The 72,089-nt window shown below is 33.6% G+C and overlaps 1 protein-coding gene across 2 annotated transcripts; it reads left to right on the plus strand.

The window, feature by feature from the left end:
* The first annotated feature begins 8,774 nt into the window (after positions 1-8,774).
* Positions 8,775-58,262, plus strand: LOC128239353 (PR domain zinc finger protein 1-like). 2 transcript variants are annotated; one of them, XM_052955972.1, is made up of 5 exons: positions 8,775-9,468; positions 38,006-38,175; positions 48,173-48,295; positions 51,035-51,287; positions 53,158-58,262. In XM_052955972.1, the coding sequence occupies exons 1-5, from the start codon at positions 9,387-9,389 to the stop codon at positions 55,260-55,262; spliced, it is 2,733 nt and encodes a 910-aa protein (XP_052811932.1). In that variant the 5' UTR covers positions 8,775-9,386; the 3' UTR covers positions 55,263-58,262. The 2 variants fall into 2 exon arrangements, with proteins under 2 accessions (XP_052811932.1, XP_052811933.1); XM_052955973.1 differs by lacking the exon at positions 8,775-9,468 and adding an exon at positions 35,446-35,749.
* Positions 58,263-72,089: the final 13,827 nt, after the last annotated feature.

The following is a 72,089-nucleotide window of genomic DNA, read 5'->3' on the forward strand; positions in this document are numbered from 1 at the left end:
TGTAATGGTCATGTTGTGTAATGGTCATGTTGTGTAATGGTCATGTTGTGTATGTTGTGTAATGGTCATGTTGTGTAATGGTCATGTTGTGTAATGGTCTTGGCCTTGTTTCCAGGGGTGCATGACCATGACCGTGCAGCTTTAACCTTGGCCATTAAAACTCAAAAACTATTCCAGACATTTCTATGAATCTTAATACATGTGTAAGCAGTGTCAAGACACATATGTCTAGAAAAGCCCTTAATTTTAGTTAAGACTTGTGGAGTTATGCCCCTTGACCAAATGCAAAAACAAAACTCACAACAGTATGGGCATCTGATAAGATTCATATAATAAGTTTATTTTAAGAACAAATTGGTGCCATTAAAATTCTCAGGAAAATCCATTGAAATGACTATGTACTCTACCAATAATTTGCCAACTTTTTTAAATAATATGTTCCTGATTGGAAACAATAAATATATTATTTCTTTTTGTTATATGCTTTCCAGTGATAAAATGATTTATCAGTGAAATAAAAGTGATATTTCACTGTTTTAAACTGTAATTAAAAGAATTTGATATTTTTCACTGTTTTGAAATATTAGCCCATTCTTACTTTCAAATCAATATCAGCTCACACTGGACTGGAAAAACAATTTGAACGATATCATTTTTGAAATGACGTAACGTTCATATGCAATTTGGCATATTTTCTGAAAAACAATTTAAGTGTCTTTTTAGGCATATGATTAAATGAAAGAAAGTTTGTTTCTGTTTGTAACCTCACTCGTGAAATATACCTTGAATGGTTACTCTGTGAAATATATTACGATCATATACTAAACAATAATCCTGTTTCTATTTTCTACAAAATATAACTTGTAAAATTGCACTGTTTAATATGGGGTAAAATATCTTCCATTTCGTTGAGAGGTAAAACTCGATAATCCCTCCTATGTGAGAAATATTGAGCAACCAGGTGCAATTTCATTATTGCTGATAAATTGCTAATTTTCGGAAAAAAATATTTGTTGGTCTCATTTGAAAAAAAAATGAAATCGCTAAAGAATTGATTTCAAAAGATTGGTTCCTAACCAGTATTATTCATGATTTTTGTATGCCCCCAAAGGTGGGCATATTAAAATCGCACCATCTATCCGTCCGTCCGTCCGTGTGTCCGGCTCAATAACTCATGTCCGGGCTGTAACTTTCTCTTGTATGGACATATTTTAAAATAACTTGCCACATGTGTTCCACATACCAAGACGACGTGTTGTGTGCAAGACCCGTGTCCCTACTTCTAAGGTCAAGGTCACACTTAGTGTTTATTCACAATGATGTGCTGTTTATTCACAATGAAGTGCTGCATATCAGGACATAGAGTATAGGTTGTCGTGTCTGGGCTGTAACTTTCCCTTGTATGGACAGATTTTAAAATAACTCGACATACCAAGACGACGTATCACGTGCAAGACCCGTGTCCCTTCCTCTAAGGTCAAGGTCACACTTAGGTGTTTATTTACAATGAAATGCTGCGTATATGGACATAGAGTATAGGTTGTTGTGTCCGGGCTGTAACTTTCTCTTGTAAGGACAGATTTTAAAATAACTTGCAACATGTGTTCGACATACCAAGACGACGTGTCACTTGCAAGACCCATGTCCCTACCTCTCAGGTGAAAGATACACTTTGTGTTTATTCACAATGGAATACTGAATATAAGGTCATAAGAGTGTAGGTTGTCAAATATGGGTGGTATTTTTTTATGTTCAGAGGCAATTTAAAATACCTTGCCATATGTATTTGACACATAAAGGCACGTTCAACTTTTCATGTACTGACCGTGTTCATAGGTCAATGTCACATTCGGGGGCATTCGTCACATACTGTGACAGCTCTTGTTTAGTGTCTATAAGTGTCTGTTCAAGTGGTTCAATTCCTTGTGTGGTGGATTCCAAAAAAGCATCTTCAGGCGTCATGTTTTATCTGATTTGGTGCCATTTGGTCGCTGTATTGTGGAGATGTACCTTAAAAAGTACTTGATTTTATCATCTTTATGATGCTGGTAGTTTCACTTTGGGTTAATTGTTTTCATGGGGTTGCATTCCATGAAATGAGCCCTTTGAGCAGACAATTGTCGTCAAAGTAATCTAAATAAATAAAATCTTCCTAATGCCTGTATCTTTTGCTATATTGCATGTGAAGTAGCATTTTCTGTTCTTTTTTTTCTTTTCACTATTTTGTCTAATCATTATCTCCCATCATATCAAATTTTTGATTGCCCATTTAGAAAAATTCTTTTGAAGTAATCTTAAGGAAACGATATCAACATGATTTCTCATTCACTGATTTGCTTACTCTGACCGTCATCATGGGCAGTTTTGAAAGTTTCCGATGAAGAATAGGTATTACCCAATATGTCTCTCTTTGAAATTAAAGTATGGTGGGAGATAAATTTGGCACCATCTTCGTGTATTCTATAAAGCAAAATGAGAGAAGAACCCAAGCTGAAGGTTACGGAAGGTATTTGTGTGAATACCACTATATTTTTACTATTTGGTTACTTTGCATTCCGAAGTAATGACTATTACAAGCTACGAGTGATCAGCTTCCACAGTAGGTGATAACCTCATGATACCTCGCTGTGGTCGCGCTTTTGTAATTGGGTGAACATTTATTGACGCAGCTATTAAACTTTAAGGAACCCATAGATCTTTGTTACATCATATCTTTCCATATCTAGAAAACTCTGAAAACCCTGACAACTGCTTTAAGCTTTTAGAAAACATTTGTGGAAATTTTTTTATACAGTAAATGTAAAAGTAGGTTTAAAGCTGAACTCTCACAGACGGACCGTTTCTACAACTTTCTTATTTTTTGTCTTGGATGTAGACATTTTTGGAAAAAAATGTCTGGAAACCAGTGATATTAGATTGCTGACCAAAGAATCAGATAGCAGTTGTTTATATTTACTTTCAAAAATGGATGTGTTACTAAGGCTTGAAGAAAAATGTATTTTTCGGCAGTTTTCCGAACAATTGAGATCTGTTCTATTGTGAGTTATCTTATATAACTGATTTGAAGGCATTGATGACAAAATTGGCTGATTCTTAGACACCAATTTAAAGGAAAGACAAAACTGTCAATCTGCGAGAGTGCAGCTTAAAAATATTAATGTTGGTAACTAGTTAAGTCCCTTTAAGAATTAATTCACTGCTCAGATTTGCCATAGATACTGAAATGTTTAAAAGTTTGTCGGTGAATAGTGCAAGCCTTTTGATCTCATTATGTTATATTTCTCTAGTAATCTGTAATCGGTTTTCATATATCACAAAACCATTATAAGCTTTTACAAAATGCATTATTATATAAAGAAAGAAAATATATTTATTGAGAAAAACCCAAAATTTGTAAGTATCTTCTTGATATTCTCTTGTTTTTAGCCCCTGTGAAGCACAGCAGACACCTGAGGTTTACCTTGTCCAGAGTCGGTATCTGAGGTGTCGTTATACTTTGTACAGTGTCGACGTCTGAGGTGTTGTCATACCTTGTCTGGTGTAGGCATCTGAGGTGTCGTGATACCTTGTCTGGTGTGGGCATCTGAGGTATTGTCATACCATGTCCAGCATCAGTATTGGAGTGGTCGTAATTTCTTGTCCAGGTTTAGCATCTGAGGTGTTGTAATACCTTGTACAGTGTCAGCATCTGAGGTGTTGTAATACCTTGTACAGTGTCAGCATCTGAGGTGTTGTCATACCTTGTACAGTGTCAGCATCTGAGATGTTGTCATACCTTGTACAGTGTCAGCATCTGAGGTGTTGTCATACCTTGTACAGTGTCAGCATCTGAGGTGTTGTCTTACCTTGTACAGTGTCAGCATCTGAGGTGTTGTCATACCTTGTACAGTGTCAGCATCTGAGGTGTTGTCTTACCTTGTACAGTGTCAGCATCTGAGGTGTTGTCTTACCTTGTACAGTGTCAGCATCTGAGGTGTTGTCTTACCTTGTACAGTGTCAGCATCTGAGGTGTTGTCTTACCTTGTACAGTGTCAGCATCTGAGGTGTTGTCTTACCTTGTACAGTGTCAGCATCTGAGGTGTTGTCGTACCTTGTACAGTGTCAGCATCTGAGGTGTTGTCGTACCTTGTACAGTGTCAGCATTTGAGATGTTGTCATACCTTGTACAGTGTCAGCATCTGAGGTGTTGTCATACCTTGTACAGTGTCAGCATCTGAGGTGTTGTCATACCTTGTACAGTGTCAGCATCTGGGGTTTCGTCATGCCTTGTCTAGTGTCGACATCATAGGTGTAGTCATACCTCGAACAACTGGTTTTAGAGTCTTCAGACTTGGTTTGCACACTTATCATGCTCAGTAGACGGCCCATATTGATTTTTAAATGAGTAGGTCATGGTGACCTTAACTAGAAAAATGGGACATATCCGTTTTGCAGAATTCCACTAATTTATATGGTATTTCAGGTCCATCGCATTGCACATACAATGGGTAAAGGTCGCATGGTGACATGATGTCAATGTTTGGGAGGGTTGATTAGTCCACAATGTGTGATGAAGTGGGCAGGTGCGTGCCCGATCCAGGACATTGCGGTGGTTCCAACTGCCACCAGTACAGGTAAGAAGGTGTATGGAGTTATATTGCTTGTTATGGTCTATAATATTTACATCTGCAGGCAATTTTAGCTTGTATGTATTTCTTGGGACAAAGTTGAGGCATTGTCATAACCAGGGTGCTGTCATGCAGTAATATAATTTGTATATGTATGCCCATTTAGTAAAAAATGTTAAAGCTATTAGCATGAAACTTGGTCATTAATTTCATTATGAAAATTGGCACACATTCAACAACTCCTACTGGTGGTGCTCCTGTTGTTACCGGTAATAATCTTAATACAGTCGAACCTCGCTATGTTGACGTCGGATAAGTCGACTTTCCCGTTATGTCGACTTTTTTTTCCGGTCCCGAATTTATTCCTTCTTATTCTATATAAAATAAATCTGTTTGTGTCGATTTTTTTATCTCGACTTTTTCGCTATGTCGACCTCGTTTTTCAGTCCCAGTGGTCGAATTTCACACATTTCCTATGTTCTTTATGTGGAACCATAGATCGAGACTTAGGTGTGAAAATATTCATGACGGTTTGCGGCATGTCACAAAATACCGTGCGTGCCAATATAACAAACTGTCATAATTGAGGGATACAAAAATGTAATTGGTAAGTGCGAATAATTAAAGTTGTTTGTTTATGTATTTAATTAAAGAGACATTTATTGCTCAAGCTCTTTGGTATTGTATAAAACATGAACATTTTATTGATTAGATATCAATCCCGAATGGGAACAGAAAGAATAACTTTAAAATGTCAAATGTTAGTTCCACTGCTCTGGTCGACCAATTCATAAAAGGACCCGGTATAAAATCTTACAATGTACAAATGTATGCAATTGTGGTTTTATATGTGTTTTGTGTGATAAATAAAAGTAAAAGAAATAAATTTGACACAAATAATTATTCTTTTGTTTCACTTTATTTTTCAATAATAAGTTTGCTGTTTTCACGACGAAAATATTTAACAAGACCGTTCAATTGTGGATATAAACATCGTACAACCAACTCAAACGTGTTGGGATTGGTGATATTTTTGTAATTCGGATGAGTCAACTTTTCGTTATCTCGACTTTTTTCACTAGGTCCTGAAAAAGTCGACATAACGATATTCGACTGTAGTTCTGCAGTAGTGTCATACCAATGATATGTTCCTAAATGCCAAGCATAAAGTTGCTGCTGTGTCTGTCCATCCACATTTTATAGTGAACTGGTGGGGTGATGGGGGATAGGGGGTGGGTATTTAACAAAATGTTCCTAATACATACTATGTCTCTTATTAAAGGTAAAAGTAAGTTTAACTTGTCTGTTTATCGAAGGAAAATGGTGTCCTTTTCAGCAGCGTGGTCATCAGCGTCTTCATTGTGATTAACCTTTTACATTGGCCATTAATCAATACACAATTAAGATATTGAAATGAAACTTTGTACAGATGTTGCCAGGGACATTAAGCACACAAACATCAAGGCCCAAAACTCTTGCTATAAAAGTGATCATGTTATGCCCCTTATTCAACGGAGATACGGCCACTGTGGTACTCTTGTTTTCCACTAACAGTACTTTTTCTTTGCAATAGTTTGATTTCAATATCCCAGTATGGATATCCCTGTAAAAGATGTAAAGCTGTTGTGATTGGCTACTGGGATCTATAGCCACAGAATATGGAGAGTAACCATGATTGCATGTAGTAGAACAATCCGTATCACTTGGGACTATTACTTTTAAGTTGTTTGTAAGCTTCTTTTGGTCTTTTTTTTCACCTATATGTCAATTGATACTGTTGATGAGGTATGCTCTGGTATGTCATGGAGCTATCAGAAACCACATCATAACTAATGAAAATATCTAAATACACTTAGCTTATAGTCTTAGAGCCAAAATATCAACGATTTGTTTCTAAATGTCAATCTCTCTTTTATTTCTTGTAGTGGGTCTCTTTGAAATAGCATTTTATTTCTAGTTAATCATAATTTCATCAACATACTTTTGAATGGTATATATAATATTAATTAATATTATTATGAGATAAATTAAATTATTATATTTTTTTTTTATGAATTAGGATTAAAGACCTATTTCGGACCTACTTTGGCCATCAGGAAAATGTCATGCAAGTAATGCCCCATCAGTCAGTTAAAACAGCATGATATAAGTGCCAAAAGAGGCCCTTGTTTATTTTGTATAGAAACAAGACTTGTTGAAAACAAATATTCAAATTTCACATTTTGCCACGATTTCTCAAAGCACATCATATGAATTTAAGAATTAAAGCACTCTTATTAAACGTGAATGTTACATGTTCAATCTGAAATGAACATTAAATAATTATCAAAAAATTTAAAATATACAATTCCATTATAATCTTATGGGGGGAGGGTTAAACCATATAATTCATAGAAAAAGAATTGTCACCAAAAAATAAGACAGGACACAAAGAAATGGTGTCCTAATCCTAAACCAATAATACTTATTAGGCCTAAAAAATATACTGATTCATATACTAAGTGCGTGTTTTAATATGTGGTTTAAAACCTTTAAGGCTTTATACAGGCCCCAATTTCTCGAAAACTTCTTAAGCTTAATAGGCTTAAGTAGCTTATTTCAATAAGACAAAACACATACTTAAATGTAATTTAGGTAAATAAAATATGGTTTATTGTGATAACCATAACATTAATTTCTATTTAAATTCCAATAACTCTTATTGAAGTTTATATTGCGCAAATTTAAGACAAAGAAAAATTGTGAGATTAGCTTAATCCTGTTATAACGGACTTAAGAAGTTTCGAGAAATTGGGGCCAGACGATTACTTGAACACCATTCCCTAATGATGACAATAATGCTCTGACATAAAGAAAAATATAATAGCCTACCTTCCCTACCCATGTAACTCTAACCACAGCATTTGTTTTGCCTTACTGAAATACTGTCAAGTGGTTCAAACAAGGGTCTCATGGCAATAGTAAAGCATTTAATAGGGTGACAGTGTTTTTACAAATCATGGAATAACAGCGAATGGAAAGCTGGTTCCCTAATATAACATTTAATATAGAAAAAAAAATCATCAGAAAATTGTCTTTAAATGATATTATACTAGTATGTAGTGAACATATATCTATGCAAGCTTATAATTATTGTAGCAGCTATTCTAATATCAATGCGTCATTGTCAGTGAAAATGAATTCCTTAGAGGCGATCACAGAATTGACAAATATCAAGATTTATCCAAGTGATTCAATAAATAAAACAACTAATCACAATGTGTTGAATTGATTGAGAGATATTTATCTCCTTTTTTAAATAGCTATAATTGTCCACCTATGAGGAAAAATACTTTGTATAAAATGAAAATGTCATTTTTAACTCCATAAGACTTATTTTTGCTCAAGACTCACAAATAAAGAGAATTGGAATTATGTATATCAGTATTTTATAAGTAAGTATAATTGAAAAATCATAGATGCCATAAACTTTGAATTGAATGATAAATTTCTGCATTATAACATGTACTGCAGTGTGAATCGAACATTAATTAACTATATCACTTGTGAAGGATTGTCTGTAAATCATTTTGGCAACTTATCTATCTACATAACTTTTTTCTTTGTTTTCCCATTAATTCCATAGTCTCTTTTCCAATCAGTTCATCTTGGACGAATCACAATGCCGTTTGTCAGATGAATAAGTTATTTCATTATCTAGTGAAACAATGGTAACTTATTCCATGCCGGGTGAAATATTCATTTGTATTGTTTAATAAAGATCACAATATGCTATTATAAAGGAGAAGTCTTCAGATAAAGTTACTGAATGTAGCCGTTTCATTATAACGGGATGGCATTTTTTGTTGAAATAGTATCTATTGTATTAGAGATTAGAGTTCTGTTCTGCCGATGACTGTTTTGACTTCAGAAGTTCACTAAAGAAATCTCCTGCGGCGTAAAATTTATATCACAATTGATATCAGTAAGTTGAATTCAAATTTGAAAACAATACGGCCACATCTTTCCTAATAGGTTCACCATTTGCTTTAACAATGATAAAAGATAAACAATTGAATGCGGGCACTTGCTCAAATCATTGAATCTTTGCCTGATCATTTTAATTGCAAGACTTTAGTTTTCAGTCAAAAGACATGAAAACAATTGGTTGGTTTATGATAAAGCGTCATTAGTGTTCCATCTTGTCCAAGCATGCAGTTTTGGAAACATCGTTCTCCGTGATCACTTGTAAGGTTTTATTCCTTCTTGCAGGAGAAAACCAACTGATTTCATTTTATTACGGTGGACAGCGAGATAGCTTGATCTTATAGCAAATTTAGCTGTCATTTAGCGAAAATAATAAATAAATCAGAAGTTTGGTGGCTGCGGAAGCTTAAAACAGTTGTTGGAAAGTTATCAAGGGACGCAACTCAACTGTACAAAGGGAGATAATTTTGATTGTTTTTGTCCAATTTTAATATCGGGACATGTGACACTATAAAACAACAGCGACATTTTAGCAAAAAAACTTTGCCATTTTCAACAAAGGAAAATAATTGATAAGACATCGGAACATAATTCTTGAAATGAAGGGACATAATTCTGATATCAAAAGGGCATAATTCAGGAAATTAAGTGACAATTTTCAGGCAGCAAGGGACATAATTTCAGTTATTCAAGGGACATAACTCAGTAAATCAAGGGACATAATTCAGTAAATAATTCAGTAAATCAAGCGACATACATCGGGTAACCAAGGGACATAATTCTGGAATCAAGAGCCCTAACTACAGAGTGGCAATGTGTGACTCGGATGAGAATGACTCTATGGACGGCATGTATGCAGTAGAAGACACTTGGATTCAGCAGGAAGAGCCTGACAGTGAGTGTCCATGCTGCGGAGACTAACAGCTCGCCAACGTGTTAACTAAATTAATCGCTTATATTTAATCTAACATTTTGTGTTTTGTGTTTACATGTTAATTAGAACTTTTATCATGCAGTCATTCAGTAACTGCTTAATGTATATACTTTAACCAGTCTTACATAATATCTTATGTATTAGACTGTGTCTGTCCTTTAATAATATTAAATATTTTATTTCAACAAACAGAAAGACTTTTGGTTAAAAACATATTTTTCCAGATTGCATGGTGTATTTTTCCATGAGTTCCTTATGTATGTACTTTAACATCTCAATGACTTGTGTGCAATTGTATATAGCAGCTGATATAAATATAAGGCAGATTTTTTTTCGAAGGTTATTGACATTTTTTTTAGATTATATAAAGTAACTACATTTCTGCAGGCACGTATCTGTTATTAGTCATTTGATGTTATCAGGGATGTAGCTGAGAACCAAATAGAGGAGAAGGCCCATCCTGCAGTAGGGAAAGTTTGATAAGTCAGACTAGGGGTGCGCTTAGTCACATTAAGTTACTTGGAAAAAACTGCTTATGTCCTCTTAAATCATTATCAACATTACCCGACTGGAAATCAGTTTTCCTCTAGCTGTGTCATAGAAAATCAAACAGATTTCTTTGAAAAAACAGTGAGCCTCTAAAGAAACACAAAATGTGCCATTTTGTTCGAATATCAACAATACTAACCACACATTTTTAACACTCAAAAGTTGTGGTTATTGTAGTAAAGCTCTTTGGATTTTTGGTGGAAAGGAGATAAATTATTAAGCATTCATTGATTATCAATTGCACCTATCAATGAGACCATATTTAGACCTTGAAGTCGGACTGGGCTCCCTTTAGAAATATTGCTCCTAGATATTTTTAAATAAACAAGCAGGCAAGAAAAAGATTGGGTTAAATTACAAGCATTTCTTGTAAAAACTAAGGCACCATACATTTAAATCTGGGGAAACTCCAGGAGTTGGTGTTGGGGCCTCGAGTGGGGCATGGGGGGGGGGGGGGTAGCTAGGGGCAGAACAAAAGCAAGTGATACACAAATAAATCGTTCTCTGGTTCAATCTTGATGCTGGGATTTTGTCTCAATCTGAAAATATAGTACTGCTCTATTATAGTGTGTTTTCAATGCACTGCCAGTACATTTTACTAAGCTTCTATTACAGTATGGCTGAGAGGCCAACACCGTACCTTATACAGTCGAACACTGTTGGCTCAAACTCACTTGGCTTAATTTCCTTGTAGGCTTGAACTGGATGAAAAGGACCGATTTCTTTATTATTATACTGAATGTAAACAGTCCGGCTTGGCTAAAACTCTCTAAGGCTCGAGGTATTTCCATCGGTCCCTGGGAGGTCAAGCCAATGGGTTCAACTGTAATTGATTCCTTTTTTTGTTCCAAGTAACTTGTATGAAGGTATAAATATATACCATGTTGTATCATGCATATATTGATCAAATAAAATAACAAAGTAGTCACGCATAATTATGTATCAAGAGCGAGTGAATCAACCCCGACAAAATATGATTCACATATTACTTAATCGATTTGGTCTGTGAACAGAAGTTCTTAAACTTGGTAATATTACCTTGTTAGTACATTTTAGCTTGTAAAATTCTTGGAAGATTTTTTTCCGATGGTTTTTCCCTCATTGACCTCACATTCCTAGATTTTGTCCTTCTTTAGCCAAACCGGCATAAAAAAACAGACTGTGCTAATACTGACCTTTCATCCATGCCCAAGGCTTTTTTGCACCAGTGTATGTATACCATGTGATAAATTGGGTCATAAATGCTACTGTTGGAAGGCATTTCACAATATTTTGCTTTGAATGAAGACTTTAAACAAAGATAACTCTACTATTTCTTTACCATTTAAAACGAAACAAAGCGCAGTCTACAATGCTTACAGAGCACCACCTTCGGTCTTTTACCAGAGTTTGATTGAGAGATTCCTTTCTGAAAACACATGACAAATCTTGTATCACAACTGCCGCCTGACGGAGCACTGTCAAAACATTAGTTTGGAAACAGGTTTGTCAGTGTTTGAAGAAACTAAACACCTAATCAAACTTCAGTAATACTAAAACAAAGGTGTTTAAAGGTTTTATTTTAAGCAAAATATTGCCTTCCGACGTAGCATATATGAGTTAATTTGTCACATTTCATAGACACACTGTGTACTTTGCAGGAGGGGACTTACACAGCATTATTGTAAAGTTTTGAGTCAAGGTAAATAAAGAGTTCAAGTTCTGAAATCAGAGAAATAGCTTCAAAAGTATCCCCCATTCATACCAATCACCTGTTTACAATATACATTCATTCTTAAGCATGCTACTGCAGCTAAATTTCATAAAAAAACCTATGGACATTGCTTAAAAATGCTGGCTCTGTATTCACTAATGTCTTGAGTCTGAGTTTCAGAATCTTGCTCAGAAAACTGCATTCTTAAATATTTCAAATGACTCTGCATTCACGAACATTTTGAGTCCAAATTTCAGTCTCTTGCTCAGAAAACTGCATTCTTAAATATTTCAAATGACTCTGCATTCACGAACATTTTGAGTCCAAATTTCAGTCTCTTGCTCAGAAAACCACATTCTTAAGTATTTCAAATGACTCTGCATTCACGAACATTTTGAGTCCAAATTTCAGTCTCTTGCTCAGAAAACCACATTCTTAAATATTTCAAATGACTCTGCATTCACGAACATTTTGAGTCCAAATTTCAGTCTCTTGCTCAGAAAACCACATTCTTAAGTATTTCAAATGACTCTGCATTCACGAACATTTTGAGTCCAAATTTCAGTCTCTTGCTCAGAAAACCACATTCTTAAATGTTTAGAAAAAATATTTTATGTTACAAAAGAGGTGTGCCTGATGTTGTACTGATTATTTGTAACATCTACAGCAATTTTTACCATCTTTGCTCCTAATAGTATTTTTACAACAAAATTAACTATTTGCTTTTCTCTGAGTCTCATACTCTGCCTCGAGATGTTTAGAGATAGTTTATGGGCCCTGAATTGTTGAAGTGCAAATATGAGAAACTGAATACTGTAGGGCAGCGGGACTCAGGTGAATTTAAACACTGGTAACAAAAAATCAGGCTTAAACTTGCAAACCAATCTTTGTTATGTGAAATTAAATAGTTCACAGTATACAGCAAAATTATCAAACAATTTTATTTATGGTGTAATCTAGCCATCCATGAGTTTTATCGTCACCTTTCTATTCCCGTTACTTAGGACAGTGACATTGAATGTGATTACCGAGTGGTGAAACAGTTACTGTTTTAATGAATTCTAGTATTAAATGATACAAAATTTTGATATCGAGTTTTGTGTTAACAAAAGAATAAAATTAAACTTTTGGTGTCTAATTGTAATTTCATCTGTAATAAAAATGCTCAAGCGTAATCTGCATTTAGTGTTCATAAGATTTGCTCTCAAGATATCCAACACCATATAAGAGCAGATCAGAATAAACAGCCTGGGAGTACACCACCATAATTAAAATGACATGTATTTTTAATGAGCTTCCATGGAAAGTCATTATGCTAATAAAATGCTGATAGTTTCTTCTCGAATAATAGAAAAGTGAGGTTAATTAACAAAGTAATCTTACAATTCAACAGTTAAGTTAAAAAATAAAGTTTCATTAGTAATCTACTTGATAATTGATACTGTCAGCTGAATAATAAAAGACAGCTTCAGTCTGCTTTGTGTATTCTTTTTTAAACCTTTAGTTTTATAAAAGGTCTTAGGGCAACACAGATGCAACTTCCTTCTTCGATACCCTGGCGTGGATCTCCCTGGGCGACTTAACTATATAGATGACAGTTGATGGTGTTTCGTTAAAGACCAGTTGGGTAGCTCTAGAGGGCAGTCTTTCCTTCTTTACAAAACCATCCATCATTTATGGGGCCACAATCTGGCTTTGAAATTACCTTTTTGGCGTAAATTATACCCCACAACATATATCAGAATTCAACTATAAGTAATGCTGGGGGACATGGCGGGGTCAAGCCATACTGCAGTCATCAGGATTAAGTTATAATACAGCCATATAGGCACTGGCAGACTATCATAAACTCCCAATATAGGAAAAATAAGAAGAACTGCAACAATTTGTATGAAACATGGTTGTTGACTGGTTACCTTTAATGCGAAATTGAGATGATTTCATTGGTCAATATGAATGTTTGGACAAATATTGACCAATCAATAAACTTTTCAGCCAACTATGACCAAACCAGACAATTAACCACTTTTTACAATTGCAACTCCTTCTGTTTTTAATTTCATAAGGAGCGACAATAAACTGTCTTGCAATGATCTCTCATTAACTGATCTTTAACTTAGTACCTATTACACAGTGTAATAAGCCAAATGCATTTAGGCTTGAAAGTAAACATGTAGTTTTGCAGTTTTCTTTTGAAGGAACTTATATTTTATCTTTCAAAAATCGTGCCCCATAAATCTTTCTTGTGAAGTATTTACAATTATTTCACTAATTTTCCTGCTCTAGCTTTCACTGATTATGAGGAATAAGTGTCACTTTTATGACTTACGGAACCAAATATATTTCACTGAAGTTTCAATACAGACCATTGTCATACTTCTTAGCTGTTACCATCAATTAATCAACAAATGAATTTCTCTTTTTTGAAAACCTTTCCATTTGTTAGATAATTATTATCTGTTTGGCATTGTTATACATGAATTAGGATATGATATATTGTCCAAATTGTCCCTTTTACTATTAAAGATGGATACCTGATTTTCGACAATTTGCTGATTAACACCGCTGATATGATCATTCCCCATTTAATAAGTGTTGGTATCATTGCCAAACAAGGACAAACCCAAGTGATTATCTTTCTCATTTTTTTTCACTATCTGCGGACTTTTGAAAACGAGCACCTAGCATGATAATGAGTTAATTTTCATCGTTCATTATAATAAAATGCCCTATTTGGAGTAATATTTGAATAAACACATTTCACACAGAGGTTATCTTTTAAATAAGATTTGGTCACTTATAGATATTGATAAATGATAATTTATATTTAAGTCGAAAATTGGATTTTACTTTTCATTTTAATAGCTTGACTTTGTTGATAATCATGTTAATATTATTTAATGATCCAGGCCAAGTTTATTCTTATTTCTTATCTTCTCTAATTTAGCAACAAAAGTTGCATAATTCCCCAAATGTGAGAAAATTTCTGCAATTAACATGATAGGGAATATTCCTTTTAACAAGTCATGTTTTGCAGGTGAATGCGTTTTCACAAGTAAATATAATTTAAAAGACGTGTTGCAAATGTAAGTGGGATTGTAAGTGTTGTGTGACAATGGCACAAATCATTTAGTTCATAAAGGGCCAAGTTTACAAAAATGTTTTATGGTTCCCACACTGCTAACTATGAACTATGTAGTTTTTGTGCATTTTTTTTTTATAAAGAAGAACGCAATAACAGATGTCAAAAAACTTTCTGATTATTTTATTTTTTTCATGTCCTCTTTGTATGTGGTCAAAGTCGTGTTCACGCAAGCCCTATAGCTAGCTGTTGCATGGTTTGAAAACTGTTATCCAGTTCAATATGTTGGTTTACCTACTGCAGAGCTCAATCTCCACACAAGGGATGACATAGTGACCACTGCTAAATTATTATTTATTTTTAAGCAACCATGATTGCATACAAAGTAAAATATATATAAAAAATACCTGACTAATGCATTATGTACATATAAAATGCGTTGGTTACCATTATATTATACTGAAGTGGTAGTCATTCAGTTAAAACAGTATTATTAGAAAGTCTGTCCTTTTAAGGAAAAAAAGTTGAGGTATTGTCATAGATTTGGTGTTGTTGTTGGCAGTATCATCAGCGTTATTGGCAGTATCAACAGCGTTGTTGGCGTGCAAAATCTTTCGCCATGCATGGCCATAATTGTTTTATTTAAGCTATCCAAATCGCTTGGTAAAAATGTTGCCAGGGACAATACGCACATGTACTGCAGTTGTTGAGTTATATCCCTTTAATAACCGTGAAACATCAGACGAGCAGTGCTGCTCACTCTCGTTATACTAAAAAAAATTATGACAAGAGAAAAAAGTGACTTAAGCAAATTAACACTTCTCTCTGCTTTCCATACTATGGTCTTTTTTTTCAAATCAGAAAAGTCATAAATTAATTAATGCGTAAATGAACGACTGTCATTAAAATATTTTGTTACCAGCCTTTGAAACAGCCATTTAACATCAGATGAGTTTTATAACATAAAACTTATTTTTCCTTTGTACATTTCTTAATGCGGGGGTATTCTGAATTGATACAAATTATCACAAATTGAATTTCCATTAGATAGTAAAGTATCTATAGCCTATCAAGTCCCACTATATTCAATTTTCATTGCAATTCTAGTGCAAACTCATTAGCTCTTCTGTTCTGAATTTGTTCTGTCATGTTTTCTATCTTCTATTTTGCCAAATTAAAAGAAAAAGACATAGAAATAAGGATTATGTGACGAGACAGTGTTTATGAAAGTTTATGTCTATTCTTCAGATGTTTTGCAAAGCGGGGTTCCGTAAATGATCAGTTAAGGAAAATGATGGAATATAGAGGTGCGAAAAATGACATAGGTGTACAATAACATCAAACCGGCCTATCTTAACCACCCATCAAAATTTACGTTTTTAGAAAGTATGTGTGCTTGACTTATGACATTTCATCGGCTTATAATCATTATGGTAAAAACCTACAATTTCATAAATACCAAACACTGGAAGGAGCATCAAAGACGGTTTGAATAGGTATCTGCCACACTGATGGTCTTAATTATTAGAAATTGAGATTAATTATTTAAAACGAAAACTGTCTTAATCCAAGGTTTTCATCAGTATAAGTGTCTCTAATTTTTTTCATGTCTACAGCCAGCCCTCTGTCTACTTCAGCTGGTAATAAATTTCGGTATTTGTTAACCCTGTATAAATTATGGGCCTATTTGATGATTTAGGAAAATTTACTTCGTCTTTGGAGTATAGATTTGATAATTATAGGTGAGAGCATAATTTTGCGATTTAGGCGTAACCCTTAATTTCATTATAAAATATTATTTTCCCTTACACTATTAATTTATTATTAAAAATATCCTTTTGAAGAATGTATGCTTTTGATGCTTTAACTCTATGTTTGCTAATGATAATGTTCCAACAACGAGACCAGTTTTTGATATTGCTTGAAAGAAAAAGAGGTTCGTGACTTTATCTCAAACAACAATAAGTTCCTGACTTTACTACAAACAACAAGTACTTCCTCACTTTGCTTCGAACAAAAAGAAATTCCTGACTACTTCAAACAACAAGAAGTTCCTGAATTTACTTCAAACAACAAGAAGTTCCTGACTTTGTCTCAAACAACAAGAAGTTCCTGACTTTGTCTCAAACAACAAGAAGTTCCTGACTTTGTCTCAAACAACAAGAAGTTCCTGACTTTGTCTCAAACAACAAGAAGTTCCTGACTTTGCTTCAAATAACGAGTACTTCCTGACTTTGCTTCAACCAACAAGAAGTTCCTGACTTTGCTTCAACCAACAAGTACTTCCTGACTTTGCTTCAAACAACAAGAAGTTCCTGACTTTGCTTCAAACAACAAGAAGTTCCTGACTTTGCTTCAAACAACAATAAGTTCCAGACTTTGCTTCAAATAACGAGTACTTCCTGACTTTGCTTCAACCAACAAGAAGTTCCTGACTTTGCTTCAACCAACAAGTACTTCCTGACTTTGCTTCAAACAACAAGAAGTTCCTGACTTTGCTTCAAACAACAAGAAGTTCCAGACTTTACTACAAACAACGAGTACTTCCTGACTTTGCTTCAAACAACAAGAAGTTCCTGACTTTGCTTCAAACAACAAGAAGTTCCAGACTTTGCTTCAAACAATGAGTACTTCCTGACTTTGCTTCAACCAACAAGAAGTTCCTTACTTTGCTTCAAACATCAAGAAATTCCTGACTTTGCTTCAAACAACAAGAAGTTCCTGACTTTGCTTCAAACAACAAGAAGTTCCTGACTTTGCTTCAAACAACAAGAAGTTCCTGACTTTGCTTCAAACAACAAGAAGTTCCTGACTTTACTACAAACAACAAGAAATTCCTGACTTTACTTCAAACAACAAGAAATTCCTGACTTTGTCTCAAACAACAATAAATTCCTGACTTTACTTCAAACTACAAGAAGTTCCTGACTGCTTCAAACAACAAGAAGTTCCTGACTTTGCTTCAAACAACAATAAATTCCTGACTTTACTTTAAACAACAAGATTTTCCTGACTTTGTCTCAAACAACAAGAAGTTCCTGACTTTGCTTCAAACAACAAGAAGTACCTGACTTTGCTTCAAACAACAAGAAATTCCTGACTTTACTTCAAACTACAAGAAGTTCCTGACTTTGTCTCAAACAACAAGAAATTCCTGACTTTACTTCAAACAACAAGAAATTCCTGACTTTATTTCAAACAACAAGAAGTTCCTGACTTTGCTTCAAACAACAAGAAGTTCCTGACTTTGCCCCAAACAACAAGAAATTCCTGACTTTGCTTCAAACAACAAGAAGTACCTGACTTTACTTCAAACAACAAGAAGTTCCTGACTTTACTTCAAACAACAAGAAATTCCTGACTTTGCTTCAAACAACAAGAAGTACCTGACTTTACTTCAAACAACAAGAAGTACCTGACTTTACTTCAAACAACAAGAAATTCCTGACTTTATTTCAAACAACAAGAAGTTCCTGACTTTGCTTCAAACAACAAGAAGTTCCTGACTTTGCCCCAAACAACAAGAAATTCCTGACTTTGCTTCAAACAACAAGAAGTTCCTGACTTTACTTCAAACAACAAGAAGTTCCTGACTTTGTCTCAAACAACAAGAAGTTCCTGACTTTTCTCAAACAACAAGAAGTTCTTGACTTTACTTCAAACAACAATAAGTTCCTGACTTTGCTTCAAACAACAAGAAATTTTCAATAAGATTTCAAATTATAAGAAGTTTTTGATAATGTTTCAAAAAAACAAGTTCCTGGCTATGCTTCAAACACCAAGACATTTCTGAATATCAGGGCCTCGCAACAATATGTGGGTGCTCTAATCTGATCCCCATGTCTGTCTGTCTGTATGTCAGCACAAACATATATATAGGTTTATAGGTTTTACTGACACTAGAGTTAGGGGCTTTTCTGTATAGTTTCTATATGAAAAACTCATTAAAGCACCTCCTTGTGAGCTATTTGTGAAAGAAGAAAAAACATCATAAGCAATAAAATTTTCGTCACCCAGGTGCAATAACTCAGTATCTGTATATATTAATAGGGACAGTTATTGAGTTATTGCATTAATATGATGAAATGTTAAAACCTCCATCTGTCAATCCACATGTTCTATGGGTTTTCTTCTTAATAACTTATAAAATATTGTAGCTATCAACTTGAAACTTCATAGATTGGCCCACAGCTTAACTAGTAACAGTTCACTTTTTTGTTACAAGTAATATGACTCTAATTTGATATTGTCAAACTGTATGGCCCTTTGTAATTTTATTAAAATTCAGCTTGTTGGTATACTTTTTTCAGACCTTGAAAAATTCTGAAAAGAAACTGAATGGAACTTAAAGCATCTTTATAATAATGGTAATGTAAACTAATGAACAAGAACCAGAACTCTATGACCCATTGTCACAAGTTTGTCAAGTATATCATTCAGGGCCATTATAAATGATGTGATGTTGGCTATTGTTAAGCTTCATGCAATAAGAACTTTCGAATAAAGCTTCAAACAACAAGAAGTTCCTGACTTTGTCTAAAACAACAAGAAGTTCCTGATTATGCTTTAAACAAGTTCTTAATAAGGTTCCAAATCAAAAGAAGTTCCTGCTTGTGCTACACACAACAAGACATTCCTAAGTGTCCATCATTGCAAACACATGTTCAAGATTTTGTTTTTGTCAAGAAATGCTATAAAACATTAAAACAGAGGGTACCCTCAAATACATAGAATTTCTAATTTGTCAGTATGTTCATGTACCATTTTATCCCAGAAGTATACCATTTTAAACAACCAGAAGACTGATGTTCCATTTAAAACACATTTAAGTGTATATCACATTCAAAGAGCCATGTCCTGTCTCAAACAACAAGTAGATCCATGTGTCATTTCAAACAAAAGGTAGATCCATGTTTGATTTCAAACAACAGGTATATCCATGTTCTATTTCAAACAACAGGTAGATCCATGTTCCATTTCAAACAACAGGTAGTTCCATTTCAAATAACAAGTAGATCCATGTTCCATTTCAAACAACAGGTAGATCCATGTTCCATTTCAAACAACAGGTATATCCATGTTCTATTTCAAACAACAGGTAGATCCATGTTCCATTTCAAACAGCAGGTAGATACATGTTCCATTTCAAACAACAGGTATTTCCATGTTCCATTTCAAACAACAGGTAGATCCTTTTCCATTTCAAACAACAGGTAGATCCATGTTCCATTTCAAAGAACAGGTGGACCCATGTTCCATTTCAAAGAACAGGTAGATCCATGTTTCATTTTAAACAACAGGTATTTCCATGTTCAATTTCAAACAACAGGAAGTTCCATGTTCTATTTCAAACAACAAGTATTTCCATGTTCCATTTCAAACAACAGGAAGTTCCATGTTCTATTTCAAACAACAAGTATTTCCATGTTCCATTTCAAACAACGGGAATTCCATGTTCTATTTCAAACAACAAGTATTTCCATGTTCCATTTCAAACAACAGGTAGATCCATGTTCCATTTCAATCAACAGGTAGTTACATGTTCCATTTCAAATAGCAGGTAGTTCCGTGTTTGATTTCAAACAACAGGTAGATCCATGTTCAATTTCAAACAACAAGATTTTGTGAACACAATATCAAACAACAAGTTCTGTTTAAGAGCCAAGAAGTTTATGTATACACTTTTTAAAACAACAAGTAGACCCATGTTCCATTTGAAACAAAAGTTTTTTTGTGTACACAATTTCAGGAGTAGATGATTATATATTTTAAACAAGAAGTCTTGACATTCGATGCAGCGGCACTGTAAGCCATTTTGGACTGTAATTAAGTAGAATCAATTTAACCAAGAAAATTATGTAATTTAAATTTGAAGATTTTTTTTATAGATAAAGTAAGTAGATGGAAGTATGTTTGAGAAAAAGGTTAATTACCCACAGGATTCTATTTTCTTGTCCTTTAATATAAAAAAATAACATTAATATGAAAATGAAGTGTGTCTAAATACCTATATAGCGAAAGTTTTGACATGTCTGCATGTGACAGGCTGTATATTTGTTTTTTATTTACCATCTCCTATTTTAGTTCTTGTATCAAGTTCCTTGGTTTAGAAACTTAATTGGCAAAGGGTGGATGACTTTCTCTTTAAAATGAGATACCTTTTTATGAATTTAAATTTTGAGATGAAAGCTTATCTTCTTAAATTTCACATCTCAAATTCTCTGTGAATTATCATAAAGTGGGGAAGTGTTGTAGCGTCCCATTGTTGGGCGATGGTTTATATGATGATCATTAGATATAATCTGATAACACAGAGACCCCTGAAAATGAAAAATTTCCTTCATCAAAAAACAGAAATCCTGCTTATGGAAAGTGAATGTAAAATGATGAAAATAAAATATGATGCTTCTGTGTGTCAGTTTTAGTAACATATACCAGTTTGCAATGAAACCAGTTTGACATATTACACATTTTACATGTAAAAATTTTTGTAAAGGCAGTCTTTGCTAAAATTTGGACTGGTAGTTTTTTTTGTGAAAATATATTTTGAATGTAATGCTTTAATAGTATTTTGTAAGTGAAAGTGAATTAAAAAGGATATTTCAGAGCTATGGCTTAGGTTCTGTGGAGCTTGGGAGAGTTGTGGTTCCTGAATGTTAGTTCCTAGTCGTCTGAGAATGGTTCCAGTGGTCTTGGTACCCACACTCAATGGTAACATTTATTAAGTTCTGTATAAGAATTGTTCATGAATCATCAAAATACACTTCAGTATTACTTTATTTAAAAAACTGAGTATCTGTGCTCTCTCTTGGATTGATATTGATAAAGGGTTTTGATGCAATATCAAGATTTGTTATTTTAAGAATGAAGAACATTCATAACAAGGTTCACCACTTTTCCTTGCAATTTTTCCAAATCATAAATCTGATCAAATCGTAAATTCGGAAATATCATTCTATCTGCGATTCTGATGCCAAGTCAGTCTTATCTGAAACTTCTTGTGTAAAAACAACCTCTAAAGTTTCTGAATGAAATTGGCTGAGGTTTATGAATGAAAGTTTCTTCCTGCGTATCCACTACCTTAGTGGGTGGGGAGATAAGAATGATAGAGAGGGATAAGGGGAGATAACTCCATGCTGCTTGATAAAGTGAAGAACTAAACTTTGTCTACTTTTCGCCTATCGTGTAGAAATCAAAACTCAATGATGGTAACAGGTTACTTTATGGCTAGTCCTGGAGAGTTATTAGGTTCTGCGACTGGGGCTCGACCTGATTGATATTTAGAAAGATTATCGAAAGACGCTAAAACGACCCATGGTGTTAAAAACATTCATCTTAAAGGTCTAACGGTCGCTAACCTAAGGATGTGCCGTAGGGTTCCTGACTAGGACAGACGCATTGTTCATCATGCATGTATCTGTTTCATTTAAATGCTGATGTTCTCGCTTATGAAAAATTTGATTTTATCAAAACGAAAAAGAATGTTTCTGTTAATGCCTATCTGAATTAAAACATGATTTAGTGATTCCAGTTGACTAATTAATGAGTTTTGGAAACATCTCTGCAGGGGGAGGCTTGAATAGGTCTGGGTAGGGGCACGTCCAGAAGATAGCGAGCTTTTATAGATGTTACGATAATTTGACACCTTATGACATGAGAAATATATTTATTATATCTGCAAATTTCATCAGAAAGGAAGATGGAAACATGGGGTGAACACTTCCTATGCTTATATTCCAGTATCTGTTTGAGATTTTAGATTGAAACTCAGCGTATTTAAAAACAGTGCAATTCAGGTGCAGGGTCACTTGGCATAATGTGAATAAAACAAGCAAGGGTAGATTATTAAAGCTCCCTCTGATATTAAACATGGAAGTCCTGATTGGTGCACGAGGGGGATTGATATGAATCTGAGAAAAAAAAAAAAAAAGACAAATACATTTGTTTTTAGTGATTATAATTTTAATCATTTAATGCTGAGCAGAGCCTTCCTGGTACATTACACTAGCGATTTCAGGGAGGGGCTTAGCCCCCCCCCCCCCCCCCTCTTAAATTGTCAGTCTGGAGCTGTATTTAAAAAGCATCATAGTAACAATTTTCGATTTAGTGTAAAATTGCCTTTTTTCTAATTTGAATTTTAAGAAAACGAACAATGTTTGTACACCAAAAATATGAAATTAAGCAAGAAAATGGTCTAAACAATATATGCATATGAATAAATCTGATGAAAAGTAGCGGGTATATTAAATATTCAATGTAAAAAAGTACGAAATTCTCACTAAGTTGAAAATATTCACTTAGATGCTTATTGAATAGTAACGGCCCCTGGTTGAAAAATTATGCATTATTTACTCCATAATGCACCATTTCATTCTAAAATTAGCTATAGCTTTCTAAGAGATGTCCCCCAAAGCCCATTGACATGTTAACAGCCAATTTTGGGGGTTCTTGGGGGAGGGGGCTCATGCCCCGAGGTGCGCCCCTCAAGTGCGCCCCCTCTAACATCAAATCCTGGCTCAGCCGATGCATTATATTCTGTCTTATGTGCTTGATTCTTCTCATGGTAATTTTTAACAAAATGAATGATAATTAAAACTACTTTTGTAAAATTTGAATATTATGGTCCATTTCTATTAACTGTATTCAATAAAGTTATTGCACCTCTTGTCAGTTTGTGCAGATTGAAAGTTTTGTGGTACATAAAGATTCGGTTTCAAATTAATTTCGATCTTATCACTGCACATTTGATGTTATTAATATTTAGCACTAATGGATATGAAATAATAATGTCATTTTTTTAAAAGTTAAAGCAATTAGCATTATTTACATTTTTAATTTATTTTTAATAAAAATATTAGTTTCATTTATTTTAATAGGGCTAAAATGACAACGTAACCAGATACTCAATAAAAGTAAATCCTGTTAGCTTAATAATAATTTTCTTAAATATGAAATGTATATCTCTTAATTGATGTTGACTGTGTACGATATATATTTTTGACGATGTCATTGTTGCAAGTAGTGCAGAAGATCGCTGAGTTTGTGACCCAAGAAATTCATTGTGACCCTATCTATAATAGAAACCGTCCAATCTCAAACACCTATAACAATACATTGGAACAGTTGAACATAAATATTTGGTGATATAATTATTTTTTTTGTACATTATCATCTTCAGGCATCACATAACATTTACGGTCCCAGGGATATCGAATGTTCACGGCCATTTTCATAAGAACTATCTCAAATTGTTGGTGCCCATTCAAGACCAACCAGTACTCAATAATGTGATTTGATATTCACTTAAACACAAAAATCTACTTCATAATCTCAAAAACAAAAGACATTGGCTTGAGAGCATCAAACTTTGGTCTAAAAATTTCAGTTTATGTCCCATTGATGACAGATTTTCTTACCCCGACAGCCATTGTTTTAACAAGTTGATCATTACACTGATAGTGGTTCATTAGAGCTACAGACGGTGCCCCCTGCTAGATGTTGGAAATATTACTTCTACAATGAATTAACTACTTTCCTGAATAGCTCCATGTTATGCTATGGTAAAAATGACACATTAAAAACCCTGGGAGTTTGAAATTGGAGCTCTTCAATTGGAGGTATAGAATACTCTTCAACTGAAGGGACAACAACTTAAAATGCCATGTCCTATAAAATTTTCTGCAACCTTATCTCTTACTTATTAATCAAATCTATTGTTTTAATTTTGTTTATCTATTTTATTTATATTGAATGTGTAATTTGATTATTTTCACGCATAGTAGTTTATCAAATTTATTAATCAGAAAATGATGGGAAAATATTATTTCCAATAAAAATAAGAATCTGTAGCTTTCAAATTTATGTCCTTTGTAAAATATCATTTTGTAATTATGCTTGATAGTGGACAGGAATAACAGTCTTTCAAAAATTATAAACTATTTATGTAATGTTGGATTTGTTTAAAAATGCAGAGTATATTCAAACAACTGTACTTATACCAACAGCTGATCAAAGGTACTTACATCTTATTTATTCATATATTATTTACTGCTAATAGATATAGAGGATAATTGATTGTTTCAGTTTAAGATTGTAATATTTTCACTGAATGAGCGCCGAAAGCTATATTAAGCAAGTGAAATATTTACTTTTGGTGTTCAAGGGGTGAAATATATATTGCCATCTTACACTGAAACAAACATTTTTTTTCTTTTTATTGTATGCCTAAAAAGGATTTTAAATGACAGTTTACGCAAGTGTTTCAGAAAAGTGTGCCAAATTGTATGCCACGTTAACCAAACTTATACTTCACTTTCATGTTCACTTTCTTTTTATTTCACATTTTGCTTTTTCTACTATTTTATTTTGCGGTGAAAAATATTTAATATTATCCAATCCCTATTTTCTCGGCTTCTTAAGATAATGTCCATAAACAAGATAAGGAAAACCACTTTTAGTTGGCATTTCCCGGTGTTCATTTAAAGTAAATGTTACACTTAATACTAAAAGCCCGCCATATTTGCCAAGCTTTCCAAATTTTCTCCTCGCCAGCTTCTCAGTCGGAAAAATAATTTAAAATAGTGTAGTTTCCACTCTCAGCATTCTTGTTGCCATGGCAACAGAACTCTCCGGTCCACAAGTAGTGATCAAAAGTTCTTCGGAGCTGAAAGCATTTAGGCAAACCACATTTTTAGCCCTCTTGTCGATTTCCGTGACATAAGCAGCAGAGTTGTTACATTTTCTAGTTGTGTGGGCATTATCAGAAACAATGATTGATTTCCACTAGAAAAATGCTGTTCGTAATTTTCTCCATCTGTTGATGTTGTTTCCCTAACATCCTCCACTAAATGTTTGTTTCTGTTTCTTGGCATTGATTTGTTATCAAAAGTATTATGAATGCATGCATAAGAAGGTAGTAATGAAAGTTTTAAGGTGGCATTGTTTTATTGACTAATTTAAAACGTTGCAAAAAGATAATTTTAGGTGAAAGTGAGTGCAACGTCCGTGAGCTGACGATTACATGTGAAGAAAAAAAAGATTTCGCAAAAATCTTTTAATACCGACTGCAACATTTTCTTGCACATGTAACTTAAGGTCCAAGTAGAAGTATAAGTTGTGTTTTACTACCTTTCTATAATTTATTTATGCATACAATTATTCAATGAAGGAGGATATTTGCATATCCGACATGCATTTTCTATAAAGATGAAAAATTAAGACCAGAAAATGTAAAGAAAAAAATAAAAGTATAATAATTGAAATGAGGTATGGTTACCGTCCAACTGAAATTTCAACCACTCTCAAAATGGAAAGTGATAAATTTGAAACTGGATATTTGGAGTAGTACAATTTATTTAAATGACAAAGTCATTATTTCAAGTGCAGAAACATGTAAGATTATAACATCCTAGCAACTTGAACATGTATTGGATATGATGAGTTACCCGATTATGAAATAGCAAAATGCCTTTTGCTTATAGCACTCTTGCATCGCAGCAAAGATTTCACTGAATGAAGTGTCCACGATTTTGACAGCACCATGGTGTGTAAAGGGCTTCATTGTTGGTCGTATTTACGCGTATTTCACCGAGCATCTCTGTTGGGTTTCCGCGCTGATACCCGTGTGTACCTGCTTTCCCTGACAACTGCGATTTCATTCAATAAGCTTTTATCACAAATAATAAACAATCGAACAATATCGGGACTTCCCAACGGGTAATGGAAAGCTCTTTATCAGTGAAAAGATGACAATTTCACGCTGTTACATTCACAAAAGTGACTTAAGCATCAGTTAATACCATCAAATGATGGTAAATACCGAGCTTCATACAGATAATAATGCGATAAATTGATTTTTGGTTGCCATTATATTTATTTAGATAGATAATGAGGACTCTCTAATTCAAACAAGTTTGTCCATGTTTACAATTTGGTTACATTTCTTTTCATTTTCAAGATAATTTAATATTTTTTTTAAATATTTACCCAGATGGGTTCTTAATCTTTCCGATGGTCCTAGTAAATATAATGCACATTTTGTTGCAGTTTTTGCAATGAAAATTTACTTGTATTGTAAAAGTTTTACTTCATTATTTCAAAAAGCCAATATTGGTAGACATATAACGTATTTAAAAAATAACAATAGATAATAAATTGGTGCACTGTAGCCGGAGAAGGTGTGCATTAAAACTTACATTGATGTAGTTTTATTACATTTTTAATATCAATATTTCCAACATAATCGTTAGAAAACTGTAGTCTAGACAGGTTTCATACTCTGCATTTACATTTTCATAGCCTATAATTTGCTAAATGAATTGTCACCTAGCCTGAATTATTCCTTGAATAACTGTATGACATTATTGAATAGGATGAGTTAGTTGTTGTTATATTTAATGAACAATTTCAAATATTGCTTATAAGCACTAATCAAAATGATAAATTTGTGCTGCATTGGGTCCCATTAATTTTATCATAAGAAAGGGAAAATTTTGAAAGGTGATTAAATCCACATTTATTTACATTTGCTTTGATTCATACATTTATAAATGGAATATTTTCATCGTCTTCGGCCATTGAAACCAACAACAAGTAAAAGTTTTGTTCAACATGGAGAAAAAATCTGAATGCGGACAAAATAACGATCTGGTCTGAATTCAAACCAACTAATGATAGTAATTATGATGGAAAAAAAAGCACAATATTTATTTAATTCATATTTTATTTGACAGGTAAATAAACAGATGATCCGTTTTATCTCTTCTATTTGGCCGCCATATATCAAAATATGAAAAACACTGAAAGTGACATAAACGATAGTAAAAATATTTGCCTTACGTTAAATGATAAATGCTTATTTGAATTAACTGTCTTTTAGGGCGTGGTGTAGTTAATAGGTTTATGCCTCTAATAACATAATGCCAAACCTCTATTTTACTTTTCAAGAAAAGGGCTAAAAAGGTGTTATTAAAAACTTGGTTCATATAAATGACCATGAAAACGAGGACAATTTTACAATGTGTTTATTGTTCAGTGTTCTTTTATTTGCAAGCCTATTTTATGAGCATCCAACAGTTTTCTTTTTTTCAAGGAAAGGCAGTCAGTTGTCCCGCAATCTAATGACAATGGTAACTATGTCGATTTTTTTTAGTAAATATTTGTTTTCTAAATTGCTGTTATGTATGGTAAGACATGTATAATTTAAGATTCTACGGTATCATAATAATTGTCTTCCATTCTTCTAAAATCAAGATTAAAGTGATTTGAAAATAATTTAATGATATTAAAAGTAGTATACTTTTTGAATATTTTTGTACTTGAGCTGAGACCAATCTGCATGAACTATATGGAATTATTACCTTAGGGAAGGGTGTTACTTTGACATTAAGTGTTTAAATGAATACTGCATTTAGAGGATCTCACATGAGTGCCGTCATTTAGATAGCATTTATTAGACATGTTTTTTTTAAAATTGATAAAAAAACGATCATTGGCGAGGTTTTTTTTGCAATTTTAGTAAATGAGTTTAATAAATTTCATATTGATTGACCATGAATGTGAGATTCTATTTAAATCATAAATACTTAATTTACAGCGCTAAATACATAATACACCGCTATATGGTCGGCCGTTTTCAACGCAATTTATAAATGACTTCAAGTCACACTTTTTGGATAGATATTTCACTAGTTATATATCAAAAAATAAATAATGACATTATTTCATGATTGCAATGTCATTTATGATATATATTGTATTTATTGCATAAGGGTTTATTTTTACAAAATTTCCTTGAAACCTACTGAACAAACTATTGGTTTCTGATGATTGGGAGACAATGAAAGGAAAAACAGGGAGGACATCATTGCAGTCCTTGACGTGACCCTTAAATCGGAACCGCGTGGCTTAGTGAAACAAAATGGCTTGAGCTTGTATAAATTCCAAGTCGGTAAGCCAATAAGGCTAGAGAACATTTTCATATATTAACTCCACAATTTGAAACATTGGCTGCTGCTCTACCACACATGAATCTAATGGTTAATAAAGTCTGCATTTTTGTTTAATTACGTTTCTTAATGTATTAAGACAAACTACTGCTGGCGCCCCCTTTTTCACACCTTCTGTTCATGTGACCATTCTGAGGGGTTTTCTGGGAGTCAATTCCTCACCCCTTGCTATTCATTACATGGGGGCTTATCAGACTGGATGCTTGCCATATGTTTAAATTATGCAGTTGTTTGTTTAAGTAGAAAGCGCAGCAGCCTAACATGGGCGGAACTATGAAGAGAAAAGACCAATAGTCGTAATAAGGCGAAACGTGAGCATAAGTTTCAAGCAGCAAGGATCAACAAGTGCCGTTAGCTTAAAGTGACTCGCTCGTGTTTTGGGGCCAAAAATTAGTTTTCCCGGTAATGCATCCGAAAACACTTATTTTATCATCATTTTACTCTATGATATCGAAATTACAGAAAAAAAAATACAGTTATAGCAAAATGAAGTATTTTGGTTTTAATACTGTTCGAACCCACGCCGGAGAAGTCAAGGAAAAAAGTAGAAAACAGCCATACAGCCCACACGGCCACCGGGACTTTAACAAAAGTGTTAAGGATACATTGATAACATCACATGATAATGTCAATCACATTACTAACGCTAATAAAAATTGTGGTCTTCAAAGATGATATTTGCTGAAGAGTTCCAGCTTTTGGTATTTTTGTTTTAACACTTTAGCACTTATGATTTGCCACACTTTATTTAGTAATTTTACAAACCATGAGCGAGTCAGTTTAAGGCTGTAACTGCTGATGATGGTCAACATCTAGCAAATATTTTGTTAAAAATAAAAAGCCCGAAAGAAAACCTGTTCATGAATCAACCCGTTGCCACAGTTTTACGAAATAAAGCTTGTTTCAAATGTGAAGAGTTTTTTTCATAGAAGTAAAAATTATAACATCAAATATGTTCTGTCTAGTGGAAATTAATTAGGGCTAGTACATCTTCCTGCTCGGACAAGCCTGCAGTGGTCTGAAAACACTAAGTCAAAGACTGTAAATGGATACAGCCATTGTATAATGTACTATTGATAGGCAGTGGCATTGTAAAAAATATCAATGACATAGTAAATATCAATGCTGAAAGGTGACATATATTGGTTAGAAGCACCAACTTCACATATGAGATAGTATATCAATCTCCAGTGATCTCCCTTGATGAGCACTGAAGATTTCTGACACCAGGTATGAAAACACCTGAATTGATGCTATCTAAGACCTTTAGAAAAAAAAAATTAAATCACGTATGTATGCAATACTTTATTATTGTTATATAATTTCAAATGAAAGAAAAGGTTCACTTTTTAAATGACTTAAATAATTTTCTTGTTCATCTCATGACATGTGTGGTGGCTGTGACTCTACAGCAAAGGGAAGTAACCGACATGTGTGGTGGCTGTGACTCTACAGCAAAGGGAAGTAACCGCTATGTGGATCTGGGTACTGTTAATTTGTTGCAACCTCCTATTAGTACCAAATGTTAATACAAATACTGGCAATTGACATTGTAAAAATTAGGGAACTGCCGCCAGTTTTAAACCAACTTGGCAATAGATTTTGTGTATCACTTCATGTTAATTAACACATTTCTACTGACAAATATGTTGCAATTACCTACAGAGTACCAAACATAAATATCAATGAAGACAAACTACAAGAAACATTTGAATTAAGGTCAATATCCTTCCAAGTGTGTATTAAATAATGCTGTTGTGATTTTTAAATCTTGAAAACTTGGCCCAAACTAAGAAATAAAAAAAAGGATCTGACCATATTTAAGCATTCTTCAGTATGAGGGACTCTGAAATACAAATGGTAAAATTGCTAAGGTGTATATCAGGTTCTAGCAAAAGAATGGATGTTAAACTGTCTAAAATTGGGACAGCACATAGGTCAATATTGCAGCATTTTAAGTCCATGACCAAATTTAAATCTACCTGGTTAAAGTACTTTTGTATATGCGTGCACATTTGCTGTGATATTAAAGAATTTACTTATTCCCTATTCAAGGGCATTTTTTTTTTAAATATTTAAGGAGAGCTGATTCTTAATTATGATGTCAAATATTATTTAGTGTCATTTTTTGTAAAAATTTTATATTCTTAACATCGGCGATTAGCTTGATTTCATTTCAATTATGATTTATGTTCGAGGCCCATTTTTGCTCTTCACACAAATGAAAATAATATTGACAAAACAGGTGTGAAATAACAGATTCGACACCTAAGAAAGAAGATTTCAGTGGATAATTGTTTCATTTGATCTGTGACAGAAGCGCGATGAAATGCATGGTGCAGTGCACTTGATATGAGGTTTAATATGATACTCAACTACCGACATAGAATACACTGTAGAATAATTTGCATTGAAGGATAGATAACCCATGAGTTATCTTTCCTTGAAAGCCGATTGATGTATTTTAGTGTAAAGATGTTCAAATATGGCACTAGAAGTTCGCTTGCCTAGCGCTCGGCATTTAAAGGGTAGTACTGGGAAAATGGTGTACTCCATACTAGTTCTGCCCAGGAAAGTTGTTTCCTGTGCTGTACACCAATCACGTTAAAGAACCAAGAGGTCTCTTTGCAAAAGAGCTAGGGTATCACACCTGGATCTCTTGTATCTCACTCTGTTTTTTCAAGTCTTCCAATGTCTGGATTTGACTGTGAATTTCTGTCACTTCTATCTCATGTCACTCATTTCAACACAGTTTAAGTTGTGATGGCATCACAGCGGGGTCAAGCCATAAAGCAGCCAATGGACGCAGGCAAACTTTGATCAACACACATAAACAAACTAGGATTTATCCTGCTACAATAGTCACACCTCACCCTGATCAAGGGAAAATTAACATCAGATAATATGAAGATAATACAGCTTTCATCTTACTTACATGACCATATTTGTGTACTTTATCATGATTAAGACAAGGGAAGAAAGCTGCTTATTTTACCATCAAATCCTGATGTTTTGTTTTGATTAAAAAGTGTTGTAAGCTGATTAGAAGGTGTCCACAGTAAGCCGCTTTTTCATTGATATCATTGGAGAGAAGTATTAGGTTTGGTACGAAATTAAAGAAAACAATAGATTACGAGAGGATGAGTGTGCTTATGTCATTTTTTAGTATCTATTGCCATGGAAACTTGTTAGTTACAAAACCAAAAAAATATGTAGATTAATAAATAATGAGACTTAATTATTAATTTATATAAGTACAGCTGGTTGATCTGGTATCATATATTTCTCAGTAGTATTCATTCTAATCATAATGTAAGGTATTTGACACCCATATATCAAGAAAATCTTATTAATGACATTCATTATTATTATCTGTACACATTACCATAAAAGACAGTGGCTTATTACCTTAATCAAGCAGTTTTGACCCCAAGTACTCTTAATCCATAACTTCTAATTAATTTATTACTATGTCGATGTTTTCTTTACTTGGTAAATGATTATCCCCATTAGGTAATTCAGGCTATCAGTTACTTTAAGTGGATGCCCTAATACACTCCCTACTATGCTTTATGGCCCTTACTGTTGTGACAGTGAGGGACTATAACAGGAGCCACTTTGAATGTAGGTGTCACTTTTATAACGACTATTACTTGTTAACTTGTTAGGCCAATACATTCCTTTGCCTTTTTTTTACTTTTGATGGTTAGATTTAAAAAGTATGAAAAATTAAAAAAAAAAACAGGGAGTGCAACGATGGGGATCAGCAAGACCATGCATAAAATCATGGGGTTGAAATTAAGCAGAATCTTGAAAAAGATATGTTACCACAAGTGCCTAAAGACAAGAGGAATAAAACACACACAGTTTCAAAATATGAAAATGCCAGAATGCTCTATTAAGAAAACCACATATCAGTAAGCATGAATCCAAACAGTTGCTACACTGTTTTCATGTTAAAAGAATAACAGTTGAATTCATTTGTCTCCCACCATGTTCCTCAGCAGTTTTCAAACATACAAACAAATTAATTCCCTATCCATCCATCCCCAGCGGGTTGTCCACACCCCAGTCTCAGCTGTTGACTCTTCTATCTTGTCGCTTCTGCAATGGCGGCCATATCTGATAAATGTGCGCCATGTTGGATTGATGGTGGACATGTTGGAACTGTCTCTACCAGGACTGGCACCTCATCCTGTTTCTGCTGTGATGTATTGGTTTCAGCAACAAGTGTGCCTCTCATTTATTTAATTGGCTGATAATTGTCAGAAATGTTTCTGCCTGCACCTATGAAAAGGAACCTTCAGATGTTAAAAGTTAATTTGAGAGTCCATGAGAATATGACCACAGTGAGGCTGGACCCACAGCAACTTGGATGAGAGAAGGACCCCTTTTACATTACATTATCGTTAAGGGCTTCAATTTTTTGAAAATATTTAACCACTTGTTATAATAAGTGAGGAAAAAATGGTAAATTTAAAAGGAAAGAATTTAATTAAAACTATGGTTTTATACTAAGTACTTGTAATTACTATTAGTATATGTTTACATTTTTTTCAACAATTAAAAACGCTGCATATGGCTATACAAAACTGTTTTATTAGAGAAATTAACAACTTTTGAAGAATGACTACATAACTTCATTGCTCATTTTTTTCTGTTTCACTAGTACACTCACTTTTCCACTTTTTTACAGCGGTCTGCTTGTGAACAATTATCATGCAAGTGAATTCACAAGTTGTATTAAGTAACATATACTTTTTTGAATTTAGAAATATTTTCAAAAAATTACTAAAGGCAAAGTTTTCCCGAGATGGGGTCTCGGTTTTTAATCTAATGAAACGGCGTATGCATAATTTGTTAGAAAACATAATGAACATAATTGTGGCACACTTTGTGAGGTGCTGATAAAACATAGTTGTAGATTAACTTGTTTGAAACTCAGTGGCACTAAGCTGTGACCATTGATTAACAAATAGTTTAAACGTTATATATTTTATGATTGTGAAGAAAGCTATGATAACTTATATTAAGTCACCCTCGTTGGCATGATAATGCACGAGTGTGGTCTTGTGTTATGGGGGAAAATGTTTGGGAGTAACTGGAGAAAACCCACTTGTCCGGCTTGGTCACCACTGACCAAACTCACATGAGCCCAGTCTTGGAATCGAACCTGGGTCACCTGGGAGAAATGAGTGTGCTAACCACTGCGCTAACCAGACAACCGATTAAAAATAATTTAAATTAAACAAAAAGATATCTGGATAAATCCACTATGAGGCATCAATGATGGGTGAAATACAGCGTATCCAGGAGAATGTTGTCAATCCTTGTGAACAACAGGGATCTTCACCTATATGACAAAACTCATTTTGTGGTAGAGCCTGGAGAGGCCCTCCCCTATGAGGCAGCTCAAAACGTACAGAAGGTGCTACTGACAGCTATAAATACTGTTACAAAACCACTGGGTGTCCAAATATCGGCAACACAAGTTCAGGATTTAAGGAGGTACTCTGTAAATTTGTTAACACCTAGGGGTTTGGAAATAATTTCTTTGTATATTTTTTAATTCGCACCTTTCCCATGAAATTTCACATCTGTTTATATTGGATGTTATTGAAAGGCTGAGCTGTTTCAGTTTCTAGGTGTATTTCATGCCTGTCTCCATAGGAAATATGGGATTCCGTCAAAACATTGATTAGAAAATAACTGATTTTTTTTTCAGGCATATTTATATGTTTCACATTAGAGTATTTTTTTAAAATTATATTTCCTGGAACTTCCGCAGTTGTTAATGATGGATTCAGGATATAATGAAACAAAATTTTAATTTAAATCTACTATTGGGAGATATAAAATATGAGTATAATGTCAATCAATTTAGAATTGTTTCAACAAATTTGCCTGTAATTGGTGAAATTAAATGTTGATTTCCTTAACTAATTTACTTATCAAAAAGATGACAAGTTGTTATCTTAATCATGTTATCATTTCTTATAGGCATTAAGGGAAACCCTTAAAGGGTCTAGAATAAACACTATTAAAGACAGGTGGGCCCCGGAGCTCACACAAAGATAATGAAACAAGAATTGTTTTAAAAGTTAATGCTTTTGTTAAGGTGTGTGAAATTAAAGAAAGGATCCTTATACATTTATCTGTTAATCTGTGGTTTTTAAACACATTTAAAAACAACCAAACACTGGATGGTTTCCTATGACCTGTTGACTTTCAGTGATTTTTGCCCCAAAATCACAGGTGTCCTTAGATTAAACTTTACATTTTTAAATTTTCAATGCAGGCACTCACTCAATATCTAAACTCTCTGAGCTATCTCAGTAGCTGAGCACCGTGAAAAAGCGATTATCTGACCAATTATGGATGTGTTTACGCTTTTCTGAAACAGATAGAGCGGGGTTTTGTTAGTAAATGGCGTTTAAATCGGCACATTGTCACTATTTCTCACAAGGCTGTTACCACAGCACAGTAAAACTACTGCCATTTCTCTTATTGGTTTTCCATTGGCTAAATGGGAGGAGCCAGCAGAAATTGATAAGATATTCACTGCAAAGCTTCACTTTATTGCTTTGATTGACAGCTGGCTGTATCATCATATTCCTGTGCAATACCTGAGATTGCATGGCAAAATTCCATTTTTAAGCAAACTTTTCATGTTATGTGGTTGAAATGAACATTCTCAGTCATAAGCAAACACATCCACGGGTAATGATGAAAAGACTTCATTAGAACTTGTTATTTGAATATAGCAGTAACTGTTTATATTTTTAAAACAATATTTATTGTTATTTAAAAAACTGAATGAGTGAATTTTAAAACAAAAAGGACAAATGATATTTGGTGATATAAATCTGAACAGGATGCTTTTAGAAAGGACCAGGAGACAGATGCTGTTGGGTGCGTATGATTTTAAATAAGATGTTTTATTTTTTATATATTTCTATTTAATTAAGATATTTGTAATCATTCTGTTATGTGGCATGTTAAAAGGAGTCGCATTTGGTGCATTGTTCATATTGAAAGTTGAATATTGCACACATTATTTGTATATTAAGTATTGTTTTAAAGATATGTCATTAGTATTAACCAGAAAAGAATAAAATATAACATTATTAAATGTTACCCATACAGTGACATATAAAAGACCATTAGTTATGGAATTAATACATTTTAATAATAACTAGGTAATTAAAGCACTATAACATAATACAAATTCAACGGTATTTGACTTTGACATTTACCTGGAATACCTTGCTATTTACCCAGAACTGTCACTAGGGTTGGGATTTTGTAATTTCTTGTCATCACAACTATACACATCTGCAGCTAAATTAAGTTCTAGATAAAGTCACTGATACAGTACCTAGATATTCAGTGTAACTTGATTGTAGAATATAACTTCAGAATCATAACTATTAATAAATATGTTTTCCTTCCAATAAAAATACCACAATTATTTGGTATAGGAATTGACAGCTACCATAATTTTGACTGCATCAATTCTGAGTAACAGTCTTAATATCTTTTTTAATTTCATAATTTACTATCATTGCTATCACTCTTTGATAGAGACATTGTTGTCAAACTTAGGACATTATTGTTCAATGATTTACATTCAACTATTTCTGCGTGAGCAAATTCACTTTTCATGCGAGGAGGGCATTTTACGCCCATTACTGTATCATATTAACATCCGAAAGTGGCCTAATACCAATGATAAAGGGTCAAATTATGAAGATACTACTGTAATGATCTCACATTTGGATAATACCGGCCAAATCGCCTGACCTTCATGAATTAATGAATATAATTGATGTAAGGTGATCTTAATTTCATGATTATTTTTTTGAATGCTCATTTTCTATTGCTTCAGGTAGCAAATTTAATGCTGCTTGAACAGTTTAACATTATGAGAGATTAAAACAACTTGATTTTTGAGAAATCGTATTGTAATTGAACATGTTTAGTAGTGTTTCGTATTTTATTATTCCAAAATCTAACCTTACCCAAATATTCGAAGCCTTGCTCATGTTAATAATAATAAATGCTAAGTATATCTGTAATTGTGAAAAATTGAATATTTAATTTTATTGAAAAAGTTTGACATAAAAAATTCATTGAAAATGCATAGTTGTGATTGGTTAGAGCCGCAGATTTAAAAATTAATTTTAAGCAGCAGAAGATATTTCTGTTCTTTTTCTGTGAAATATGTCTAAGGTCTATTTCTCTGACCAATTTTGGCATTTATTAACTGTAATTTGTTTTTTCTTAACCTGAAATTTGCTACTTCCGATGAAATATTTCTATTTCATTGTTGATAAAATACCGAGAATATTCCAATTTTGTTTTAAAGAAGTGACATACTGGCTGCATTTTTACCTCCAATTTAGTTGCATAGTTTTCGTTGCGCCTTTCTCTTATTTATATCTGCCAAATTCGATATATTAACAATCAAAATCTGGAGCACCCCTCCGAGATTATATTAGATTTGCAAAAGGGTCCTCAAAAAATGAAACTTCCATTTACATGTTTCAACTGGTCGGCCCCATTATCAATTTTAAGTTCACTATCATTTGAAATTTCTGGTACTTAAGATTGATTTAGTTTTTGACCACACTTGTCTTAAATTTATCTAAAATTGCTACTCTTATTCAGAGAGATTTACCCAATTGAGTCAAGCCACTTTTGATTAATACCCTAAGTTTCCGTAAATGCTCATATAAAGGCAAAGTGTATGAAAAAAACGGTTGGAGATAATAATAACTATTTCATGTGATAAAAGCTGGACATTGATCTGCAACGTTGATGAGTTGCACTTAAACTTTCTTTTAACATTTTTTGTTTTTAGACTCAAACACACAAACTGTGAAAGAAAAGTAAAAAATGAATATTATTATGAATACATTATTATTTGACATTTTTATACAGTGTATGTACCCCATGTCTTACATCTCCTGCTGCTAATACTAACACAGTTATTTGTTTGCAATAAGTAAAAAAAAATGCTCTATTTTACAGTGCTTCAGGGACATGCATGAATTAAAAGGCCTCTGTGTAAATATTCTTGACTTTTCAAGATGAAGTCTTTTTAAAAATGAAAAAATAGAGGGATACAATTATATGCTCAAAATATTTTTATTTTGTAAATTGCAGACAGCCTTGAGGATGGCTGGGACATGACGCAGCTGAAGGAGGATGAGTTTGAGGAGTTCTGCGTCTACATCGTGCACGACCGCGCATGCGAGAAAGTGTGTCGAAACCGAGCACAGGCCTCCCTTCCTCGCAACCTTACCCTGAAACCATCCCTTACGCAGCCAGATAATGTAAGTCGAAGTTTTGCAAGTTGATGGTGGTGTTGTTGCTGATGTTGTTGATGATGATAATATGATTATTGCAATGATGATGATGATGATGATGATGATGATGATGATGATGATGATGATGATGATGATGATGATGAGGCAGATGATGATGATGGTGACGATGACGATGAATGTTATAATAATTAGAGACAGAATTTTGAAATTCTGTCACTGTGGACAACTATAAAAAAATTTGGTTTGTCATATTCTGTTGCCTTGATGTCAGCATCTATCTGACACAGTAATCTTTTTTCCAATCTAGAAGGTTTATGACTCCTAAGGTGCTCAAAGTGGGTGAAATAAAACATCAAAAAACATATATATCAGAGAAAGTTATGATTAAAACAAACCCGTTTCTCAGTCATAAAGATAGGCTCTGCTCATAAGATGTCCAAATGATAGCAAAGCGGGAACCACACAGGTTCTCTCGTAAAATTGATGGAAAGTCACAGTTTTATTTTCCACATCTATCTTTATAGACGAATACTTCCAGAAACCATCTTTTTTCAATGAATTAAAAAAACAGAACAGGTTTAAAAAAAAATATGTTATACTATTAATGATGCTGACTTACAGACTTTAAAATATAAAACCTGGCAAAGTATCTACTCTCAAATGTTGATACCTATCCGCGGAAATGATCTCTATCTGTTCCTGATTTATGTATTATTTGAAAAAAATCACATAATGTTATACATATATCCTGGAATTTAAAAGAAAAGAGCTATAAATGTTTGTATTCTAACATTTGAAAAGACACAGCAACTTAATAGGGGAACCAATAGCTAACCATTTTGATTTAACATGTTTCTTGGTTAAAATACGTTAAATATAACAGTTATTTCTCGAATTCTGGCAGTTTTATTTCAAAAACATTTGTAGGCTTAAAATTCAAATTATCTTTATTGGGGCTATAATGATACGGCTGATAGCATTTATTATGATCATAACCTCTCAGTCCACATATGATGGTAACTTTTCTAAGAAAATCCCAAATATCTTGTGTTTTTCCAGTATGATATTAAATAAATTATAAAGAATTAATCAATGCTGATGTATTTTACTAATAGAAGGTTAAATATATGTTGTACGTATTTAATTAAATGATAGGATATTGTTGTTTTATGAAGCTACATTTTTAATATGAAGACAGAAATTATTCCCAATAAAATATATGTAAAGAAAAAAAATAAAGTTAATTTTATCACTTTGCAACATTAATTTTGTTTTAACCAATAAATTTTATTCTTAAAAGAATTGTCATATTGGTTATAGATACCATGAATAAGATCATTCCCCTACCTGAAACCAGAAATTGTTATGATGAAAGAAATTGTGACAGCAACATTTTTCATTTTTAACGCTTTTTTTTCTGGCTGGAAGTTGCACAGTAAACGATTGATTCTCATCTCTGACACCACCCTGCTGTTTGGACACAAAATAGGTTGACAGTAAGTCGCCACAAGTTTTTTGGCAGTTTTGTACGTTTATTTACTCTTTTATAAAAAAGGAGCAAAGTCTAGGAAATTTAACTTGCGGGGTGCAGTCTTTTTCAATGGACAAGGGTTTCGACTATATGAATGAGTTTTTGGCGTTTGAATAATCATCTCCTTCAAATTGTCTGCATTTGTTTGTATTGTAATTGTATAGTCGTTGAGGTGTTATAAATGACGCTATTGTACACAGTAATGGTAATTTGATTCAGAAAAATATAACTGCATTTTATGTCATTCACAGCCTTTAATACAGCTTCCGATGTCAGATTTAAAAATGTCATAAATATCACTTTGACTTTCCATTCTTCATTCAATGATTGATAAAAAAGCAATCGTTTTCTGCTTGTCAAATCTCTGTTTTCCTACTCTTCAAAAGGAAGTTGAAAAGTTGTGAGGCTCTTCAATTTTGGAGGTGGGAAAAGTGGTTCTGTATTTGAATGTGAAAGCATGTTATTGCCACCAATTTGTAATGAGGGGGGTTATGCCTTAAGCCCGCTGGGAAAGTAATGGGCCGGAGAATGTTTTCTTGAAATCGTCAACATGTTTTTTACCTGTTAACAAAAAGATTAAAAGACTCACTGATAATGCATGAACACTTATGTTGAAGTCATGATCCATTCAATTAATTATAACGTGGCATCATATACCGTAGTACCACCAAATTAAATCTCTGAATATTTTGGTATGATTATTTATTCTGCTGGCCTTATATATAATCATTTTTTAGGTTAAAGCTTGTACTTTTATCACAACCTTAACTTGCAAAGTTGCCAGTTTTCTGACCTGATACAGCAGATTTACTTTCCATATATTATCATACTTTAGAAAGTTTACATTATGTTAATTACACATTATAAAAATTCAGGCACTATATCTTCAGATGTCCTTATATCTATTAAATATAAATAGAAGCCGTTTCAGTCCTAAATCAACACTATATCACTGTATAGAAGATTTTAAAGAGATTAATAAGACACAAAGTGTCAACAGAAGGCATCCATCGTGGCTGGGTTCTGCAGCTGGGCTATAATTTCACCTAAAGCGATCTTGAAAAATTACGAAAATTCTAAACTTCAACAATCACCCATTTCCTTCCTGGGTGACAATTTCCCAAAGTTTTGTCGGACAGCCAAAATGCAGTGAAATATGGCCAATTCTGGTAGCTTATCGCTGCAGCTATCTGCATAAATTCTCCTAAAGTGTACGGAGTTAAAGTCTCACGTTTCCATGTTTAATTCAACGATTTTGACACCTTAATACGCAGTCTCAGAGCTTTCACTTTTGTGGTCTCGATGTTTAGCGAATTTTGTTGACAGTATGTTATTTTCTCAATTATATTAAATGTTCTGATATATTTCAATTCTGCTTTCCCATGGTCATCAAGTGGTGGTTTTTTTGTCGCCGATTTGGTTTAAGTCAAACTTTCTAGTTAGTCATTTAAAAATAATTACAGGGCACAACAGTTGGAGATTGATACTGGATAAAGAAATGCATTGAATTTTCTGAGTGCAAGTTGATTTAGTTTCAAAAACGCGGAAAAGATAAATATTGCTCTTCAAATCTAATCCTTTACTTGCATTTTTTGCCTCTGTTTGTATAGCTTGATCCTGATGTCTGTGGTCTGTAAGAAAATGAAAGGGCGATGATTCCATTTCAAATGATGAAAGGCAGCGCGCAACAATTTCTTGTCATAAGAATAGCAAAATTGTATAAGATCACATGCAGTTTTAACCTATATCAATAATAGAGATCCTTCACACTTGTTCAACTTTGAATACACTTATTTCTGGACTGAATATATCATTTAAAATGATATTCAACCCAATAAATGGTTATTATAAAATGAACAATTGTGGGAATTATTCTGAAATTTGTTAACATTACTTTTACTATTCACCTTATTTCAATATAATGATGAAAAGGCTTAAAAAATCACAGGAGCAAAAAGAATGGAAATAATGAAAGACAAAAAATTGAACACTTCTTTTATGTTTTCAATTTCAGATAAAAGCAAAATTTGACACTGTTAAACTAACCTTTAGGATATAAAGCAAGCTATAGATGAGGAAAATTGTCACACTAAAAATGGCCTTGAATATCGCATACTGTCAGGGCTGGTGCAACCTTAAAACAGGAATATTAGTACAAATATAAGAATAATAATTGTGTACATAAAACTGCGTATGTTTGTGGTAAAGGAACTGGCTTTATCCACCTCCTGGAGAGTGTAAATTATCATGATATTCTTCTTCAAATGACAAAGACTGCCGCTGCCTTGATTGATAATTTAGTCTGCTTTTGAAGTCAAGAGTAAATTCTTCGATAACATGAAAGTTTTGATTTGAACTTGACTCTCTCCAAAATTTGTCAATTTTTCTCCTTACGGAAAGTCCAATGTTTTTTCGTTGATTAGAGATTAAGTCAAGTAATCCAGGAGCCCATTGACTTGAGCTCGTCTAATCATACATTAATATCTCAAGATTTCTCGTCATTGAAGTTTGAAGACATTTCCTGAAAGTTTAATCCTAACAGGAAGAATTTCCTTGGAAATTATGAGTTTAGAATTGATAAAAACTAAGAAAAAAACTTTCATTGAAACCATCTGCCATTTATGATTTTAACGGTACTTTTGATATCAAAGTGATTCTTTCAATCATATTTCTTATCATAGTTTTAATAGATTTATGGGTTGTTATCACAGTGCTGATCAATTATCTGCCCCTAGCTACCTGGCCTGTGATAAACGAGTTGTGTCCCTTTAATGGTGGTGATAGTGATCACCCCTGCCTTCACCTGTTGTACCGCCCGGTCATGACATGGCACAGTCGGACACAAGAGCTCCCTTGGATAGGGGGTCCTCGTTTATAAGTTCAGAAGATTTTCTTCAGCCTGCTTCACAAGTGTTTGTTCCATTTCCACCTGTTAAGTTATCAGAGTCATACTTTTTCCATCAAATTTGGTAGATAGCAAAAAGCTTAAAAGAAATTTCATTTCCCTGAACTTTTTCTTTCAGATAACAATCTCCCTAATATAACTTATTTTTTTCATAGAGATTTTGATATCATCATCTGCTTTGATTTTTCTGGAAACCATCTGTGAGAGATGAATGAATCTTGTTATTTGGTCGTTTTGATATCATACACTTGTTGCTAACATTTGGCTGGTCACTTTGCTTGTTCTAGATGCAGATAGTTTTACTTCATTACCAGGTGGAAGATTTTCATCAGTAACGTCAAAGCAACACTTTTAAATGTAAGGATATTAATACTGATCAAAAGAGATGGCTTCTTCCAAGGATGTTCCTGTTGTTTTTCAGTTGTGGTCCATTCCCCAGGCTTGTGTACCAATACATATCGGGGGGGGGGGGGGGGGGGGGGGGGGGGGATACTGTATCAATTGTATCATTTCATCCCCTAGTTTTGCCACTGTCTATGACAACGTTACTCAGTCCATATCCTTACACTATATAAGGTCTATTATCACTTTAACATACCTGTTCTGTGTACGTAACAAATGGTTTTACCCATATTTGGAATCAGAAAAAAAATTATATATAGATATTTAACTATATCAATGTCTGTCTTCATTGCTATAAGACAACAGTTTGTTTTGGCAGCTTTACACTAAGTAATGTTTCGTATAATGTGGCTTAACTCTTATATATATAAAGATATTTCAATGCTGATTGCTGTGACCTGAGTGTATGTTTGTTAAATCTTGTATTATTGACCTAACGAAAGGGGACACGGATTTAGTCCCTGTTGGACGCGGGAACGTCAATCTGATACAGTGATCTCCTGCTGGTGACCTGATAAGTTTGGCTTCACTGAGGTTGGTTCTAGTGTCTTTGTGGTTTCCTATCCTGTTTGAGCCTTGCTGGCATATATGGGACTTGATTTCAGAATTAGTTCCTCAAAAAAGAAGAGAAGAAAATTTAATTAATCATGTCTGTGTTCTAACTTTGTTTTGTTGATAAGGAACAACTATTGAATAATTTACTTTAGATATATATCTTTTCCAGTTTAAACAATCTTACACTATTCATAATATATTCTAAGGGAGATAATTCATTCACACATAAAAAGGACATTTTCCCCCGGTGTCGCTAGTATGGATGTCACTTGTGCTGTTACATCTAATGGTCATTGAATTATCTTATGTTTATTGAAATTTGCATCCATTATCAAATTTAATCCTAAAATATGCCAACTTTTGGTAACTTTCGATTACAAGTTAAAGATAGGAGAAGGAGCAAATACTAAAATGTGCCAATCACTTTTAATACAGGATTATATTTCTATCTTTGGCAAACAGAACGAAACCAAAGAAAGTTTATTCAATGGGATGAAAATTAGCTAAAACATTGAGAAAGTAATGATAAGATATTGATCAGGATTTCCAGTCCTCTTGAAAATGAAGTAAACAGCAAAATAGAACAAAAACTTACGGAGTTATCTTTTTCTTCTCTGCCCTACACATTTTTGTGAAATTTATATATTTCATTAAATAAATTATTTATTTGATAAGCGAGTAAGATATAGAAGATAATTATTACATGCATGTTTTTTAGGATTTTGATTTTGCTCTAATCGTCTATTGTATTTTTAGCTGTTACTGTATTTATATAATATATACTTACAAAAAATAATTGATTTGATATTCATCATTAAAAAAAAGAGATTTTTTGTGAAAGTCAATTATGACTTTAAAACTCATTTTACAAATTTTCAATTCAAAAAATAGAAATGTTTATTATCAAAGACTATATATAATATTTCCACTTTATCATAATTATACTTACAGTTTCAATATTTTTTCAATGCACAATTTATTATTTTAAAGCTGCACTGTCTCACAGATTTACCATTTTTACAACTTTTTTATTTTTTGTCTTGGAAAAAAGCAATTTTTTTTGCCGTAAATATCTGCAAATCAATGATTTAAGATTGCTGACAAAAGATCAGATCACAGATTTTCATATTTTGTTCGAAAATTAATGTTTCATGGCTAATGGTTTAAGAAAAATGCATAAAACATCAATTTTTAAACTGAAACATAAAAATCTGCAATCTTATTTTTTGTCAGCAGTCTTAAATTACTGGTTTCCATGGATTTTTGCAAAAATTGACTCGTTCCAAGACAAAAAAAAAAAAGTTGTCAAAATGTTCAGTCCGTGAGAGTGCAGCTTTAAAGTGGAAGAAAGAAAAGACATTTTTCACAAGAAATTCATTTTACCGTCAAAACTGAGAGGTGCCAACAAAGGGGAATAATTAGTTGGAGATTTCTTTCTTTACTTGCAAAATAACAAAAATTCAAAATTAATTCTCTGATCTACGATAAAGTTAATACCCCTTAATTGACTAAAACTTATGTCAAAGTGATTGTGAAAAAAAACTTTCATAAAGAAACGAATGGCATTTGATTGATTTTAAAGAAAATTAAAAGTCAATTTGCAAGCTTAATATAATTTTAATTTTTCTTTGGAGCAGCATTAGCGAAATTCTAGAAGATTATCCTTAATAAATGTGTGAGATGATAGAAACCTTTACAAATGTCTGTGAAAAGACGGTAACTGCAGATATACTTTACCAAATAATAGGTAATTTTTATATCATTTCTGACCTGCCAAATGGTAAAATTAATAATCCAATATTTTATAATCATCAAGAACAGACACTAGTCTTGTCCTTTAATGACTTCTCATGCAAAAAGAACATTCTTTATTTTTCTGCAGTGTTTTTTGTCATCATTTTAAGCAATTCATACGAGCTTGTGGTTTTGATTTTCCTCTTGGAGGGGTCAAAATTTACTTCTTATTATTCCAAAAAATAGTTGACAGTAACCTTTCATGATAGGACTGAAACTTGAAATTACTGGTGGCCTTTAAATCATATAGATTCCCATTTTCTTGATAAAACTTTATTTTCTTCAGACACAGATGTATTGAAAAATGATGTTAAGGTCCAAAAAGTCAGAAAAATCAAGCATTACCAGTCGGGTTACAGCTATATTGATATCAAATTGGTTGAGCGTTGTTTTTTCTTCTGACAAGAACTTTCCAATCAGAGCTTCAGGTGCAAGTTATCTGTCCCTTGCATATGTTTTTTCTGCAAAATATGTCAAAAGTGGCAGCGTATCATTGCAAATATCTCCCTTATAACAAGAAACGTGTGCAAATGTTCAGCCCAATTGACTTCAATTGATAGTGGAGTCTTGTTTTTTTGCCTTTGCTCTACCGACTTTTACTTACCATTCACATTTTATGATTTCAACGAGCTGATTTGGACTAAAACGCATTCCATAAAAATGTGCAAGAGATATGTTTTGTTAATTGAATTAAGAAACAAGATAGGGAAGGAAAATTGGGGATCTAAATTTGAGAGTTGTAGCAAATATTGCATATAAAAGGAGATGGACTGTTTTTGGTATTATTCAAAGGTGATGACAGTATCTTTTCTTTATTTAAAAAAACGAGAGAGTTGAACCCAACTTGAGGTGAAGATTTTGTCATTTTAAGAAACTATGTAATTAGAAAACAGTTTGCCACTTTTTTATATGTGTTCATTTCTCTTGGGGTTCCTAGTGTTTACTTAAACCCACTTTTTGCATAAGGTGAAAATGATAGGGACATGCAAATGTTTGATTTTTGTTTAAATATCATTATTCAAGAGGAGGTGGTAGTAAACTTTTCAAATTGCATTTCTGCCCTCAATTATCGTGCTGGATATTCACTCTTTGCTTAAAATATTACTGCCCCCTTTTATCTTTTTCTGTTATTTTTTTATACTTGGGGAGTTGTTTTACACTTCTTTAATATTATTATTACACTTCTTTAATATTATTAAAATGACAACTTTTGCAGGTATTTGTCACTTTAAAGGAAAGAACATGTTAAAAGTATGCATTGTATGAAAACATTGCTATGAATGCTTTGTAATAATTATTTTTATTCCTGTTTTGGGGTTTGCACTTGTGAGGATGATGATCTTCAACATGCTTTGTCTGTTTCTTCAAGAACCTCTATTTTGTGGCCATTTATACTTTATGGATGGACAAATTAATGTAATTTCATTTTCTAGAGGGCTCTATTCAGATTGGATAGTTTCGGTTGTATTTGTCTGTTGCATGTGTACAGTGTATATTTGAGGAAATTTGCTGTCTTCTTCTTTTAATTTGTCCTAAACCAATTGAATGGAAATCTTCAATTATGGAGTTTTCTGAAGATGATATCGTCTACTTTTTATACTTCATTCTAAGTTAATTTCCCTAATATTTTTTAACAGGTCAACCTATTTTTGTTATTTATTGTGCTTTTCTGAAGAAAGTTTTGATCGTAAGGTTAAGGTTGAGAACCTGAAGAGGTCTCGCTTTCATCACAATTATGTCTAATAATGTCCTCGAAAAATGATTCTGTTGAACTTTCAAGTGATGATGATTGGATGATTATATAATACGGTTCTGATTTAATTTCCATCAAGGGTTAGGGTTAGAAAATTGAAAAGAAATTTTAAATGAAGAATAATTTTCATTCTCATTTTTTTTGAAAATCCCTGAAACAGTATCATTAGTTCATCACGCTACTTTGTTATGGTATAAATAAGTTAATTTCTCCTTTAAATTTTGAAAGGAAACTATCCTTTTGATAATCACGAAAAAATTGTTTTTAATATTATAAAAATCAAGTTTTAATAAGTTATTTGGCTAAACAAAATAAAATAAAATAGGGCCTCAGAAGTTGACATTGATAAACCTTTACTCATCAATTAACTCTCATTTTCGTGTAATGTAATTAATATGTCCAAAGCACCTAATGCCATAAGTTTCCCTGGCCCTGGTTCTGTTAGATGCCAATACAGAAGGTTATCGGGCAGGGCAGGCGTGCAACTGTGCCCCCCTGCAGGCTAACATCTGATCCAGCCACACTGCTTATCAGTACTAGCGGTTGATGGTATGGTTCAGTATGAGCCTTCCCCAGCTGCTTGGCACCGGAGAAATTAACAAGAAAAACCACTGCAAACCTTTCCAAAGCCACTTAGTTATCGGTTCATCAAAAAATGAGACAGTTATCTTCTTTTACTTGGTCTTAACTTTGTATAAAACATGTTTGATTTGCTGATTCTGTTTTTTAAAATCATTTCCCTGGTATTCAGAATGCTGAACAGGAAGTGGAATCTATTTCATAAATCATTAGATATTATACAGGTAGATAATAATGTGGTATTTTTTACAAGATTAGGTAAAGTCATTTAGTTGTCATGACATTAATTTGCATAGAATATATGATGGTTCACAGACAGTCACTTGGTTACAAGAAGCAAGCCTAGAATTTAAAAACTAGATAGGAAGGTTATATGTTGGCTGCTGTGATAAAGTGTTTCCATAAACTGCATGAACCCAAACAGCCTTATAATGCAAACCAAAGTAAGTTTAGTATAATTACAAATGTTTTTGTGTATTTTCAGGCTCAGGGAGTGTGGAGTGTGGACTACATTCCGCGGGGAACTAGATTTGGCCCGCTTAACGGCATCATCACCCCTGAAGAACCAGTGCGCCGAGGTGATACAAACAGAATATGCTTGTGGAAGGTATAATTGTTTATATATCATCCTTGTTTTAACAGTTATTTATGGTTTTATATCATAACAATAAGTGCTAGCTACATGACCCACAGTGACTCTAAGTTATTGAAATTGTGAGCAAGTGCTTTCAATCCAGAGGGTAGTGGGTAACGTGATTGCTTTGTGCTGTGTTGTCAAGGGCATCATTCAATAACTACCACGCATTATAAGTGAATAGCTTTGAAATTTCATCAAAGTTATTGAATGGTTACTTTTCCGTTATGGCAGTTAATGTGTAGACGAAACATGGAAAACACTACAACATGGTACAAAGGCAGGTAAAAAAACAACATCAAATGAATTTATTCTTGAACTATCCTTATTATTCACTGTTGAAAACATCCTTGAAGGAGTCTGATGCAGAGTGTAAGTTCTATACGTCACTAATAAACGAGCTGGCTGAACATTGACTCTGAATTTATGCTTTGGAAGAGAAGAGCTCATCAAGAAGGTCAAGGTACACTTTGGTGTAGTAATTGGCCTCATCATGAACAAACTTGAACCATGGCCTGATAACTCAAAAACCTCTCATGATATTTACATGAAATTTAATACAATTATTTCCTGAGACAATACACATATACTGTATATGTGTATATTACATATCAAGGTTCATAACTCTAGCTTTAAGAATAGTGAAACTGATATGTAATGACCCTTTAGTGACTAAAACAACAGGAATGTTGCCTATGTCTTTGCAAGTCTAGTCTTTGGATGGTATCCAAGCACTATTTACACAGGGTATGAATATTACTTCATAAGTCGTGTTTCTCATTTTGTTTTTTTAATGCAAAATAAAATTCTGGAACAAAATGTAGATATCAATATAATCAGCATTTCTTAAACTTTTAACAAAGATGATCATAAAGTCTGAAATCCATTAGCTCTGATATTCATGAAAATGAAATGATAAAATGATCACGGGGTTATCACGTTACAAATATATTCATGCCTCCATTATCTACAAACCGGATATTCCACTTTCTTTGGATGCTTTTTTTATCATAATAAAAAATTTCATCACAAGAAATTTTCAAGACTTTCTGTATATGGTCCAAAGTCATTATTATTATATTACATAACGTGTATAACAGATTCGACTGGAAATTTAAATCAATTTTAAACGTAAATTTGAATGGTATATTGATGTATATGAATCATTGTGCTGTAGTTGGTGTAATAGATGCATGAATCTTAATTGATACTTACAAAGGGAAAAGCTCAACATAGTCAATATGAAATCTCGGCTTATAATAATTATAAATTCCTGTCTCTAGAATTTGATGTAATGGGAAATTTGTTCATAAATATTTTATCGGGAAAGCATCACCGATGGCTTCTGCAGCCTTTATGCATAAAATTGACTTTCCGTCAAAACCCCTTTTTCAGATGATATCATAATATTTATATATTTTTCTCAATGGCGAATTAAACTATTTGCATATAGAGTGCATTATCTGGGTGTTTGTATAAAGCGGAGACGATGATCTGCCTCATTCAGAGATGTCACTTTTCACACCAAGCCATAGCCGCTTTTTCCGTAAATGTTCCTAAATACTCATAATATTTCTATTCAATACCATGTTTAGAGTTTTGTATAAAAACTGTCAAAATTTGCAAGATAAAATATTTATGACTGAAGACCCATTATCTAATGTGTCGTTGACGATATGTACAGAGTAAAACTCGTCTAGAATTTCAAATAGAAAGTGAGAATAGATGCTAGTAATTAGTTTTGTGCTATCAAAATTTCAATTAATCATTTAATACGGCTTATCTTGATTCGGTTTAGAAATTAAATCACTCTGAGATGTAGTCAGCATCATTGTGAACAAAAATGGGTGTTTCCGCTGATAAAATCGAAGAGAATAACGAGAATATTCTTTATAAAGAATAGGACAGCTTCTTTCTAGATTTTAATTACTGGTACAAAACAGATTTTTTGGTTACTTAGTCATTTTTGTATAACCAAAAAAGGCGCAAAGCAAAATATTTCTTTTTCATATCTGTTGATGAATATTATATTAATCATCGAAAAATGATAAAATTACAAAACATATTAGATAAATTCTCATTAATTTGTAAGCCCTCGACCATAAGGCTTTTGGAGAGCAATTCTCCAACTTTCAGAAGTAAAACATGTTTACTTATTCAGCAAAATCATTTAATATGAGGTGACAATATCATCAAAGTGAATCATATGAAAATTAATATCAGTAATTTGCCCTGGTTTACAAGCAGAATAAAGAAAATCTTAGAGTATGATTATATAATGATATTTTCGATTAATCGCATGCAAAGTTTAAGGACCTTTTTAACTATGGCTTACTTTTAGGACTATAGACATAAATTTTATGATTTTTAATTATTTTTTTTAAAGATACTTAATAAATTTAAATAATTTTTCCTGGTTCTTAGAACTTAGACATAAATTGAAAGAGCCTACAGTTATTGAGAGGTTAAATATTGTTGGCATCCATTGTGCTATATTACCTAAAGGGCATGCCTAGGGGATCTTGTCCATTATTGTTTTTATTTTGTACCATTGACCTTTCAGTTAGCCTTGATAATTGACCTTGACCTTTTTGGTAGCATTAAACACTGACCTTGACCTTTTATGTTACCTTAAGCATTGACCTTTTAGGTAACCTTAAGCATTGACCTTTTAGGTAATCATTAGCATTGACCTTAACCTTTTTGTTTCAGATCTTCAAAGACAACAGGACATGTAAATACATGGATGTCGGAGACACAAGTCGTAGCAACTGGATGCATTACGTCAACTTTAGCTACAATTCCAATCAGCAAAACCTGATTGCCTGTCAAATTGATTTCAACATCTACTTTTACACGATAAAACCGATTCCTCCTAACACAGAGCTACTAGTCTGGTACTGTCGGGAGTACGCGGAGAGACTCAACGTCCCAAAAACCGGGGAAGAAATGCTTCAGGCTTGGAGTAAGTTGTATAAAAGTTGAACTTTTCGACAAAATGATTTAAGAGTTAATTGTTTGCATGGACTCAACATATCCACTGAAAATAATTATCTTTTATTACCCTATTATTTTAACTAGTATTGGTAATTTATTTCCCTATCATTTACTTACTGAAAAAGGTCCAGGATGGGCCATAATGAAGACAATACATGTTTAAAGGATGACCTTGTATACAAAGAAATGACAACTAACAAGGTCATCAAACATAAAACTCACTAAGATATGGGCCATTCATTCAAAACAGTCTCATTTAGTCTGAGCCTAGACTTAACCAATCTTTTGCGAAAAAATATCAGTTATACAAAATAATGACATTTAGCAAAATGCATCATCAAAGCTTAACTAGAAGGAAATTAATATGAAGGTTTGAAATTTGGCCTCTTAAGTCTGATCTCAGACTTGAGACTCTGTTCTTTTTAGGATTTGAGATTATCTTCTGCATGACATAAAAAAAGTTGAGAGAAATCTGATACTGGATGTTAGTAAGATACATTCAAAATCAAATTTTATAAAAATTTACCAGTCTTTTGTTTCTGTCTAAGAGAAGGTGACGAAATATGAGCTTCACATGTATCTTTGGTATTATTTCAATTCTTTAGTCAGATATTAGGAAAGATAAGATATTGCTTGTCAAATTCAAAACTATTATTTTTTTAGCCATGCAAAATGTTTTAAATTCCTTACTCCCGTTCTTTTTTAATTGACTCGTAAATATTAAGAGCTCAATGAAACCACCTAATATTCAATTATCATTGGCAAAATAAAGGTTTTAATTTCTATGTTAATTATTCAAAATCAACAGCTGTCTGCGTGGTTCGAGTTTTTGTCACAGTTTTTTCTCCTTTATGACACAAGAAATGTATAGGAGGTAGAGTTTGTTTTCTTAAGGTGTGCACTTTAATGACAGAGCAGTACAATCCGTTATTGAAGCCACATGCATTTCAGATCGTATTGCCTGGATGAAATGAAAGTTACTTAACAGGAGATCGCTTTTTTTGGTGTGAAAATAATAATTATATCACTTAAATCCGCTATTCAGTCCTGTCACCAAAATTCATGTCACTTTATTTTCTTCATCTAAGATGTATAATTTTAGTCTTAGATTACATCAAGTTTAAGACTATTTGCATAAATATGTGAAATATATTTGAAAAGTGAGAAAGCAGAGTTTTTTCAAGTAATAAGAATAAGATATTAAACATTAAAGGATTTGGCACAAAAGAGCAGAGAATTCAGTCAATATTGGTATATATTAGCATATGACATTCCTATTTACTCTAAAATATGATAAACGTAATATATTTAATAAATAATTCCATTTCTCTGATGATCGAATAGGTTTAACAGTTTTAATTGTTCCTCAAAGTGATTGAAATTACTTCATAAAGATCCGCTCTCAGACTAATTTCATAAAATCCCATATATCCTCTTGATCTTTTAAAGTTTCGGTGATATGTAAATATTTACATAAAAAGAAAGTAAAAATGAGTAGATTTTCATACCATACATGGTTCAAGTACATATTAAGGGAACAAAACTTTTCTACTTGAATTGTGAATAAGGCTATTTTTCTATTACCCATGCTTTCTTAATGGTTTTGACAGGGTTTTGTAAAAACATTATGTTCACATTACAATCTGAGATCATTACTTGCAGATCAATTTTTTTTTTTTCAAACAAGTAGTTTTTTCTGTTTTGAGAGAAAATAATATTATTATAGTTACAATGTATGAAAAAAATTGCATGCTCATTGGAATATCAATTTTTTTAAATTATATCCGCATCTACATATTTATGAATACCCATCATATCTAAATGTTTTGTCCTTCCAGAGCGCCAGATTGTTGGTCAGCCCACACCAATGCCGCTGCCCACATACATTGAAGAGCGCCACTTATGTCTCAACCGCCACCCCCTCCCTTCCCCTCAGGGGTCATCACCCTCCAAAGTCAAGGACAGGAGTCATGGGGTCAAAGACGAACACTGCGACAGTGACGACAGTGGTGTTCGTGAGGATGGGTATGCGATTGATTACAGCCTGCATAAACGTGATGGGAGCCCCACCAGCGATGACTTGGACCATGGTATTCATGGAAAAAGGAGCTCTCTTCACTTGGACGACTCCTTGTCACCATTTAAGAGCCCTAAGTTCAACTTTGGCTCAGGAAGTGCCTTTACCAGCAAGATCTCACCTATAGCCTCTGTGAAAAGCAGCTTGCCAAGCATCATGGCTCCCTCGCCCATTAAACCTCATTTCAGCACCCCAAAACGAAGTCTCAGCTCTGGATTCTATGAAAATCTGTTCTTGAAGAAAGTAAAGGAGAACAGTGAAGACTCAGATGAAGGGAGACATAAATACAAAGAGCCGAATGTGAGTCAAGGACAAGATTTCAAGCCTGACATTAAAGACATTAATAAGTCTGAATCAGACAAAACACCAGACACTGACTCTAAGGATATCAAGATTCCAACATCTGAACCCTTTGCTCCATTGCCTCTAAAGTTTCCTGGTATGATGATGGACAACAAACCAATGAATCAGATGATGAACCCATTTCTGGGTCCCAACCCTGAGGACATGTATTCTAAGTTCATGCCTGGGTCAATGGGGAAGATGCCTCCGGGCCCGGGTCCCATGTATTTCCCTCCTGCGGGCCTTCCCGGGATGTACCCTTTCAGCCCGATGTTTCCATATGGGCCTTACCAACATCTGCCGTGGCCAATGTTCCCCCCTGGCTACCCTCCAATGAGCATGGGTGGCTCCCAGCCCCCACTCCCCCATCCGGCGCCCCATCTCCAACAGTCACCATTTCCCCGCCCACCTACCTCAGGGGCACCCAGTGGGGAATCACAAATTCTCAACCTTAGCAAGCCTAAGTCTAGCTTTGAAGCTCGCGGCCACAGATCCTTGCCTTACCCTCTCAGGAAAAAAGATGGTAAAATGCTTTACGAATGCAAGTTTTGCATGAAAACATTTGGACAGTTATCAAATCTCAAGGTTCATCTCAGAACCCACACTGGCGAGAGGCCTTTTATCTGTAAGACGTGTAACAAGGGGTTCACCCAGCTCGCTCACTTACAGAAACACCATCTGGTGCACACGGGTGAGAAACCTCATGAATGCTCCGTCTGTCACAAGCGCTTCAGCTCCACCTCAAATCTCAAGACACACATGCGCTTACACAGTGGCGAAAAGCCTTTCCAGTGTAAACTCTGTCCAGCCAAGTTTACCCAGTTTGTCCACCTGAAGCTTCACAAGAGGTTACACACAAACGAACGTCCGTATGAATGTCCACAGTGCAACAGGAAATACATCAGCGCGAGTGGGCTGAAAACACACTGGAAGACTGGGAACTGTATTCCCTCAGGGCTCAGTATGGACTATACCATGCTGATTCAAAGAACAACAGAGGCTGCTATAAAAGAGATGAGCGAATTTGGTGATATGCATGACATTGCTCTGATCGATAATGGTGAATATGAAAAATTTGATAAGGCTTCTGCAACAGATAAATCAATCAGAAAAGACTTGGAAAATGGCAGTGAAAATCAAACTGATGAAAGATTACATTTTGAGTCATTGAACAAAGATAGGGAAGACTCAATGGACAACTCTGACATGATAAATTCTAAGGCAGATTCCTCTAGTCGACCTTTGACCCCCAATAGTGCTACATATGACAGTTACCATAGTGATGACCTCGATGAGGAAGACGAAGGTCACATGTCACCAGTAGGTCAGAATGACCTTGAACATTCAAATCAGTCTGCACTCTCTCCGACCTCTGACTTTTCTCAAGGTCAGCAGATTGACCTATTTAGGGAAAGAATGAAACAAGCGATGGAAAATCCTGATAACAGCTCTATACTTCATCAATCCTTACAGCAGAATCAGCTTCATTTTCAGCAGCCATTAGATTGCTCAACAAACTGTTAAAGTCACAACAGCACATGTTATAGTTTTACTGACAGTTTTTTTGTACTATTTTAGAATCTAATTGTACAAATTAGTAGACAGTGTACATGACATAACAAGGATTTGACTCATTCAATTGAATAATGCATAATAGTTCATTACATCTCCATCTGATAATCATTGTATTCATATCAAAACATAATTATGTAGGTTTAGTTGGAATCATATGTTTGTAATCATTTTTTTGATAATCTCATTTGATATTTATAAGAGTCGGTATTCATTAAACACCTGAAGTCATTTCCGTACTTAAATCTTTTCCTTACTACAGTATCTCACTAGTGAGATTATATATAAACTTAATAATACCTTAAATACTTCATTTTCGTTACTTCTATGTAATAAACAATCTGTTATGTTGTAAAAACAGTAACTGTTGTACCTTTTTAAGATTTGACTTTGAACGTTTTACGGCTGTCAACTTAAGTTAAGAAATTACTTAAGATGTATTATGAATACAGGCTTTGATCATTATCATTCTTTGATCATAGTGAAGTCTCATATAGTTTTTCTTGTATGTTATTTATGATCGCCAAATGACCAAAAATGTCTGTGCAATGTCATGGTTATAGAACAATCATTTATAGTTGTGTAACTCATTTGTAATTCATTCACATATCTTAATGGACCAATGTCTTAATTATTCAGGGTTATATTTAACGTTTCGCAGTTTATTGGATAATTATTGTCCCTTGCATTTGCAAAATGTAAAAAATTGGCAGTGAAAAATAACAATTATAATTAAGATAATATTAATAATAATAATAATAATAATGATAAAAATACAATAATAATAATAATTATAATTATTATAATAATAAGAATGATAATGAGAATAATAATGATAATGAAATAAATAATATAGTATAAAGATTTGCATTTGAATGTAGCATGCCTGTTAGAAAAATGTGAATGCAAGTATGAGAAATAAAAACAAATCTTATTATATTACAGAACACATTCTTTGATTTCAAGGTGTTTGTACATTATATTTATATTATTTATAGTCTGTGTATTGAACATGTTTGTTAGGTTTTGTTGGTTTGATTTTAAAGTATTGATGTGTTACTAACTTAATGGTTTTCATTTGTTCTAACTTATTTAATATAGCCAAAATATATTGCTATTTCTAAAAGAATAATAACTCATGATTTCGAGGATGTATAGTTCTCACTATTTGCATTTGAAGGCTCGCCATTCTTGAGCGTGTAGGTATTATCAAAGCCCTTGATGTTGTTGTCATTTAAAATCTTTAATATATACTGTAATTTTGAAACAACATGATATTAATATGAAACTTGTTACACAGAACAGAACATAGGTTAAAATGAAAAATAGTTAAGCAAGTCACATAACTCTAGCTTAATACTTGAGTTGTGTCCCTTGGAAATTAGAAAAAAAAAACAGACAAGCATCAGAATCCGCATGCTGTGCTCTTGTTTCAAATGAACAGTGCATGAAAACACTACAGTAACTTTTTTCCAGGTTATAAAATACATTTTATCTTTGAAAAACGGCGAACATTTTGCAGGAAAAAAAAAGAAATTAATTTCTTAATTGAAAGATGGGATGTAGAAGCAAGACTATCTACTTGATAAGATTTGCCAAAATCAGTGAAATTTTTCAACAGCAAACTGGTATAAATCTTATCTACTGATTGTGTCATGATTATTTGGGTGAAAATGTAAATAATTTCTCCAAAAATGTTACAGGGCTTGTCTGTTATGATGTAACTGTTTGAGTTTGATGCATATAATCTCACATGGTCAATTAGCTTTACTTTTGTCATTAATTTTGCACCAGCCTAAAATGAGTATAAGAAATAATTTGATTTTTAACAGAAGACCAAACTTGTCTTTTACTCAAAAGTATAATTTTTTAATCATACTTCATTTTATCTGTTGGCAAATGAATTTTTTTCAAGTTTTAAAGATAAGACATCCCTTCCAGAACACTGCAGGAAAGCATAATTACTTACCACTGGTAATCTTAGTCTAAGGAAAAACACGGATGATAGTTTGATGAAAATTTAGTTAATTTTACAATTATGACATTTGCTTCTATTATGGATAGTGCATGATAAGAAATTTGGCGCCATTTCATTTATATGCGTAACATCTGCAAAAAGGATAGTTCTCACAAATCCTATGTAAATATGTTAAAATTAAAGACTCTTCATGATGCAGTGGTTTTAATTTTTGTCCTTGTATATTTTTGGCAATGTTGGTGCAGTAAGTGGTGAAATTGTTGACATATACCCTAATTACTATCATTATTGAATTTAATATGAGATCATGTGTTTATTTCAGTAAATTTGAAATGGTCATCATACCTGCTTGCATTTAGTATCACGCATAACTACTGGTATAATATCTGTATCTATATTTAATATAATACGCGTGCAATGTCCTTAAACTTTACTAGTTCATCTGCTCCCAATCTGAGACCGTCCCGAGGTATTTTGATTTAAGCACTCGTTATTCAATCACTTTTATATTTTGTTAGAAGAGATAGATGCTTTAATTTTTACTTGTTGATATTTTGAAACATAACTTTTGTTCATGTTTACTTTCATATCATGTATTCTACTATTCAGTACACATGGTATTTCCTGCAGTTTCATTTAACAAGTGTTTACGTTTTGCAGCTGATAATAAGATCTATTTTTTTCATTCATTTTCTGAATATCATATGTTTTTATACTTTAAAGATGCCGATTACATTTTTGACCATCGCTGACTATTATAAATGTCTCAATTAACAGTTTACCTTAGTAATGTGCATTTAATATAATGTAACTTGTATGTACAATTATTTAAGTCATATTTATACATTATAAACGGAACACATATAAGTTGTATTTAAAGTGTTGTATTTGTGTTTGTATAATAGTAAATACCCGAGTACCACTACATTGTATTTCTGATTGTTTTGTGTTAAGAAATAAATGTGTAAAACAAGTTTAAGATTTCTTTATTCTAAATTTCAAGGTCGAAATACATGAAAATACCCAAATATATAAATGTTTGATAGATTTTAAAATCTTGAAATCTTATGAAACTCTACATAGGACTGGATGTCAATGTGTGAACCTGTAATATTTTAAGTTGGTTTGTTTTTCAAATAATGTTTTTCGCATAACTCAAAGTTTGTTCAAGATATTCACATGTGGTACACATGTTACCAGATGCAATAGGCATATTTGTAGCAATGCCGTTATTAATTGTCAGGGTATTCTTCGATTGGGATAAACAGTCAAGCACGTGTGGTTGTTTTGACTTTGCACATCAAGGTCGGCAAGGTCTATTGAAGAATTGCAGCCGTCTCTGACATGTCGATTTCATTTGATTGCAAACATTGTAACAAAGGTATCTGCAATGCATAAGATTGTTTTATTCATTGATTAAAACACTTTTCAAACGAATAACAACATTTATATTAATACAGGACTTCATAGTCTGACCTTCAAGCACCGGAAATTAAGAATTATTACATATGGTGCAATATCATTGATTATGAGCAAATTTATTGTTATGATAATACGCAGAAGGAATACTTTAAAGGGTACCACACTTCGAAGAAATTTTATCGAAATACAAGGATTCCTCGAAACAAGATTAAAAAGTACACGTGGGCTGCTATGTTTCAAGTTTTACCAAGATTGATTTAATAGATCAATAAAATGATAACTAAAAGCTATATAAATGCGACAATTTTAAACCGACTCGTTAATGTGCACAGCATCATTTTCACCTTATTAGCCATTAGACTTTCCTTCCTTACTATATATTACAATGAACAAAAAATAAAAATATCGCTATTTATCGTTTTACACCAAACTGGTTAACTCACCGTGCCTCATATTTACATGTTATATACATTTGATATCTACAAGTATAAGTTCACCGTCTATTGACATTGTAGAGGTGGACTTTCATACAAAACATTAATTGGACTCTTTCAATTACCTTACTTTTTCCAACATCCCATATTTCACAACCATTGTTGAGGGCCGATGAGACAAAGGCGACAAAAAACTGGAATGCTTGGTTTGAGAGATTTTACATCAAACTGATTAAACACAGTTTAGTCTATACCAGTGTTATTGAAATTATGAGTGTATGTCCACGTTTCAACATGTTTAACTGTTCTTTGTTTTCCAAATACAGCAATTATATGTTTATTGGCCCCAACTTTAACAATGCAAATCTGATTTAAGCTTTTTGCAAGTATTCAGAGGAACTTAATGCCCCATTATTACAATATCATTATTATAACAAATCGAGATATTCTAAAGATACTAAAAACAGTACCGGTGAAATTTCTTCCCCTATCTTCAAGCCTACACAACATTCAAAGAAATTAGAAAACTTGCTACAATGTTAACACAATCATGCTCTAATCGTGCCGCGAATAAATACCACGTTTCTCTTTCTTTTATGCATCAAAATAACATTATGGGAATGGGCAATATTTCCAACTAATATCTATATAGATTAGTTTCAATATTGCAAATAGTTTTAAGAGCATGGTTTGATCATTAGTATCATATTGTTTTATCTGTAAATGTGGATAACACTTTCAATAAACTATTAAATATACAAAAATCAAAGACCCAATCCAGATCTTCAAAAAGAAACACTGGAGACAACAGTTGACTAGGTTAGGTTAAGGCTATACTAACAGTTGAAGGCCAACATGCAGTTGACTGGGTTAAGTTAAGGTAAAATATCTAGTCTACTGGGTTAAGTTAAGGTTATATATACAGTCAACTGGGTTAAATAAAGGCTAAATAAACAGCTGAAGGCTGTACATACAGTTGACTGGGTTAAGTTAAGGCTATACTAACAGTTGAAGGCTATACATACAGTTGACTTGGTGAAGTTAAGGCTATACTAACAGTTGAAGGCTGTACATACAATTGACTGGGTTAAGTTAAGGTTATACTAACAGCTGAAGGCTATACATACAGTTAACTGGGTGAAGTTAAGGCTATACTAACAGCTGAAGGCTATACATACAGTTGACTGGGTTAAGATAAGGCTATATTAATCGCTGAAGGCTATACATACAGTTGACTTTGTGAAGTTGAGGCTATACTAACAGTTGAATGCTATACATACAGTTGACTTGGTGAAGTTAAGGCTATACTAACAGTTGAATGCTATACATACAGTTGACTGGGTTAAGTTAAGGTTATACTAACAGTTGACTGCTATACATACAGTTGACTTGGTGAAGTTAAGGCTATACTAACAGTTGAATGCTATACATACAGTTGACTTTGTGAAGTTGAGGCTATACTAACAGTTGAATGCTATACATACAGTTGACTGGGTGAAGTTAAGGCTATACTAACAGTTGAAGGCTATACATACAGTTGACTTGGTGAAGTTAAGGCTATACTAACAGCTGAAGGCTATACATACAGTTGACTGGGTTAAGTTAAGGCTATACTAACAGTTGAAGGCTGTACATACAGTTGACTTGGTGAAGTTAAGGCTATACTAACAGTTGAATGCTATACCGTTGACTTGGTGAAGTTAAGGCTATACTAACAGTTGAAGGCTATACATACAGCTGACTTGGTGAAGTTAAGGCTATACTAACAGTTGAATGCTATACCGTTGACTTGGTGAAGTTAAGGCTATACTAACAGTTGAAGGCTATACTTACAGTTGACTGGTTTAAGTTAAGGCTATACTAACAGCTGAAGGCTATACTAACAGTTGAATGCTATACCGTTGACTTGGTGAAGTTAAGGCTATACTAACAGTTGAAGGCTGTACATACAGCTGACTTGGTGAAGTTAAGGCTATACTAACAGTTGAAGGCTATACATACAGTTGACTTGGTGAAGTTAAGGCTATACTAACAGTTGAATGCTATACATACAGTTGACTTGGTGAAGTTAAGGCTATACTAACAGTTGAATGCTATACATACAGTTGACTGGGTTAAGTTAAGGCTATACTAACAGTTGAAGGCTGTACATACAGTTGACTTGGTGAAGTTAAGGCTATACTAACAGTTGAATGCTATACCGTTGACTTGGTGAAGTTAAGGCTATACTAACAGTTGAAGGCTATACATACAGCTGACTTGGTGAAGTTAAGGCTATACTAACAGTTGAATGCTATACCGTTGACTTGGTGAAGTTAAGGCTATACTAACAGTTGAAGGCTATACATACAGTTGACTGGGTTAAGTTAAGGCTATACTAACAGCTGAAGGCTATACTAACAGTTGAATGTTATACATACAGCTGACTTGGTGAAGTTAAGGCTATACTAACAGTTGAATGCTATACCGTTGACTTGGTGAAGTTAAGGCTATACTAACAGTTGAAGGCTATACATACAGTTGACTTGGTGAAGTTAAGGCTATACTAACAGTTGAAGGCTGTACATACAGTTGACTGGTTAAGTTAAAGCTAAATATACAGTTGACTTGGTTATATATGTTATGTCTATATATGTATATATATATATATATAATTGACTGGATTAAGTTAAGGCTAAATATACAATTGACTGGGTCAATTTAAGGCAATATATATATATATATATATATATATATATATATATAGTCGACTGGGTTAAATAAGGGCTATACTAACAGTTGAAGGCTGTACATACAGATGCCTGGGTTAAGTTAAAGCTATGTATACATATATATATATATATATATATATATATATATATATATATATATATATATATATATATATAGTTGACTGGGTTAAGTTAAGGCTATATATATATATATACAGTTGACTGGGTTAGGTTAAGTCTATATATACAGTTGACTTGATTAAGTTAAGGCTATATTTTCTCCTTTTACCCTCTTGAATACCGGGTACCACCATGTTGACTCAGGAGTACCCTTTTAATATTTATGCAAAAAGCTACAGAAACAAGCTCAGTAGCAAGTAATTTAAAAATAAACCCAGTTTAGTGGCAGTGGGCAAACGCCAAAGACATAGAACACAAAATCACAGACAAGAAACATAGAACAGCACAAAACTCTTTTAAACCCTTTTGAATACCGCGTACCAAACCAGGAGCATTTACGGTCAAGATAACACAATCAGAAACCAATAAATGTGTACTAAGACAATGTCATACATGTATAAGACTAAAGTGTTAATGCAATATTTGATTTAGAAGTTACTATATATTACATGCACAATTATCACTCTCTTCCTTGCATTGACGTCACGGAAAATTCCACTGTATTGTAACAAGCGAACATGTTTCCTCGAAAAGTTCCACATTATAGTGTGCGCCTCATCATTCAATCATATCAAATTTTATAATCAATACCTTATATAACAGGGGCGTAGCTAGGCCTAATAAACTTATAGGCCCGATGGTTCTATGTGGGTTTGGGGACATCAAACTTGCTTTGGTTAAAAAAACACAAACTCTTGTTCAAAGTGTTTGAGTAGCTATTAGTTGTTATTGCATTTTTGGGTACTTAGATTTTGTCATTTTTCTAAAAAGTATATATATATATTATACCTTACATAAATGTGTCCCTTCTTTGTGTATATAAAGTTGATCGGTCCGTAAATCAATGTATTTTAATAAAAATCCAGTTTTTATGACGTCAGCGGTCCATATCATGGTTTTGGCCGATCCGGACCTCGCCAAAAAATAATATGGACCGCTGACATCATACAATATGGACCGCTGACGTCATAAAACACATCAAAGGCACTTTAAAAAATTATTAAGCGGTAAAAAAGTGTTCGGTATAATATAAGAAATATAACACACCACTCCGAGCCATATGGCATTATAAGGACTGGCCAGTCAGCCCCCGAAGATGAATTGACCTTGGCTAATGCCGCGGTCCATATACAACTTCGGGGGCTGACTATCCGGTCCTTATAATGTCATATGACCCTCAGTGGTGTGTAATATTTCTTAAGTAGCTTCGCCACTGTAAAATGCAAAAAAAAATGATTTCTCGATAAAATCTTTGGCCGATGTGTCTGTATTGAAATATAGAAAATGGCTAAAAAAGGAAAATTGAAAAACAATACAAGACAAGAACAGTAAATATAAATATATATCAGAAACCGAGACAATGGCATACATAAGACTTAAGTGTTAATGCAAGCGCGATATTTAGGAGTTACTATATATTACATGCACAATTACCACTACTGTATCTTACAAGTGTGCCTCGATGTCACCAAGTGAAGGAAAATTCCACTGTCGTCTTGTTTAGACACGCAAACGTGTTTGCTCGAAAAGTTCGATGTGATCATTCAATCATATTAAATTGTATTATTAACATCACCTAGTATAATGCAAGAAAGTGATTTCAATTCTTTGAAATATAGGAATTAGCTAAAAAATAGATACAAGAGAAGAACAGTATTTAAATATTATACTTTACATACATGTGTCCTTCTGTGTATAAAGAATATCAGTCCGTCTGTCACTGTATTAAAATAAGTCAAGTTTTATGACGTCCATATCATATTTTGCTCGGTTGGAACCTCGCTATAAAAAATATAACATGGACCGCTTATGTCATATGATATGGACCGGTGACGTCATAAACTAGTGAATGATGCTTGCTATTTTCACAACGGCGAAATTTTTCGCAAGTAAACAGTATTTGCCTAGTTCAATTAAAACGTCAAAAGGTCTTTAAAACATTGAATGGTAATATAAAATGTTTCGTATACTATAAGAAATATAATACACCACTTCGGGCCATATGGCGTTATGAATGGACCGGCCAGTCAGCCAACGCCTCGGTCCATAAACACTTTCATTGGCTGACTGGCCGGTCCTTATAATGTCATATGATATGGCCCTAGGGATGTGGTATATTTCTTAAATATATATGCTTTTATGCAATATAACTTTTAGATGAGTTTGATACATGGACGTGTTGAGAAAACAAAGCAAATGTACATCACAATAACAATGGAAAACGGCTAACACCATTTAATAACAAAAAATATTACGTTTTTCTTAAATTCTTATTTGTCAAAACAACTTTCTACTTGAAGCAATTGAAAATAATATTCTATTCAACGAGATATAGATTTAATGATTTAATTAAAGATATAAACATAAAAGTATGCTTGATGCAATTGACCAAAAAATAAGGTACATTTTCATGACGTCAGTGCGTACGTATGTTAGAGATCAGGTTAGTACAAAGGCCATAGAATAAAATACACATTTTAACAATTTCATTCAACTTTATTGCTAACAGGTACATAACGTAACCACATTAGTTACGAGGTATAATTTCACTATCACTCTTTCCTCTCCAACCACCCGAAAATCCTCCCGGTCAACCATCAATCAGATCCATTTCACCTATTACACAATATAGTTATTCCTACTTGTGGCTCATGTTGCTCCGCCCTCCTTTGTACCCGACCATTTAATACCCTTTAATGATGTTGAAGAATTTGCAGCCAGTCTTCACCGTGACTCAGTCACTATCAAATGGTGCTCGTGGCGCAACGTCGACGCCAGGGTTGCCCAAAAGTCAACCAAAACATACATCGGATCACGCTATGCATGTTAACTTTCATTTGTTTTTATTGTATGGCGACAGACAAATGCCGACCACAGTCAAAACGTAATTGAAGAGAGATTATAAATGTACTAAAAGGGTGATAGCCAGGTTGGGCGGGTGCTGTAAAACAGGGATAGGATGCTACTAAAGACAGGGGCACATTGTTTTAGACTTGGAAAAGTCGTACATGAAAGATTTGACAGAAAATGTCAGTGTGTTCAATTGAATTAGTATAAGGTTTCGCCTTCCAAATATGTCAAGGGTGTATGTATTTATAATCATACCATAAGTTTTACTCAAAACAAATATTAGACAGTTTAAATAATCTAATTCTATGAAATCAGAAGGTTGCCCATGCTGGTGTTCATGGAGGCAGAAAGGGTGCTTCCCCAAAAGGACAGCGTGCAGCACCATTCCATAACCCTTTAGATAAAACACTATAGTGGTGCATGACCGTATCGGTTTGATTGAGACCAAAGTGCCGCACGGTCAGCACCAATCCTCCCATTATGTGGTATTTCTTCGGACAATCATAGTCTGAGATTGATCCTCCAATCATCCCCAAATTCTTCGGAAATTCATCTCCACTCAAGGCAACACATTTGCATCGAAATTTGCTCTAAAACATTTTGAACCTAATTATTTTCAAATTTGACAAATTTATACCAACTGTTTCGACAAGTAACAGTAGATAATAATGCTATCGACATCAATGTTTAATATACGTTATGAAAATGCAGACATTTATAACATATAACTGCAAACAAAATGTTCATAATGTACAAAAACACACGCAATAAAAGAAACAATAACAGGAAGGTCATCCAGAAAGGATTGGGGTATCCATGGTAACATTAGAAGGGCTCCTGTCTGTCGTGGACCTCTCAGTTTCAGTGTTGTAGAGTTTCATTGAGGGAAATGTACACCAATAATGAGACTGCGGTGCGGCTTCATTGAGTGCGTTATTTTAATTGGTCCATTTCAGTTTCATTCATCAATTATTGCATGGTTAAGTTCTGGTATAAACATAATGTTTACGGTATTTTTCAATAAGAAAAAAAAAATGTTGTACTCGCCTCAACGATGGCTTCGCCTTATTAGCCATGGTAGTCATCGTTATGTTTATTTATCAAAAGATGGTTTGTTTCAGTTGTGGACAGGTTTATACAGAGTTGTTTTCTCTACTTCAGTCCTATACCGACATGGCCAACAGCTTTCTCGTGCTTGGATAACAAGCATGGACTATTTAACATCGATTTTATAAACCGAAATAAATGTCAAAATAGGCCTTCGTTACATACTGGATAACATTCTCTGAAAGATTTAAATAAAAAAAAATCATAGTCAAAGTTTGAAGGAAATGTGTCTATGGTGAAATTCACCAAAAACAAGTTTAGAATGTAAGACATGTACAACACTGGTCTTCCATCAATCTTCCATCACTCTTTACATTGTCAAGTATAGTGGTATCCCTACGTTAATCGACCTGCAACACTGCCGGGTTCGTCCATGTACTCTTGTACTTTCAGTCTATCGAAATGTTTCATGGAAAACGAAATACTGGATACCATGAATAACTTATTATCAGGACAAACATTGTACAGTGTAACACAAAGTTAAACCGGAAGATTATGCAAGACTTAAAACATGCCATTAATAAACCAATGAATAAACTATAGCAAAACACTTAGGACGACCCTGTTTAGAGGCCTAACGACACTTAACGACAACGCTGTCTAGAGGCCTAACGACGACCCTTCCCTAGAGGCCTAACGACACTTAACGACGACACTGTTTAGAGGCCTAACGACACTTAACGACGACCTGTCTAGAGGCCTAACGACGACCCTGTTTAGAGACTTAAGGACGACCCTGTTTAGAGGCCTAACGACACTAAAACGACGACCCTGTTTAGAGGCCTAACGACACTTAACGACGACCCTGTGTAGAGGACTAACGACACTTAACAACGACCCTGTTTAGAGGCCTAACGACACTTAACGACGACCCTGTTTAGAGGCCTAACGGCACTTAACGACGACCCTGCTTAGAGACTTAACGACAACCCCGCTTAGAGCCTGTCTAGAGGCCTAACGGCACTTAACGACGACATTGTCTAGAGGCCTAACGACACTGAACGACAACCCTGTTTAGAGGCCTAACGACACTTAACGACGACCCTGTCTAGAGGCCTAACGACACCTAACGAAGATCCTGTTTAGAGGCCTAACGACGACCCTGTTTAGAGGCATAACGACACTTAATGACGACCCTGTTTAGAGGCCTAACGGCACTTAACGACGACCCTGTCTAGAGGCCTAGCGACACCTAACGACGACCCTGCTTAGAGACTTAACGACAACCCTGCTTAGAGCCTGTCTAGAGGCCTAACGGCACTTAACGACGACATTGTCTAGAGGCCTAACGACACTTAACGACGACCCTCTCTAGAGGCCTAACGGCACTTAACGACGACATTGTCTAGAGGCCTAACGACACTGAACGACGACCCTGCTTAGAGGCCTAGCGATACTTAACGACGACCCTGCTTAAAGGCTTAGCGATACTTAACGACGCCCTTGCTTAACGACGACCCTGTCTAGAGGCCTAACGACACTTAACGACGGCCCTGTCTAGAGGTCTATCAACACTGAACGAGAAACACACATCGTCACAAAACAACAGAGATATTATACAACATATCCATTTAACATATATTAGTAATAAAAATGGGGGTTAATATGGGGTTAACGGGGGCTTAATAGGGGGTTAACGGGGGGTAAACAGGAGGTTAACAGAGGGTTAACTGACGAGCATTCTTGAATGGACAAAAAAAGGCTATTTTAACTTAAATCCCTGTGTGACCTTGATCTAGAAGTAAGCTTAATAAAAAAAATGAATAATAATAATAATAATAATAATAATAATAATAATAATAATAATATTCACCGGCAGAAACCCGATCAAGTATATCATATACAATACATTGTTGCTAGGAACATAATTTATGTCATAAAAGTAAATATATGTAACGGAATAACTGCGGTGCAGTATTTAAAAGATGAATTTTATACTTATATCTAAAGGTTTTTAACCTCTTCTCATTTCTTATGTCATCTGGAAAAATGAATCCTTTACATAATTAGTTCCTGTTTTTTTTTCGTTAAACAGAAGTCATGTTTTGAAGCTGTCGCAATATTCCATTTGATTGTTTAAGAAGTTTTTTGGCAATAGTTCTTTGCAGGGTCTTTACAATATTCATGTTACAATTATCTTTACCCAAAATTGGATAACAATAGTATAGTATTGGAAGTATATACGCATGAGGTAAAACATGATATTCTACAGAAGCGCCATTTCGAGTTGATATTTTTTTGCAAACAAAAAATTAATTTGTGAATGCCATTTTAGGTTATTATGTAGATTCTAAGCATGTTTTTTACATTTAAATTTTAAAGGTTATTTTATTGATGGTTAAATTTAGAGTAGCAGCTTGGTTTGTCGTAAAGTTAAAATAAAACGACACTTAACGACGGTCCTGTCTAGAGGTCTATCAACACTGAACGAGAAACACACATCGTCACAAAACAACAGAGATATTATACAACATATCCATTTAACATATATTAGTAATAAAAATGGGGGTTAATATGGGGTTAACGGGGGGCTTAATAGGGGGTTAACGGGGGGTAAACAGGAGGTTAACAGAGGGTTAACTGACGAGCATTCTTGAATGGACAAAAAAAGGCTATTTTAACTTAAATCCCTGTGTGACCTTGATCTAGAAGTAAGCTTAATAAAAAAATGAATAATAATAATAATAATAATAATAATAATAATAATAATAATAATAATAATAATAATATTCACCGGCAGAAACCCGATCAAGTATATCATATACAATACATTGTTGCTAGGAACATAATTTATGTCATAAAAGTAAATATATGTAACGGAATAACTGCGGTGCAGTATTTAAAAGATGAATTTTATACTTATATCTAAAGGTTTTTAACCTCTTCTCATTTCTTATGTCATCTGGAAAAATGAATCCTTTACATAATTAGTTCCTGTTTTTTTTTCGTTAAACAGAAGTCATGTTTTGAAGCTGTCGCAATATTCCATTTGATTGTTTAAGAAGTTTTTTGGCAATAGTTCTTTGCAGGGTCTTTACAATATTCATGTTACAATTATCTTTACCCAAAATTGGATAACAATAGTATAGTATTGGAAGTATATACGCATGAGGTAAAACATGATATTCTACAGAAGCGCCATTTCGAGTTGATATTTTTTTGCAAACAAAAAATTAATTTGTGAATGCCATTTTAGGTTATTATGTAGATTCTAAGCATGTTTTTTACATTTAAATTTTAAAGGTTATTTTATTGATGGTTAAATTTAGAGTAGCAGCTTGGTTTGTCGTAAAGTTAAAATAAAACGACACTTAACGACGGTCCTGTCTAGAGGTCTATCAACACTGAACGAGAAACACACATCGTCACAAAACAACAGAGATATTATACAACATATCCATTTAACATATATTAGTAATAAAAATGGGGGTTAATATGGGGTTAACGGGGGGCTTAATAGGGGGTTAACGGGGGGTAAACAGGAGGTTAACAGAGGGTTAACTGACGAGCATTCTTGAATGGACAAAAAAAGGCTATTTTAACTTAAATCCCTGTGTGACCTTGATCTAGAAGTAAGCTTAATAAAAAAATGAATAATAATAATAATAATAATAATAATAATAATAATAATAATAATAATAATAATAATAATATTCACCGGCAGAAACCCGATCAAGTATATCATATACAATACATTGTTGCTAGGAACATAATTTATGTCATAAAAGTAAATATATGTAACGGAATAACTGCGGTGCAGTATTTAAAAGATGAATTTTATACTTATATCTAAAGGTTTTTAACCTCTTCTCATTTCTTATGTCATCTGGAAAAATGAATCCTTTACATAATTAGTTCCTGTTTTTTTTCGTTAAACAGAAGTCATGTTTTGAAGCTGTCGCAATATTCCATTTGATTGTTTAAGAAGTTTTTTGGCAATAGTTCTTTGCAGGGTCTTTACAATATTCATGTTACAATTATCTTTACCCAAAATTGGATAACAATAGTATAGTATTGGAAGTATATACGCATTGTAAAACATGAGGTAAAACATGATATTCTACAGAAGCGCCATTTCGAGTTGATATTTTTTTGCAAACAAAAAATTAATTTGTGAATGCCATTTTAGGTTATTATGTAGATTCTAAGCATGTTTTTTACATTTAAATTTTAAAGGTTATTTTATTGATGGTTAAATTTAGAGTAGCAGCTTGGTTTGTCGTAAAGTTAAAATAAAACTTATATAAAATGTATACCGAGAGTGTCTGTCGGAGCTGTATTTATGATAACACACATTTTGAAAAGAATATTTCCCACAGCTTTGATTATAAGCTGTATTTTGTGCATGAATGAAGCAGTTTGTATGTTTGAAAGACCCGCCAAATGTTCATTTCAGTTTCCTCCCTTTAGTTCGTTTGGAAGAATGGCAAGCAGTTCGGTTTGTGGTGAAAGGCAGGAAGTTGCTGGTGACACCTTGAATTTTCACCAGCCTTATGTCCGCTTCCGCTTGGATGCCCCGGCGCCATACAGAATGTCGCTGATAGGTATTGGACGTTCACCCGTCCACTCAGCCGCGTCCGAACGTTGGACCTATCTCGAATCCTCTTCCACATGAATGTTCACCAAACAGAAATGTATTGAAGATTTGTGCAAAGTTATTTTGTAATCCTTCTATCCGCACAGGAGTTACGGAGCGGACACACACAATGGCTATCTGACTTTTGACCCCTAAGTGTGACCTTGACCTACAAGGTAGGTAGCTGGGACATGCACTCAGCATGACAGGTTGATATAGTTAACATCCTTGACAAATTATTGTGAAATCCTTCCATCAGGTAAGGAGTTGTGGAGCATAAGACTATCGGCATACCTCCAAATATTATCAAAAAACATTAATATTAAAACAAAAAGCAGTCACATACTGCAATATTCCCTGCAGAAATAAGTACAGAAGAATCTTAAATGTTAGATACCAAAGCAGGAGAAGTCAAAGTATATATGCCAGACTAAAACTAGGTAATAAAATGGACAAAGGGCAATTGCATCAAAAACAGAGTTATGGTTCTTGCGCACTACACTCTGTAATATGCAGTTTGAAGTCGATACCTTCAAGACTTCTGGAGTTATGCTCCAGAAATAATAAGTATAGACGTATACCAAAGACAGAGTTATGGTTCATTTGAACTACACTTAACCTAAAATAAAATAAATCTGTATATATGGAGTTTAAAGTCGACATCTCAAAGACTTTGGGTTTCCGTATAAATATTAAGTATGTTATTTAAATCAGTCAGACTTTGTTCCATCACATCTGTTTTCAAAAACATGTTAACAGTACGTTACTAATTTGAACGTTTGATAATGTTCTGTGTTAAACACTCTAGGTATGTGTTACATTCACGCGAAACTTGTTCATCTCTGACACAATGAGACAAACGGGTCCCGTTAATCGGTACTGAGCGCATCAAGTAAGATGGTCGTCGAGTTTCGCTGGTAATAATTAAATTTTGTTTCTTTTATACAAAGCTCTATTGGCGCAATCATTCTTCGATGAAGATGTATGACCAGAACAGAACAGAATATAATTTTTCAGAAGTATAACAAGAAAGTACATAGTCTAACAAATTAACAAACATGAATCCAACATGTCACATAATACAGAATGGACGAAAAAATAGAAACAAGTAATGTTTCATGAGAAAACGCATATAAATGCAAATATATACATAATATGAGGATGAGCATACATGCACTAATAACTATAAGAAATCTATGTTTTACAGATTCTTTTACATATTTGGATAATTTAAATATGGTATTTTTATTTTCAGATTTTAAACAATTTAATAAGGATAATTTAATACAAAGTGGTATTAATCTTCTTAGTCACAGGAGTAATAAAAAACACAGTAACATACATTTCTGCGTATATTGTTAGTTGCATATCTACCAATATGAATTCTTAAAGAATGCGCCGAAACTCTAGAAACATAAAATCTTAAATCATGTGGCAGAACATTCAAGTATTGTTCGTAGTTTAATGAATGTTTAATAGTATCATTAATACATTTTAACGCACCACTTTTTGTTTTGTCTT

This window comes from Mya arenaria, chromosome 6 (genome assembly GCF_026914265.1).
Source record: "Mya arenaria isolate MELC-2E11 chromosome 6, ASM2691426v1".
Classification (NCBI taxonomy): Eukaryota; Metazoa; Mollusca; class Bivalvia; order Myida; family Myidae; genus Mya; species Mya arenaria.

Bases quoted from the DNA above. Each gene is read 5' to 3' on its own strand.
- LOC128239353 (XM_052955972.1), top strand. From the start codon at position 9,387: ATGTGTGACTCGGATGAGAATGACTCTATGGACGGCATGTATGCAGTA. The intron at 38,176-48,172 runs GTAAGTCGAAGT...GTGTATTTTCAG, and splicing joins CCCTTACGCAGCCAGATAAT to GCTCAGGGAGTGTGGAGTGT. The intron at 48,296-51,034 runs GTATAATTGTTT...TTTTTGTTTCAG, and splicing joins ACAGAATATGCTTGTGGAAG to ATCTTCAAAGACAACAGGAC.